At 39.9% G+C, this 72,089-nt stretch overlaps 3 protein-coding genes across 8 annotated transcripts; 1 reads left to right on the top strand and 2 right to left on the bottom strand.

The window, feature by feature from the left end:
- Window positions 1-23,914: 23,914 nt before the first annotated feature.
- Window positions 23,915-27,846, bottom strand: plac8l1 (PLAC8 like 1). 2 transcript variants are annotated; one of them, XM_068600921.1, is made up of 8 exons: window positions 27,744-27,846; window positions 27,564-27,625; window positions 27,314-27,450; window positions 27,102-27,131; window positions 26,531-26,784; window positions 25,792-26,024; window positions 25,436-25,572; window positions 23,915-25,075 (listed from the first exon to the last, which is right to left on the bottom strand). In XM_068600921.1, exons 3-8 carry the CDS (start codon window positions 27,326-27,328, stop codon window positions 24,944-24,946), a joined length of 801 nt encoding a protein of 266 aa, XP_068457022.1. In that variant the 5' UTR covers window positions 27,329-27,450; window positions 27,564-27,625; window positions 27,744-27,846; the 3' UTR covers window positions 23,915-24,943. The 2 variants fall into 2 exon arrangements, with proteins under 2 accessions (XP_068457022.1, XP_068457023.1); XM_068600922.1 differs by having other exon boundaries at window positions 26,531-26,725.
- Window positions 27,847-28,504: 658 nt separating this feature from the next.
- LOC137802993 (leucine--tRNA ligase, cytoplasmic-like) lies at window positions 28,505-49,536 on the bottom strand. Its single transcript, XM_068601231.1, has 32 exons — window positions 49,416-49,536; window positions 48,961-49,082; window positions 48,492-48,579; window positions 48,332-48,412; window positions 48,052-48,189; window positions 47,777-47,938; window positions 47,365-47,477; window positions 46,926-46,989; window positions 46,731-46,819; window positions 46,352-46,577; window positions 46,039-46,126; window positions 44,770-44,846; window positions 44,427-44,480; window positions 44,185-44,325; window positions 43,543-43,620; window positions 43,278-43,363; window positions 43,106-43,171; window positions 42,761-42,843; window positions 41,319-41,457; window positions 40,857-41,069; window positions 40,631-40,688; window positions 40,185-40,248; window positions 37,495-37,678; window positions 36,800-36,890; window positions 36,467-36,607; window positions 35,601-35,741; window positions 33,854-33,964; window positions 33,531-33,641; window positions 32,385-32,489; window positions 31,056-31,151; window positions 30,679-30,811; window positions 28,505-29,499 (listed from the first exon to the last, which is right to left on the bottom strand). The coding sequence occupies exons 1-32, from the start codon at window positions 49,419-49,421 to the stop codon at window positions 29,294-29,296; spliced, it is 3,555 nt and encodes a 1,184-aa protein (XP_068457332.1). The 5' UTR covers window positions 49,422-49,536; the 3' UTR covers window positions 28,505-29,293.
- A 279-nt stretch (window positions 49,537-49,815) lies between these two features.
- On the top strand, window positions 49,816-68,076 carry rbm27 (RNA binding motif protein 27). Of its 5 annotated transcripts, none has more exons than XM_068600323.1 (21): window positions 49,816-49,990; window positions 51,203-51,321; window positions 52,294-52,421; window positions 54,017-54,096; window positions 54,699-54,904; window positions 55,349-55,735; window positions 56,320-56,547; window positions 57,511-57,681; window positions 58,350-58,496; window positions 58,671-58,824; window positions 59,366-59,519; window positions 61,257-61,490; window positions 61,619-61,744; window positions 62,378-62,503; window positions 62,694-62,768; window positions 62,910-63,086; window positions 63,442-63,546; window positions 66,083-66,310; window positions 66,448-66,531; window positions 66,726-66,845; window positions 67,885-68,076. In XM_068600323.1, the coding sequence occupies exons 1-21, from the start codon at window positions 49,932-49,934 to the stop codon at window positions 67,981-67,983; spliced, it is 3,207 nt and encodes a 1,068-aa protein (XP_068456424.1). In that variant the 5' UTR covers window positions 49,816-49,931; the 3' UTR covers window positions 67,984-68,076. The 5 variants fall into 5 exon arrangements, with proteins under 5 accessions (XP_068456424.1, XP_068456428.1, XP_068456427.1 ...); XM_068600327.1 differs by having other exon boundaries at window positions 61,616-61,744; window positions 62,910-63,038; window positions 63,442-63,540; XM_068600326.1 differs by having other exon boundaries at window positions 61,616-61,744; window positions 62,910-63,038.
- The last annotated feature ends 4,013 nt before the right edge of the window (window positions 68,077-72,089 follow it).

Raw genomic sequence — 72,089 nt, 5'->3', positions numbered from 1 at the left:
ACAAGCCTCATTGAGCCGCAAATTTCAACACAAATGAAAGTATACTCCCCAGATGGCGCAATGCAACCTCTCTGTGCTAACCGTGTAGATGAGTGAATTATAATCGAAATGCTGTGTCCATGAACCAGGTATTCAGCGTGATGAGTGCATGCTGCTCCTCTCTGAATCATTTTAATCTACTTCTGATTGTGTTCCCAGTTGTTTCTGCCTCAGTACCACTAGAGCAACTGTACCACATCCTACCTTACCCTGGAATCAGCGAATGTTCATTATAGCAGTTGTTTTGCCTTTATAGGACCATATGTGTTGATTATTCCCTGCAGGAGTTCAAGAGCACCATGGAGGTGTGTGTATCATACTTTGCTAGTCTCACTGTGTGGGCCTCAGGGCACAATGTATATCCTTACCATCCGATTCTGTAATGTGCTCCGTTGCACTATTCTTTGTGAACTTTTGCCTGTAAAAGTAAGGAAGGTGAAACTCACTTTTAAAAAGACACCTACTCATTATTTTTGCACTACTATTTCTGACTCCCTCCCAAGTGGAATAGTATTGACTGACTCAGATCAGCATCACCTATTTTTAGGCCACAACGGAGCAGAGATCGTTCAGAAACACTGGTTTAAATTTCTCTTCATTAATTTGAAGTCACATGGGACCTAGATTTTTGGGAAAAGATGGAATTACTCAGTCGTACACAGGGTTTCTAACAAACTGTGCCCTCAGGTCAACATACTTTGTTAATGAGGAGCTAATGATCACCTGTTATTTTGCCATTTTAAATGGAAAACACAATTTTTCTATATTATTCTATATAATCTCTCCCCCTCTCTTTCTCTCTCTCTCTCTCTCTCTGTCCATTTCTGCACCAAACTCAGATTGTATTTCTATCACTCTTTCGCTCTGCCCTCAGGTGGCTGACAGACAGGAGGGAGGAGGAACATGGGAGGAAGACAGAGATGGAGGGAGGAAGAAAGTGAAAGGCTGGACACAGATGGATGAGACTATGACAGGGAACCAATGAGAGGGGAGCAAGGAGCCATGGAGTACAGATGAATGTGAAAGACAATCATGTCTGAAGACACTAAGAGATGGGCAGTATTTATATTGTTCTTAAAAGCAACTAACCTGGCAACTCAGTGGTTAAGTATAATAACAAAAATGGTTGTCAAAAAAGCAGCTTTGGTTCAAATATTTTAAATAGAATCCCTAATGCCTTTAAACATCGTTATCTTAATTACAATTATCAAATGATAGATGTTGCATGTCACAGTAAGGTTAATATTTAATATTCCACTGGGACTGATTTTGGTGGTGGTGGTGTTCGGCTCTCATAATTCTTTGAACACATGTTACACAAGCTTCTATTTGTGACCGTGTCACCACACTTGACTTTCATCTTCAGGACAAAAAGGTCCCTCTCGAAAAAAAAAAAAAAGATGAATTAATCTATCAAGCAACTGCAATTACAGACAACATGAGAACAGCAGCAGGAACATCAGGGCACGAACTGGCAGGACTCAGCCGAGATACTTCGATACGTATTTGAAGTATGTTCTTGATCCAAGGGACATTTGGAAATCTTCAGACGACTTTTGATTTGGGACTGTAGTTATATAATCTTAATAAATTGAGGTAGCGGTAACAAGCACAATTCTACTAGGTTTTAAAGTGCATATCGAGACAAAATTCACAGGGTGTCACAGGAAGCTCTGAGAGTGAGGACCCAAATGCCCATGCAACAGTTTAAAGTAATTTATTTGAACATTTATTTGAACATTTATTTGAACTCTGCCTACTGCTGTCTGACTGCTCTCCATCACACTGCATGTAACTAACTTTAGCACGTATTATCTTAATCATTCAAACACACATGTATATGTGTATGTGTGTTTATGTATTGGTGTGTGTATGTAACTATATTATAATTTTGACAGGAAATATGTGTATGTTTTTATTCCAATCTGCTGTGCCGGTCATGTCACAATGTATCAGGCAAACGAGAGACAGGCAAACCTGTCCTATTAGCATAATAAAGGTTATTATAGACAAACGCATAATCAATCATTGTTGAACCTAGGCATTAAAATGTCACACTATTTCTGTGAGCCAATTAGACCATTTTTTAGAAGCAATGTTAATGTGCAGTGAATTATCTCTGAATAACCCTTTAGCTACTTGACGGTTCTAATCAATTCGGGCAGAAAGTTTACACACATCTATTAAACTAATAGGAATATTGTTTGATTAAAGGATGTCGGTTCATTAAAGCATGTGGTTTTAACTTCCAATTGGACTTTTTGTTGAAATACCTACTACTCACTATTTCTACTGAAATAACTACTTAGTATGATGTCATTAAGGATGCACTCTGTGTGTTTTCAGGAGCACAATAAAACCAACGGGGATACTCAGTAGACCCTGTGAGGTGATATCGTATCTACTGTAAGACAGCAATATTTGTTATCAATTGTACAATTGTAATTATGTAGTGATGAAAAATGTAACTATGGGCTGACTAACAATATTGATCCATGCAACAACCTGAGCTGGCTGATAGAACTGCAAGGTCAAGTTCATTGATGTGACGCTCATGCTCCAAGTTTGAGATTTTTCAGTATGTTGTTTGTTTTGTGTTGTGCTAGATTCCAGAGTTGTACTGATTGTTTCCAAAAATAACTACAGGAGAAAAGGAAATTGAGGCAACCAAATGCTCTACATCAAATGTTTTTCTCTTGGCTTTTATTGGAGGGCCTCATTTCAGGAGGGTCTGGCTGCGTTTCAAAGACGGAAACAGTCGCGGCAGATGTCACTCGAGACGGAGTTTACTTTGGATTGAAATCAAGTGAACAGACATTTCTTAATCCAATACTGTACATCAAAATGGTGAAAGAATGGAGGATGTCCAGCACCACCGAAGGCATAAATGAAAATAGCATCGTCTGCACTTGTACATATTTTTATATAATGACGTCAATAAATTATTTTTGCTTGATATTACTGGATTACCACTTTTTTCCATCATGTTGCTAGTCTTCTATTTATACAGTGCGTTTTAGCTGGTGAAAAACCTACAGCCATGTTTTGAAGTGGCTTGTAAACTTTCCATTTTGGAAATTGGTACTTCTTTAGAATCTGTGTCTGAAACGAAATTTGATTTAAGTTAGATGCCTGCAATAAGGACTGTGATTAACATAATCTTGAGCGATTTTAACAAATTATCTTCGATATGTAGCACATCAATAAAATAGGGCGGTAAATACCGTACTCATGAAGCTTTTATGGGTCTTAAAAAAGACGGTTGCTAATGACTAAATGAGAATCGCGCCTACTTGTTTGTCTTTATAGCCTCGTTGTGTATTTTCTGTGAACACTGTACATTTCTATACACTACCAAACTATTTAGAACCCAAGAAAAATATTTGGTTTGTCCCAATACATAGCATGTCAAATGCACGATGCCAAAAATACCAGGTTGGCATCTGGTCGGATTATGCAGTATCCAAGACAGTAAGCCTTTCTAGCTATTCTGTCCCACAGTCCTCTTCATACATGAGCAAGAAGGTCACGGTTCAATGGTATGACAAAGTACAATGCCCCAGATGAATCAAAACTGCATTCAACAGTTCTTACTTTGAGCTTTACAGTTGCCATCAAAGGCATAGATGGTACCCAAATGTACCCAAGTGGCCAATTTAAGAGTCCGCCAAAACATGACTATTTAAACCTCTCCATTTTTGCTCTGCTTCACTTTATTATCTGTACAGGTTGTTCAGATATTGTCATATGGTTCATTAAATGTTTTTGGCTGCAACTGCATTATTATTATTTATATATTCACTCTATGAAGTGTACCGTTTTGTAAGGCGGTATTCCATCTTCTTTTTATCATCTTAATGCCCAGTAACATATATACTGACACTCACACCTCTGAAGAAATCTCATGAGTGTTATCTTTAGTACCATAAAAAGGTTATTGAAATGAACCTTGTAGAGATATGTTGGTCGTCTTGGGTATATCCTTTTTGAGCTGGTGAAGGGAGCCAGAGGCCTAAGGTTCAAAAGGATAAGTTACTCCCATCTATACTGATCACGTAGAGATCCATTCCTAATGTGGTTTTAATGCAGGCGATGGGGGGCCAAATCCTCATCCTCTATAAATGAGTATTGAGTAATATCCCTCTGCTCACACTCAGCAAGAATACACTGTTAGGGGAAAACAAAATGAGCAAATGTTGCACTTAAGACTAACTTTATAGGTTACAAACAACTGGTAGAACTGACTCCTGATGAAGTGTTACACAATGAATCTCAGAAAATCTCAAATTAATGGTTTATTTCTCTTTTCAAGGCAATATTTTGATCTGTTAGATCTTCGTCAGGCCCACAATGAAAGTCTGTAATTATTACCAGTAACTTAAATTGACTTTTGTAGATACCTCTCTCTCTCTCTCTCTCTCTCTCTCTCTCTCTCTCTCTCTCTCTCTCTCTCTCTGTTGCTGTATGTTACCTACCACAATAAGTCTGTGAAGTTCTTGCAATTTTTGCAAATGAATTCCCTGGGGTGTCACGTTTGTTTTTCACCTTCGCTGTCTTTCCAAATCTCTCTTTTCCCCTTTCCCATCTCGCATTATAATTGGTCTGATAATGGAGTAAATGACAGCCTGTGGCAGAGGCTGTGTGCAAAGTCTATCCATACGCAGCTCTTCAACCTGCCACAGATTTCCATTATTCATCTTTGGGAGAACAGATAGTGCTCTCTCTGCAGGACTTCTTCAAGATCACTTTTTACTTTGTTCACTGCCACAAGACCACTACACACAATTATGTTTAATTATTTGTATTTCAAGGAAAACAATAGAGATATAATAATAGGTGGTGTGTCTGAGGAATGCAATTTTCTCATTGCATCATATTTATGTTAAAAATAAAGTTTACAGCATAAGAGGAATATAGTCTGGATGTTCTTACTCCTCACATCTGTGTTTACGACCCATTGGGTGTTATTGGATCCAAACAAATCTGCTGGTGACCTTTAGAAGGATATCACCGTACATATATAATAACAAGAGCATGCAAAATGGGATTATGCCAGAGAAATGACAAAATAACAAGCATCACCTCATATTTATTGTAGCGCAGGCTGCTGAATCTCATCGTTGCCGGTTTGTTCAGATTCAACCTCCTCAGGAAATCTTGCTTCACCTTCATAATCCTTAATAAGGAACAATAAAACTGCATGTATGCACAATATGCAGGATTCAACACAAGTGTTTTAGTGTTTGAGTGTGTGTGTGTGTGTGTGTGTGTGTGTGTGTGTGTGTGTGTGTGTGTGTGTGTGTGTGTGTGTGTGTGTGTTTGGTTTGTACGTTTCTTTGTGAAGGCCAATTTGAGTTGTCGTCCATCAGATTGAGGACATCTTTGGAAGGTGAGGCCATTTTGGTCGAATCTGGCTTCATTTCAAGGCCCGACTTGTTTTTTAGGTGTAGGTAATAATTGGATTTAGGTTAGTGTTAGAGAAAGGGTGAGGACTTTTGTTGTGATGGCTAAAGTAAGAGTAAGAAATGAGGGGGTGTTTCATGTCCAAGAGTGTCTCAAAGATGAAAGAATAGGGATGTGTGGGTGTTTGTGTGTATGGGCGGGTGGTTTGTGTCCCCTTGTCCTTGTTCTTGTATTTTTCTTAGTGAAAAACAAAAAGCAGCTTACATCTATCGGTTGGCTCTGTTGGCTGCTTACTTTGCCTTTCCATGTCCTCCTGAATCCTGTACATAAACCCAAAACAAGAGATGTCACCACGCAAATAAACACACACAAAAGAATATCTGACTATAATAATTCAGAGAGACCTGCAACAATGGAACCAACAGCTAATCTGAAATTGTCGGAAGGACAAATAAATAGCTTCTGCTTGCATGTTGAAAGCATATCGGACAATAGACAAATGAAACAGTATAACATAGCTCCATGGCTTTCTACTACATTTCAACAATGCTGATGTATGTACAGTATGGTTTGCTTCAAAAAAGTATTTAAAAAACAACAACACTGTGGAAGGTTGGGATGGGTCTGTTCTGTATCAGCAGTGCAAAAGACGTTGATACTTTTCCAACAAGGCTCATTGGCAGGAAATGAAAAAAATACAAGAGAAAGGCATAAGTGAGGCAGGAGGCATTTCAGATGCCTATTTGGAACAAAATAGACTTAAAATTGCAAGGTGAAAAACAGAATACAACTTTATAATGTATTTTTTACCATTGATGAGAAATATATCTTGCAGCGTTAACCATGACTCATGATATTACTACACCGGGACATATCATGAAAAACTTACTTTGTCAGTGCTGTGTACATTTCAGGGACATGTGGTCAGAGCAGGCAGGTGAGGCAGAGTCACACTTTCATTATACGTCCTTTCTTTCCATGTGTAGAATATGTTTAGTCTTCCTGATTAACATAAAACCGCAGTAAAAATGCACAAAGGGGAGGCAAGTACCTCTGCCTCAATGAAGGGGGCGTGTGAGTGCCAACGGGTTTATGTTCTTCAGCCATTGCTCTTCTTCTACACATTTAAAACTCAAAGAAGATAAGGAGGACTTTTACAACAAAGTCACAGAGACTTTTGTACAGAAGGAAAGACACATAGACTTTATTTACAAGTAAAGACCATGCATATATAGTCTATTTTTATTTGTATTGAATGGGTATGAATTATAGAATTGCTATAGCAAAGTAAAAGCACAGGGAGGGTGCAGAGGAAATGTGCCCTTTCTCTGAGCCGCTATACATTGGTGGGATCAAATATGTAACTTACCTATGTGAGGATGCTGATATAAAAAACAACCAGTATGTGCAAGCTTCCAGTGCAATGGTGCTTTAAGCTACTCTATTGTGTTCATATATTTGTAAATCTGACTCTGAAACAGTCAGTTCCTCACCAGCCACGAACCTCACCGCACGCCACTGATACATGTGGGTATCTCGAGTGCCTACCAGCCCACACAACTGTGAAATAAGACACCCCAGTTATTTTTGGCCAGCCGAAGACAACTTTAGATTCAACATAATTCACATTTGGCACATTTGTGTCACATGCAGGCTCATTAATTACACCGGCCCCCATCTCAGTATCTCCACCCGTGGTTTGAGAACTACACCTTTGCAAAGGTGCACCATCTTTGTCTGTGTTAGAATCCCAAAATACGTATATATGAAACTAAAACTAAGTGTCCCCTCGAAAGAAGAACCTTTTTTCTTTTTCGGAGTATGGGTTGCTAAAGATGTAAGATGAAACTGACACCTTCTTAAATACATACAAATACTGTAGCTAAAGCTACCGTTTATCATCTTTCCAGTCCACTGACATTTTGACAGAGCTGAACACACTCATGCAACACCATGGCGGACGATGTTGTCTCTAAACTCTTTTCCTCCCCACACCTCCTCCCCCCATCCCTGACCTTCATTTCTGCTCTCCTCCCTTCAGGCACCAATCTCTCCCCTCCCCTCCCTCTAAACCTGATTTTCCTGTCACCCCCCTCTACTCCCCCCACACACCCTCCCTCCTTACTCAGTCCCTTTCCATCTGATTTGATACTCTGGGTCTTCCCTTTCAAAGCTGTGGCTCATGATGGGCCCAGGCTGAGTATTGCACCTACCCCTCTCCTACACATCTAGCTTCATCTAATGCACATGGTTGTCTGCACGATTACTGAGCGCAGATAGAGTATGACAAGAAGCCACAGTGACAGAACACATAGTGAGAGGGGAGTAGAGGCAGAGTAGAGGAGAAATTATAATAGGGACGGTTAGAAAATAAGAAAGAGAGATGGAGGATAGACCAAGAGAGACATGTTTGTCCTGAGGTTCTTGAATCAGATAAAATCAGTTTTTATTAAACAAATTATGATAATCCACAGGGTTTGACAGTTACAGATCCAATTGATGAGCGCTGTCTCTATAAAAATATGTGGATATGCACTCTTATCAGACTAAGGCAATATGCTGATTATTACAGCCGTCAAATATTACTTTAACCAGTTTATTTTATTTGCATTAAGTTCCTAATCAGAAAATATTGTTTGTCAATTTACAGGCCAGCAGATTTTAGCACAACAGGAGATTGGTAGAGCACGTGTACTGTGCCGGACATAATTAGCTTCATGTTGTAAACGTAATAGAGCAGCAAAAATCAGACCTGATTTTCAATATTATTCACAGTGTTTGCCTGTTTCATTTGGCCCATTTGGTTCTTAATAAATGTCACTCTGCAGTACAGCAGTACCATGACCTGTACCAAGGGAAGCACTAAACATAATACACTTTTCTACAGTGTTCATCTGATACATTGTCAACTGACAAAGTTTACTACCAGTTTTACATAACAGATAGGGTTGTGACTAAACAACTTCTGACTAAGAACGAGACCAATTCAGACCAATTTGTCATTAGATAGAAACATTCCTTTGAAAGATTGTTTTAAGCTGTTACTAACTAACTTACTGGCATCGTTAATGATTTTAAAACAGCTTTTGACAGCAAAAATGTCATAATGTTCAGACGGAGCAATAAACTGAATTTACTTTACTCATACTGAAAAAGTGTGGAAATGTGTGTCAACAATATAAGAGCTATTGTCCAAAGGATATGTACAAGTATTGCAGTCTATGCCCTTAACATTGTCTTTGTTTCACCATTTAGCAATCTCTGTGACTCAAAAAATAAAATGTACCAATATGGTATACTATTGGTTGGGTAATTTTGACAGGGCTATTGCACAAAATAGTCCAAGAGCAGAAGAGAAGGCTGAGAGTGGACGTTTTACAAGCACTCAGAAGTAGCCTGGATGCTAAAAGAAGGGCTGAAGCTGGAGCACAGGAAATCTGTGTAACCAACAATAGATCTGCATGCAAGCATCCGGTCTAAGCAGAAGCAGAGCAAAACCAAGGGCTGTTTGAGAGTGAGGACAGGGTCTTGAGGTAAAGTAATCAATGATCATGCTCTCAAATTGAATGACCACGTGTAAGCTCTGGCTCAGCAGGTTGGACAAATCTTAACATCCATATCACATGTGGCTGCTTATTTCATCCAAACTGTTCCCAAGATAGGGTCCTGTATATCAGAGAAAAGAGAGAGAGAGACCAAAGGTGATGGATTATGCCATTATCTACAAACAGGTTTCTGCCCCCAAATTTGTCATATTCCTGACCTTGGCTGTTGAGATGAATAGTACCCTGAACTCGTCATGTCACTAAACTATTCTGCTCTCTCTTCCTACTGTCCTGTTACGTAATACCTCACAGGAATCCCAATCCCTGTAGTGTAAGATCATAATTTCAGTTGAATAAATAAGTACTCAATGCAGTACTGCATATTGCACTGAAGCCCAAAGGGATCAAGATAATGGATTTGTTATTAGATCAAACAGAATTGCAGTGCAGAAAATTATCCTTCCAAACTGCTAAAAGACTTCATGATTGAATACGTTCCTGTTGAATAAACTTTGTTTGTACTCACATTATATCCAGCCGGTACGGTAGAGATAACTTTATGCACTCTGTTTCGTTTAAGGCAACAACAGAAGATGCAATGCAAAAAATATAAGAGCATTTAAGGTAATGCTTTATAGTCATCACACACCCCAGCAAACTAAAACAGTGTCATGTAGCTTGTCCTTTTACGCAACAACCTCATTTCATCCAGGGCAGCTCTAAGTTTCCTTTTACAGAGCTAATCAGGATTAAACTGCTGCTGGCATGTGATCATGTTCAGACAGAAAGAGAGCGGATAAGGATGCACAAGGACAGTAGTTTTGAAAGGCACTATTTGAAGTTATTGATTTGTTCTCCCGGTCACACGTGTTAGTGCTCATTTGCATGACCTTCTGCTCGTAATATTTACATCCATGCAGGATGTAACCATCATTAACGTGCAGACACTTGTCCTCTGAGACAGGCTGAGTGTAAAAGGCTGGAAATTAATTACTTTGTAATTCTGCTGTGACCATTTAATAGTTCAGTGAAGTCAGAAGATCTGCCTCTCGAACATTTTAATGTAAATATTGGATGTTACATAATGGGAAGAAAAGATTGACTTTTCTGCCTTCCTTCTACCTCTCAACGGGATCTAATTCATTCCTTTCTTCCCCTCTTGTTCTTATTATTCATGCACCTTCTGTGGATCTTTCTCCGCTTGCCATCACAACAGTGTTGGGAAGAGAAAAGGTGGTGTCGTCGTAATAAATTATAGCATTGGGCATTTCATGGAGGCATTTGTGTAAAATGCCTTGCACTACCAGCGCAAAATCCATATTTCTGGCACGGTTGTCTCCAGTGGAAAATAGTCTGCAAACCCTTAGGTGCCACATTCTCTCCATTCAGCTACATTTGTCATGCACCATGCAGCAGGTAATGTGGTCTTTAAAGGCTATAATGTGGGCTTTTATATGTATATGTCGAGTCAACTGTGGTGGATTTTACCTCAAATGTGGATGGGTTACAAGTCAAATTTCACACATGGAGTGGAGCTCAAAACAAGAATGCAGCCAATTCATCCACAACCACAGATTTAAAGGATAGGTTCACAGTTGTTCAAGTGTGTCTCAAAGCAGTTATCAGATGCCCATTGAAACAAACAGACAATTGACTTTCTGAGTCTGTCAAATCAAGTGAGTATCCTCGAAAGTTACAGTCTTTATAGTGAACGCAGTTGTTTAATAATATGTGTTCCTGTCTCTCCATGCCATGCCTCAGAGACAGCGGGTTTGGACCCAAAAGCAGGACAAAGCAAATAAACATAAAAGTGTGTCTCCACTTGTAGTTAAAAACACAAACAGTGGTCAGAAAACCGGGCAGGCAATATCAAAAGGCAAACTTACCATGGCAGAAGTCCACGGTACAGGCAGAATATCGAGCAGCCGGGCAGCAGGCAGACGAAAAGGATGGAAAACTTAATCGTGTAAGACCACATTATGTTGAAATGGCCTGATGTAGTGTATACACTGCAAAGGTAAGGAGGGGAAATGGGAACAGGAGGGCAGGTCGGTGGGGCAGTTAGATGATGAAGGAATAGAGGGAACATGCATTATTGCAGGTCCGGAGGAAATGGCAGGGTCTCCAACAGCACTAGAGTTAGTATGCAGGTAAATGAACAGGCTGGGAGAGAAAAACGGTAAGGATCAAGTTGATATGGTGACGTTGCCCAAGTTCAGCAAGGAAACACTGGGAAAAAAAGAACATTTTATACTAAAACAACTGTAACTATGTTGTACTAAACACCTACTTGATGACTTTTTATCACTTTAATTAAAAAAACACAGTAGAAAGGGGTCTTCAAATGTCTGGATTAAGCAGGGGAAACAATAAAAGAGTTAACTTGTAAATAGTTGTTTCCAAAAATATTTTTTCATGTCATATATTCAATTCATATTGTTTTATGATATTTAGTTCCTCGTCGAACCTCTTTGTCAATCTCCCAAGCCCAACCAATCCAAATAGAGCCTCTAGTGTCATACATTTAAAAAATTAAAAAAACGGCACATCCTGGCCTTACAAGTCAATTCTTCATGACACTATTCCACAATATGACAATAAACCAAAAGTATGTCTCGAATTGACTCGAGAATGACTTGGGAAAGCATCCAGTTTTGATTATTTGCCGTTTCATATTGATAGCATGAAGCTACACAGGATTACCATACCGTTTTGGATATCTTAGAACCTACTGAACCTACTGCCATTCATGTCCTGCTAAAGATTTTTTTTTTTTTTTTTAAAACATTAATTGTTATTGTACAGAAAAAATAACTTTTATGCCGTGCTCACACTAAAATGAATTGCGCAACCAAATTACACCCAAAGTCAACGCACAGACACGACAAGTCGCAAAGACACAAATTTGCACGAGTTAAAAATTCCCAACTGCGGCAGAAAATTGTATCATAGTTGCATCAGCCAATCAGCGTTGAGAAACTCCGTTATCCCGTTAACCCTTATCACGCCGAGTAAATGGATATAAATGCTTTAAATACACTAATGAACAATATCCCAGTGTCCCCACCCTCCTGTCTGTCATGTGTAACATCTGAGGAGCTCCGTACACTATGGCTGTCATTTGTTTTTCTTGCATTTGAGTCTCTGTTTCTCTGAGCCTCTCTCCTTGTCTTCTCTCTGTCTGATCTCCGCCTGCTCATTTCCTTTTTCACATTGTTCCACCAGATGTCTACTTTGTAATGTCAACTTCTCCTCCCTTTCAGATTGTCAATGAAACTCTTGGAAGAGGATATAGAGCAGGTCGGTGCATGGCTTTATCTTCCTTTCCCCTCTCATCTCTTTTTTTACATACATATTTGTCAGTCTATCTTTGTCTCTATGTGTTTCTGTCTTGCGCTATTTTTATCTTCGTCTTTCTTCCTGTCTATTCTTCCCCATCACTTTTCTGTCTTTTACTTTGTCTTTTACTTCCTCGCACAGCTCTTAGCTGCACTAACGAAAGGATGACTGATGTAGCCGTTGGCCGGGAGATGGAGCCTGTTATTTGTTTTCCGTTTTTCTGCAGGGCTACCCTCGGGCCACACTCACTTCAACCACAGACGTCACCATGAGTGCTTTTAGTCCACGCTGAACTACACATGCGCACGGTACTGCATCCATACATATGCACTAAAGGACTACATTACTATTATATGTTGAATCTTCCCGAAAGCAGTTCAAAACCAGGATGTGTCGTATGTCTTGAGACCGTGGGTATTTTTAACAGCGGCAATGTGAAGTACCACTAGAAGAAAAAGCACACATCTTTTAAGCAAACATACCCACTCACATCCGAAATGAAGGCACGGACAAAATATACCTATGTGCCAATTATGATCAGATTTCTAACATAACATGTTTAACTGTCCAACAACGATGTTAACGGAGAGGGCAACAGAGCTGAAACAATTGGTTTCCATAACTATGAAAATAGTCCCTGAAGACAATGTTCTCTTTTTAGAAGCTAAAAATAATATAATATTGAAGTTTTTTTGGGTGACATAACACATGAATTTAAAGCTCGAGGACAATTCAGTTCAGTTACTTTTTCTAAAATGAAGTACTTTATTTTAAGGAGCAATTCAGTCCTTATTTTACTTGAAATGAGTGATCATTCATTTATTATTAGAGTTAGCATCATTTATAATTCATCCAGTTTGGTTTGAAAACTGACGATGAATATTGTTGCGTTCATATTCAATAGAACTTTCCAAATTTGAAATAACAGTCAGTTGTTGACGACATACATACATTAAAACCACTGTCAGGCTACTTCAACATTCATGGGACTAAATCATGGCGCAATTTAGACATTAGTGTGATGTTCAGGACCTTTGCATTAAGAAATTTCCTTGAAGTGGACCTTGTTGAATTTTAATTGAACACCCCTGGACATACTGCTCCCGCCCCGCTGTTGCCTTTGACAGACTGATGTTTCCTGGTGTCCAATGGAGCGGGAGTCAAAACAATACCCTCTAATTGAATCCCCTGTGTTGCTCTCTGTTGAAGGGCATGTGATCCTTTGGTGCATTTACTTGTCTGTCTGTCTTCCTCCTATATGTCTCTTTAGCTGCCCCTCTGTCTTTTCCGACCCCCTTTCTCCATTTCTTTCAAACCGTGTGTCCTTCAAGAGGCTGCTTTTGTCAGTGTTCACTATTTGCATGTGTGACTGGTATGACACACATGTATGAGTTAAGGCATCTCTGCTTGTTTAAATCTTTGTGTCTATTTTTCTGCCTGTGGTCACATATGCAAATCTATGTGTACACATTTGTATCCTGTATATGTGTGTGTGTGTGTGTGTGTGTGTGTGTGTGTGTGTGTGTGTCCCCTGAGCTCTGAATGACACCTCAGCCAGTCGGTCTTCTCCATGCCTCATCGCTCTTCTTTGTTTTTTTGTTCGTCTGACTGACATGTCATCCTCAAAAGATGTTTGCATCGCCTCGGAACTCTAGATTGGACACGCTTGCTCAATCCCAGCCTGGGATGTGTTTGAAGAGAGACAAGCAGCTTGGTTCTGGTTTATTTATAGTCTTCCGCACTTGTTCACACTGAGGAGACTATGTTTTGATAAGACATCTCACACAGGGAGATCAGGCCCTCAGTAGTTACACATTATCTGTTATATTGGTGTTAACGTTCTAGGATTGGTGAGTGGAGTCAAATGGGTCCGGAAAGTTTCCCCATTATAGAGAGACTTGCTGGAGTTTATGGTTTGTTGTTAATGTTTGTACTTGAACACAGTCACAGCATGCCACAACGAATCTGGGTACGACGAAATCAAATAGTAACTAAGCTAATCATTTACAAGTATGTTATTTTGAAGTAACACATAAACGGGCCAGTAAGGGACTCTTGTTCATCAGCAACACTCACTTCACTTTAAAATGTAAAAGAATCCAGGTCATAGTCCGAGGAGGCTGAAAGCCACAACTGAGCTTGACCAAAGGGCTTGAATGTTGACTCAAACAGGTATTGTATTAGGTTTTTAGCCACTCTAACAGCATCTTTCTAGAGATATGCAATCTCCAGAGATTTTGTGTGAAAGTATTGGACGGATTGCAATGACTTGTTGTACAGACATTAACAGTACCCAGGTGAAGATACTAATAACTGTGGTGATCCCATGACTATTCCACAATTGGATGGATTGAAGTGAAAGTCGGTAAACACATTCATTTCCTCAACATAATGAATTATATTCACTTTGGCCTTCCTTTAACTTTTCACTCGGTCAGCATTTTGATTCTTCCAATACTTTTGTTGATAAATGAATACTTGCAAAACCATTAACACACCCATCAGCCTTAACTGTACTTTATGCTGAGTGCAAAATGTTTCATTCTAACATACAACATTAAGATGGTGACCGTGGTCAACATTACACGTACCTGACATCTGCATGTTAGCATTGTCATTGTGAGCATCTTCGCCTGCTGATGTTTTTAACTCAAAGCATCACTGTACAAGTGCAATGTCTCAGAGCAGCTGGCATGGCCGTGGACTGAAATATACACTATGATCATTCAAAGTCCTGCGGTTTGTAGTTGGTAACCTGCACACATTATGTCAATGAGTGCAATAACGATAAAACGTTATGCGGTGAAACATTCCACTACTTTTCTCTTGCCTCACAATGGAGGCAGTTTAGTTTTTATTTCATAGAGATATGGTGGGGGGCAAAGTAAAACATTTACATAATCCAAAACAATACATTAAGCATGCAGTGTTTCCTTTACAATGCGATGTAACTCTTAACGAACACTGTAATGTCTGATCATTTTGAAGCACATGGGTGGGGAGAGAGTAGAGTGAGAGATGTGGACAGGTGAAAAAGAGCAGTAACCCACCCGCCTGTAAGGAAAGTCCTCTGCTCATATCTCTAAGTGACGACTGTGACAGGCACACATACTCATCTAGAGGTCTCCGATAAGGTAATCCATTTACAGAGGGCGGGTGGAGGGGGGCTAGTATCCTGCTATCGTGCCGAATGATGGAAACCAGCTTTCATCTTTCAACTCTCTCCACCTGTATACATATAACTGTCTCTCTTTCACATGCAAACATAGTTTATCATTTGAGAGGATTAATCAGCTTATGAGTATATGTAGGTGGTGAGAAGAAAACTCAACCCCACAAAGATAAGCGGTTGAATATTTTAGCTTCAGCCAGTAGGCAGGTGTAATGTAATTCAATCACAGCTCTAATTTAATTCTGGACATGGTTCTCTGGAGGTTGCACATTATTCAAGGGCATTTTGAAATGAAGCAGAGAAACATTTACACACACACACACACACACACACACACACACACACACACACACACACACACACGCACACAAACTTACACACACACAAACACACACACACACACACACACACACACACACACAAACAGAGAACCAGAACATACAGAACGCACCAGGACAGATGGACTAAACCCAGATGGCTAAATTTAAAGATTTCCAACAATTGCCTAAATGTCAGTGACAGAACAGTGTGTGTGTGTGTGTGTGTGTGTGTGTGTGTGTGTGTGTGTGTGTGTGTGTGTGTGTGTGTGTGTGTGTGTGTGTGTGTTGTGCGATAATGAGCTCCACAGAGCATGGACATGGAAGTTGATTGACTAGTCCTCCATTCAGAGGACCTTATTCTAAAAAACATAGAACAGACCGCCTGCATGTTAGATAGATAGATAGATAGATAGATAGATAGAGATAAAGATAGATACTGTATTTATCCCCAAGGGGAAATTTGTTGTCAGAGTAGCACCTAACACTTTAATCTCTTGATAATTCTTGAAGCAGTGAATCTGGTGTTACCACTCTATGTAAATACGTGATTGGAAAAACCCACATCCACAAATAAAAAGCAACAGTTGAAAAGGTCGCTTGAACATTGACTGACAACACTGGAGGTAAACAGAACAACGGTAAGGTACCCAGCATGTCCTAAATTACTTCATAATTACTTTAACCACTAGCTGTCACATTGAAAATAGAATCCCCTAATATTCAAGCAAACTAAAGGAATGACCGAAACATTCACTTCCTAGTTGCCACAAGAAAGAAGCCATCATGACACCTTCAAACAAAGTGTTTATCCCCTCAAGATTTCTGCTGGACGTGTAGAATTAGTGCTCCGTACTGACAATAGTGGTCCTCCAAGCCTGCAGGGAGAAATAAATCAGGACCTTATTCTGAAAAACACAGAGCAGACAGCCTGCAGCTTGATTGTAATTCTTAGGAAATCCAGATATTGAATCAGGTTTCATCACTGGGTGAAGACGTGATGAGGAAAATTCACATCAGCAATGGCTGAATGGGTTGCTTAAACATTACAAGCATTCTCAGAATGCCCTTAAATTGGTTAATAATATTATACTTTAATCAAATATGAACACAATTGCCTAGTCCCTTACATTGGTCATTTCTTAACGCTGCCAAGGATACTGACAAAGTTCATCAAGCCGAGCTATGTGCCAATAAACAAGTGATGGTCTTTCTCATGAAAACACATCTTTGTACATGACACACTATTTGGAAACTAATGCGAAAAACAACAGTTTAATATTCATGAATGTAGTCACGTTTGCGGTTGAACAGTTCAGAAAGACTGTGACATTTCAACGTTACATGTCGGAGGCGTCTGTAGCCATTAATCCCACTCTGCAGCATGGAGCCTGGAGTACTAATGGAACAGTCCACCCATGTAAACATTATAATTGGAGTGATGCCTGGCTCCTATTATTGGCCACAATAGTCAGCAGACATGCAGCTAATATGTTTGGAGACCAGATGAGGAATGTTTCTGCACCACGTCTGAAGCTGCTACTGAAGTCTAGCATGCGAGCAATGAGGGAGAAGTGGACGGGTGGAGCTAGAGAGGGAGTGTGGAGAAGGCTTGAGGATGGAGAAAACGAATCCCAAAGACTCCGCATCACTCGTCTGCACACTCACTCTCACTCTCTTCCTCCCTGCATCATTTCAACTGCCTTTGCACAGCACACCTACTTATTTTTCCACACTTACTAAGAGGCACTGTAGACTTTTGACATGTAGTAATTGCACAAACACACACACACACACACACACACACACACACACACACACACACAGACTTTGGATGTGCCAGATGAAAGAACACCTACATCAATGGCAGGACTGTGGAAGCATGTGTCGTAGAGATAAAAGCATTATGCAACAAACGCCAGCCTGTTACAACCTTTCATGTCATTTAAGCTATGAAGCGGACACAAACTACACAAACATACAGTATACATACTTATAGGTCACGTGATATTAGGTATGGAGAAACATATAGAAGACATGCGGTGCAGAACAGCTAATGTGACAGGGCTGACAGATTGGAAATGGCCTGTAGGAGTCGCTTGAGATGATGTGCAGAAACAGAGTATTGACTAAGACTACATCATGATGCAACGAACCGATAATGTGGACTAGGTGTTAGCAAGCGTGTTTCCCATGCATGTAAAATCAATGGTGCATAAATCGTTAACAGCAGCGTAAATACGGGCGTGAGATTGACAGGTACGCAGGTATGAAGCCAGATAGGAAATTAAAAGTTATACATGATTTAGATCTTTCTATATTTTTATCAGGGGTATCCATCAAATTGCAAAATTCGGGATGTTATGCTGACATACTTGCCAAATAAGTAAGATGCCACTTTCCATAGCGTATTTCCTGACCTACATGTTGACTGACAGTTGTTTTTAAACCTTCATTTATCGCAGTCAATGCAGCACATTTGACCTTTTCCAGCAACCAGTCCTGCACAGATACCCGCTGATTGTACAGAGATATTACAGGACCCAAGCCCCAGAGCTTAAAGTGAAGCATCATTCTGTCAGAGCTGCATGGCGTCTACCCTCCTATGTCATGTCAGCCAGCAGTAAATAGAGTGGATAATGAGAAGTTAATCTCCAGGGACAGTGTTAGGTCTCGTCTGCGATGACAGTTTCCACCAGTCTGTGCTGTTATGTGGAGCAACAGAATATTTTTGGAGTCTTATGGAATCATTTTGTTTTATTTTTAGTTGGGGCTTTTTTTGCATTCTGTTTCCTATGCAAATGTATGTATGGAAATGACAATAAATCAAAAAATGCTGCCATGCCAGTTGTCATTTCCTAAAACTGTAGCCTGCATTTACAATAACTTCATCCGAATGGCAACAAATGGTTATTATAACGTGGTATAACATAGTATAACGTAGTGCTTTGTTTTGTTTTGCTGCCAACATACTTTGGCATTATGAGGAGCAAACATATTCTAAAATAATTCACTGCACAATTGTAAAACAAATAATATGATATTGTTTTGAAAGCTCATATAGAGGTTGTATACATTTGTACATGTTTGTACATTATATTCACCAAGTAGTTCAAATATAGGCTCTGAAATAAAACAAGTTCTTGGGACACTTTGAACATTCTTTCCGAGGGTACACATACAAAAAAAACAGAACTATTTTTTTTTAAAGTTCTTTCCGCATTCCTTTCATGTATGTGTGTGTGTGCTAAAAATGGAGATGACGCAGGATACATTAAGTTCAACACAAGTAAGAAGTTAGTAGAAATAAGTTTAAACCATAGAAAAACATTTATTAAAAACTTTGATTTCACACATAATCATTGCCACTGCTGACCAAGAAATAGCGTACATGTATGTCCCAAAATGTTGAACTATTCTTTTAAGAAACGAATATGCGTGTGAGACAAAATCAAAAACCCTTCAATATGTATGATGCATAAAGTAGTTGGACAACTTTCAGACTTGGAATTGTACTATATCATACAGTTCTTCATCTGTGTGTCTGATATTTGACTGTCTTCATAGGGCAAATAAATCTTAGAGGAATGAAGGAGGGAGGAATGTAGTTCACCGATTTTAAATGGAAATGATGTTTCCATCTGGTGACTGGGGAGGCCTGAAGGACACACTGTGGTGTTTTCAAAACCATATTTGATGTGTTTGCGCGCATGTGGGAATATTATCAGCTCGGAGTATACCGTCATCAGAATTGTTTGAAGTTATTTTTCTATTATGCAGAACAATCAGATACATCACAACTGCGATGAAGATGTAAATGTTCCCAGTGTAAAAATAGATGACTTATCAGATCAGAAAAAAAATGTTTCATTGCTCATGGGTTTTAGATTTGCACCGCTCACCTCTATGGATGGATTTCTGAGAGAGCCAACCAGACACAGATCAGAGGCCCTGGAGGTCAAGGGGCCCCGACAAGAAGGGGTCTCTGTGTGAAGTGACTGCTATTAAGATTTCTCATTGCACAGTGAAATGCCAAAAAGACCTTCTGGCCAAAACATTTACTTTGAAGTTGTCACAAGAAATAAGCCATCATGACACCTTCAAATGGAGTGTTTATCCCCTCAGGTTTTCTGTTGGACATTTAGGGCTCCGTACTGACATCCTGCAATATTGGTCCTCCAAGCCTGCAGGTAGAAATCAAAGACCCGTCCTTTTATAATCCATGCTCACATAAAAGATATATATGTTTTTATAGGACAAAGATTCAAAATGCCAGAGGTATAGTGTGATCATTTGTGTGTCTGTATGGGAACTCCACGGGGACTAAAAGAGATGGTGTAAAATGACACGTCTACGAGAATAGCCAGACGTGAATAAAACAGCATCATGGCATGACTGTGAGTACTGATGGAGTCTGTGCAGGAGGGCAAACTTTGCATTTGCTGACTTTGGAGCATTCAATCAAAAATAAGTGACGTTCAACTGAGAGGTGCATCTGTTTGTTTGAACACCCTAAAAAAAAAAGTGTTTTATTATAGAAGTGTTTAAAACTCACAATTTTACGATGCTTAGGATTATTTTTCTCACGCTCCGTTGCGCATGCACGAGATAAATTGAAACTATTTTCGCAGTACATTTTGAGGTTCTGTGGAAGAAATTATCCTGATAATATTATTTTTCTTTTGCAACTTTACTCTGTTTGAACAATAAGGGTTTTTGTTCTTTAATAAATCTTATAAACTATTTGAGTAATGTGTCTTACCTCATATTGCTTCAGCTGCCATATAAATGTGGTCAGACTTCCTTTGAAGTTGACACGTACCCCTAATGGAAATTTTAACTTTGAAGTCAAATTTGGTGTTTCTGCCTAGTTACATATAAACAGTTTCATCATTTAGTTAAAATGTATAAATCCATTCTTCGCCTCTGGGTAGTATGTCCAGAATTAACATGGGACTAATACTAATCTGCATCTATTGATATAAGCAATGTCATGTTACTGAATTAATCATCAAACGCTTTAATGTTTTCACACATGAATTTTCCTAAAATACATCCAAATAATTCAGTATGATCCATGACAAAATTGTAAACATTGCCCATATTTGTTTATTTCAATTAATGCGCGAGTAAATAAAGCCATCTGCCTTATTTTCTACTTCTGGTTACTGCCACGTTTTAATGACCTCAAAGGACCGACAGCTTACATGGTGAAAAAAATAATTATCCTCCCTTTTCTTGTCATCCAAGGAATTTAAGGATAAATTCTTTAGCAGAGAGGAATATAGTCCTGGTGTGGAACAAAAACTACAAAAGCAAGCAAATCTCTAGTATTATAATCCCTGTGTATGGCGGTGGTTTTTCAAGTCAAATCATTCCTACAAGTAAATCCTCCTCCTGTCTGTCTTTGGGAAGAAAAATCTATAAAACCGCCTGCTTAGTCTGAGGAGCTGAGTGGTGTCAACCATTTCCAAGCTTCCATCATTACACACAAACACACAACCCAAAACAGGACAACTCCACTCAGTGGCAGAGCCCACCGACTCCCATACAAACTGCCAAGACTTCTGCAGATGTAGCTGCAGGCGAACCAGCAGCCGAATGCCCTCCGCCTCCTTCCATGACGATGGTGTGCGTCCGTGTGTGTGTGTGTGTGTTTGTTTGTGTGTGAGTGTGTGTGTGAGAGCGAAAGACATAATGAAAAAACAGGGACAGACTAGGAAGGGCAAGGATTAAACAAAAGAGTATCACAGAGAAAGTGATATGAAGAGAGAGAGAGAGAGAGAGAGAGAGAGAGAGAGAGAGAGAGAGAGAGAGAGAGAGAGAGAGAGAGAGAGAGAGAGAGAGAGAGAGAGAGAGAGAGAGAGAGAGAGAGAGAGAGAGAGAGAGAGAGCGAGAGAGAGAGAGAGAGAGAGAGAGAGAGAGAGAGAGCGTGAGGAAGTGTGTGTTATGTAAACCCCAGGTGGTGCTTGTTGTCCTGGATAGAAGTATCACCAGGGGGACAACTGCTCCAGCTTTGCCGGTCCCTCCACACCTCTCTCTTCCCTTCTCTCGCCTCTCTTTATTCACAAACATACACGCTAGCAGCAGTCGGGAAGAAGGGAAATAAGTAAAAGAGGGCAAAGGGAGGAGTAGAATTGAAATTATTGAGGAGAAAGGGGGGGGGGGGTGGAAGGAAGGCAAGAATGGAAAGACCATCAAGAGGAAAATACATTCAGGAGGTATGGAGACGACAGAGAGGGAAAAAGGGAAGTGAAATCCATTAAAAAGCCATATCAGAAATGTCTGTGTGTGGTTTGGGAAAGCACTAACACTCACAGCTTCAGCTGGTTGTTATGCAGTCACGTGGGAAGCTCAGGAGGGCATGATCTATTCCCCCCTCTGAGCCGTGTTTGGTATTTTATTTGTTTACTGGTGGTTGCTGTGTAGCAGCAACGCTGCGCAATGAGCACAATCATGGGGAAAGCCTTTTCGGATACATACTGCATACATCACACACATTTCCACACCCACACAAACACAGCCCCCGGAGGGGCTGTTGTCGATAACAGCCTGTACTCTACACCTGATGCGTGTGTGGGGATAGTCGTCTCCATGCTGAAACAGCAGGAAAGAACATCAGCAGAGGAGTTTTATGGTTCCTGTCCGACTGCTGACTTAGGATAGGCTTCACCGTTCCAAATCTTGACCTCTATGACTACTGTGGAAATCCCAACTCTGACCTCAGATCAGTACTTAAGACCCAGCAGCTATGGGAATAGAAAACAGACGGCAGGGGTCCAGATATGGGACAACACTGCCCCCTGAAGGTTCAGTCCTGGAAGTATGTCTGGGTCGATGACGTAAGCCAGGCTGTCAGTGTGTGTGACGATACAGTGAACGGACAAGATGCAAATAGGTTTGAGCAACTGGAAGCACACACAGGGGTTCCTCGTTCTATTCGTTGTATTTGGGGTTTTGTTCCATGAAGCAGAGGTAAATCCTTTAAAGGGTCATAATTAAAGGGTCAGTCCACCCCAAATTAGATAAGAAATCGCTTGAACTGACTCATTAATAGTAGAAATGTGGGGCTGACTCTGGACATACATTATGAATTGCTTAGGTAGGGAAAAACTGCCTGTAATGGGGCTTGGGAGAACAATTATACGTTCCTTGTAATGGTACTACTTGGAAAAGAGCCGTTTGAAAATAAAAATATGTGGAATATATGTGGAAAATATAGATATAAAGTTTGAAAGAGCATGTAGGACATATTAAGGGTGTATTTAATTTGCAAAGCAAATAGCTTTCCAATTTAGCAACTCAACAATTTAAAGCTATTGATGGTGAAGCAATAACATTTGGTCATTGCATGCACAGAGAGGGAGAGATGTTACCACAGTGCCCGAAGGCAGCTCCGCTCAAGGCAGATCCTGCTCACTAACAACCCCCAAGTGGCAGAGAGCAGTGGAGCTGCAGCAAGATTTATCCAACCAGGGCTGCTCAGGAAACACTGAGCCTAATGCAGACATAAGTAAGATACTGCTGACCTTATTACCATGTGGAACTTACAGTTTGTCACAGCTGTCATGCAACCCACGATGATTTTGACTTCAACAGGTAAGTGAGGACTGAAAATAAAGCAACAGAACTACTAACATTGCAGGGATGGCAGCTAGTGTCGCTCATCCCGGGTCGTTAAAATGATCTGTACCAGTAGATTGTAATTATAAACACACAAAAGGAGAGCGGAAAAAAATCAGACAAGAGAAAAATGCAATGGTTTATGCAGCAGAGTAACTGTACAGTCAGTAAAATATGATTATATGTTATTATTCACATCCTGTCTTTCCTTTTTTGAGACCAAATCCATTTTCTTTTTTCCCCCCCATTTCATTTGAGGCAGCTGCCAGGTAGGGGACCACATCCGTAAGAGTTAACAAATTACATATTTGCCCTTTGAGCACCCATCTGCTTTGTGTAGAAATAACATTTTCCACACTCGCTCTCGCTGCTTGGCATTTCGGGTTCAGGGAACCACAGCAATCAGAGCTGGATTGATAATATGATTGAATGCCCGAGGTGAACTAAAGAACAGAGGGATAAAAGAATATCAGAAATATGGAAAAGGACTTTATTATCATCAGACTTTACTTGAACTGCTGACCGTAATCGGAGCAATGCTGCGGCCTGTTTGCCGGGTAATCAGACAAGTGGTTCTGCATACTAAACGCACTCACACACTAGTTTACATTCCACACTCTGAAATGAAGAAAACAACTCTCAAAATCAATGAGGCATCTTTTAAGAAACCAAATGGTTGAGCACACTCGGCTTTTTATATGGTTCTCCTGCTTTACTTTGATTTCAATGTGATGCTGAAAATTTCATTTTGGAGTCTGATTTGTTTATAGTGTCCCGAATGTTGAGTCACATCCCATGTCAATCGACAATGTGTCCATCAAGGTCTAGGAGGTTTTATGTTTCCTCACTTCCTCACTTCATCTTCCCCTCATGTCTGAGCGAGACCGTCTGGTGACCTTTAGAATGCGAGGCAACAAATTAAAGGGTTGGTTCACCCAAATCACTTTTCTCACTTCATTTGTCACACTTTCTATTATAGAAATTGTCACTTTGAGCTTCAATGAAGAACTGCCTTTTTGGAGTTATGAAGGAATTAAATTGCATGCAGTTGAGACTGTTTTTGAAAGTCTGTGTTGTCTGACAGAGTTGTACCAGCAGAAGCTACTGAAACTTAAAATAAGCATGTGTCTTTCCACCTGCTTTTCACCCAACTCGAAATGTAGCTGAAGAGTTTTTGCCCAAAATATTGCTACCAAGTCTATTTATAATATCCTCTCTAAAAACAGGCCCAACAGCAGTATAACGGTTTTAATTACAGTCCCTAAACACTGATTCAGATTTTACAGCTCTTCTGTTTGCTGTTTATTGTGAAATGAAAGGGCAACCTTTCCAGACTTTTTTGAAAGTTGCAGGAGAGGCTCCATTCTCCAAGGCATTCTCAAGGGCATTCAGAACCTTTTGGTATTGATCATGTGTGCTATTCATACAGCACGTCTTGTAGGTGGCCCTCTCCCGTCTCTGTTGCATTGTGGAAAGACAGGCCTCGTTTACTGGCTCGAGTTTCTTCACGAGCATTGGAGGGCAGTAGACACATGATAGGTCTGTGTCTTCATCCTCCGCTTCATCTCTCTTATCATCTGACATACAGCCAGAGGGTAACAGCAACACACTGTGGTCCAGTCCTCACACACACTTCCCTAGGGATCAACATGGGGACGGGCACGCACATACATGAAAACACACAGAGAAGAAGCACATCTGTCGACACAACAACGCAGCAGGAACACGTCCAGAACCGTGAGGTGTAAAACATGAAAGGTCATGAGAACAGAAATTCACTCGCACGACTTAAAAGTGAACCGATGAGTGCATTTAGTGATGTTATTGAATCGATCATCTACTGGTAGCTGTCAGTTTTGCATTTATTGTTGAGTCCAAAAAACATTGTTTTCTTATGTCTCCTTACGGGTGTGTTCAAGGACGCTCTGACATCAAATCATCACTTGCTATTGAAACACTTGTTTTTTGCACACACACACACACACACACACACTCACCCGTATCTTGTACCGCTCCCTGATCCCAACTCGCATGGCAAAAGTGGATCCCGGTAGCAGAGGCACGCAGAGACATTCGCCATATTGGTGAGCTAAACTCAGGTCTAAACAGCACGGCACCAGAGCACCGAGGACACCTGCAAGCACAGGGTGAGCACAATATGTGTGGTGTGTGTGATATATGTGGTGTGGTGTGTGTTTGCTTGTGACAGACAAAAATAACACTGACAATGTTTCTGCAAGGCTAAACGAAAAAGAATTAAAAATGATATAAAAAAATGATCCGTCCTGAAGTTCTTATTGGCTGTGTGGTTGTGTGTGTGGGAGGCCGGCTTCTGTCGGTGTTTTAAGGTTACATGTAGTCTTGTCTCCGCAGACGTCAAACAGGCCGGTGGTCCAGTCTCCTCCCGTCTGCGTGATGGTGGTGATGGTTGTCGTGGTGATGCCGAGACCGGGCTGTGTGAGAACTGGGTCTGTCGCTGCAGGGACATTGTTTGACCTCAAGTCTACTTCCTTTCCTGTGGTGAAGCCCCCCACCTCCTTCTCTTCAAACACAGACACTGAGCCTCGGGTGACTGACAGCCTTGGTCTGAAATTAGATTTTTTTTTTTTTATATCACATATTTGTCTTTAGATAGATGCTGATAAATTAATCATGGCGTGTCAAGCCTCTAACTGATCCTTTGCCGTAGGCTTAATGCTAAATGAGTCTTAAATTAGACAATTACTCCTTTATTGCTTTCCTGACATTATATTTTGTTTCATTTAATATTTCGAGAGCAGCATATTTTGTATTCAGCTGGCCTATAAAAGTATACACTAGTATCTCACTAGTATTGACCTCCTACTAGTTGTGATACATCATTTATTCCTGCAGTCAAGTGTTTAAGGCTCGATACATTAACATTTTAGAATGCAGCAATAATGGATTTAAGAAATGTTACTGTTTGATCAGCTACTACTACTACAACATAAAAGGAGGAAAAGATTAAAAAGAAACAAAATAGATGAAGTAAAGTGAGCTGTTTGCTGTAATTCTGTTGTGCTCAGTGGTGACAACAATGTGTAACGGGAGAGACAAGAAAAAGCACTTACTGGTGTGTGACTGTCATCTGCTCCATTACTAGAGGCTGCTGGCATCCAGAGAGGGGTGAGAAGAGGAGGCGAGAGAGGACAGGGTGAGCAAGGGAGTCAGCAGGAATGAGGAGGTGGAGGGGGGAGTGACACTTCCCCAGTGAGAGGGTGTGTGTCGGAGCAGATAAACCAGCAGTCGAATGGCTCGGCCAGAAGCTGTGTGACAGAGATAAGTCTTGTAGTTGCCTTCTGTCTGTGACTTCACGGCGCCCCCGCTAATGCAGCGAATGCAAAGAGGGCAGATGCACATCGGGGTGCATGAACATGAATGTCTGGCAATCAGATGCGACTGCATTCATACCCTTAACGTGAACCCACCAGCAGCAGGTCGGAACAAGCTGAAATCTTGTCACGAGTGATTACTTATTTACATGATTAGGATGAAACAGAGATACGCGGCGCATCTAAAATATCAAATTATGGATGTCAAATAAAAGCTCAAACACATTACATCAATTATAACAGTTTGTTTGACCTATGATATTCAAGACATACATAATTTAACACCAAAACAGCATATGGATACACTTACCGGCAGAAACACAGACTCATGCAGGAGAAGCTGGAAAGTGAAAGATGCGTTTTACAACCAAAGAAAGGCCATGACTCATATTGAGAGGGGATCGTCTGCATTCATGCATTTCCTGCTCTGACTTTAACCTTTACATTTAGACTGGTGTGTGTGTGTGTGTGTGTGTGTGTGTGTGTGTGTGTAAAAGAAGAGAGAAGTGAGGTGAGCTTTACGTGGTAGAAGGACATGTAGGGCAACCATCGTGGGTTTGGAGGCCCAGTCCGTTCACATGGGTCTTAACCCAACATTGTCTTGTCTAGCTCCTTCTCAGGATAAAAAAAGGAAACCTGTTTCGGTGTCCTTACGTCGCCTGTGCATCACAGAAAGTATCATCAAAAGGACTCAGGTTGAATAGAATCCTTGAAATAAAAAGGACATGTTGCTGATTTGCATTACATTTTTTGGTCAGATGTTTTAACTCACAGTAATTCCTGTTGGCAAAGCCGTTAAAGCAGAGAGCCACAGACCCAAACCCTGGAACAGTTCTGAAATAATACATCAATAAATATCTGATAGATACATTAACTTTTAAATATATTCATGAACAATGGATTCTTTTTTTTTTTTACGCAGGAGGAACAAGGCGCCTCGATATTCACTCACTCGCAAGTTGAGCTGCAGTGAGCACCCTTTTTCACGTGACGTCGTTACTGCGTCGGTTTTACGGTTTCAGGTGATCGGAAATGTTCTTTTCCTGTCGGAAGCTAACGCTCGTTGTTGCCCGGCAACCAGCAGAGGCCTATAGGAGAGCTTTAGCGGTGCCGGGGTGGGAGGCATGGCGACCTTTGAACTGAGCCCTGTTTCCAGTATGTATGCTAAGCTAAGCTAGGTTGGCTAACTTGAAATGTTAGCCTATACATACACAAATATACACACACATATATACAAATATACACACACACAGACAGACAGACACAGACAGAGAGAGTGAGAGAGAGAAACAAAGTTATTATATTTCTCTAAAAGTAGAACATGTCTTTTTAATAATAGTTTAATAGTTGTATCTTGACCCAAATTCTTTTAGTTTGTCTAATTGTTCGAATTTATGTAGTCAACTGAAGCATTTATTGTTCATTTCCTCTCATTTGCATATCCCCACCTTAAGTCACCAATATTGCCAATGGGTGTCTCTATGCCGAATTCTTACAACCTCTCACATCTGCACATTGTTTTCTTCAGAACACTGCTCATGTTGCCAGATGATCCAATTCCTCACTCAAGAAGCAAACATCCAATGGCTTCACCGAAACAATTACTCACAAAAGTTGTGTTGTTGTGAGAAACAGTAGTCATATTTATGTCTTTGGAAAAAAAAAAAACCTGCACAGAGAGGGTAGCAAGAAACAATAAACAAGGAGGCTGAATATTTCATAAGTTTTATTATTTCTCTGGAAAGCACAAGTGAGACAAGTCCCATCCACTGCTAGAAAATAGGAAAGCTGTCTGACAGGATGACAAAACATGAGGGAATGGTATGCCTCACCTTGAATGTATAAAACACTACAGCAGACACATTACCATCTATATGAAAACAACAAACATTCAGGAGGATGCAGGAGCAATCTCACAATTATAATATGTGGTTGGCCAGTGAAATAATGCAATTGTTGTTCATCCTCTTCAGAAAAATTAGAAAAAAAAGATCCAAGAGCATAATTATACAGATTATGTATTGTGCGTCATATCAAATAGGAAAAAAAGATTAATTAAGAGATTCAATTAAAACCAAAGACAAAACAGATTACAAATCCTGTTGTTTTCCTCCGATACAAAATCCTTAAGGGAAAGTACAGGGTATTTTCAAAACTACTTGTTTATTTTATTAAAGAACCTCATTTTAATACCAAAAACAGGCTCAGATTTTCTGAGAACCATCAGCTTTTTGCACAGACCAAAACCAGATGCACGTGTTTTTATAAGAGGACAGAAGCCAACTCTTGAGGTCCCATTAGTTTCAGACTCTCACATCCACAGAAACATTAATTACAAAACATACATATATGTTTTTGTCAGTGTTCTATGGCTTTGAGTCAAAATTACCCCCTTTTTGGCTACAATTAATGACGCATTTTAACCTTTCACAAATTATTCACCACTAAATTTGTCAACATATGCGTGTGTGTGTGTGAGAGTGAGAGAGAGAGAATGTAACTCTAATGAACCAGATAAACCAGAGAGTTCCCGATGTCCACAGTGAGGCCGTTGTCGGCCAGAGTGACCCTTTTCTCCTCCAGATTGATGTTGAACACAGACTTGTTGGAGATGGGTAGTTTGCCCTGTTCCTCAAGTCCCAGGACGGGCACCCGGCGAGGCCCCAGCACAGGGTCCTCGTACCTCATCAACTTGACTCTGGACAGATCTGGTGGAGGGGAGGCAGGCAGAGTCAGAGAGGTGTGTGTGTGTGTGTGTGTGTGTGCGAGAGAGAGAGAGAGAGAGAGAGAGAGAGAAATGGAAGAATTACACAATAAGAGGGCATGTGGTGGAAGTACAAAAAAGATGCCAGGGAAAGAGTGCAAAGAGTATTAAAAGGTAATGAGGGTAGTAAGTGATGGATGAAATGAAGAATCAGAGCAGAGGTTGAAGATGTGGAGGAGGACAAGAGAGGAGAGGATGGAGAAAGAGGTAAAAAGTTACAGGCAGAAAGGAGAAGAGTGAAAAGGCTACTGAGCAAATTGGCATCACACATTTAACCGGAGCTTTGGATGGAATTGTTTTCATAATCCCACTCCCGCTGGATTTCTGACCTTTACATCAGCCATTGGTTTGTGCATTGCCGTTTTGAACCCTCGAGATCGGCGCTTTGATCTTCGCCAAATTGGATAACGGCCGTCGCCATTGTGGCTTTTTTGGACTGTGGAGGAGTGACGCCATGGTAGAGACACTGTATATAGTTCTGGTAGTGGTAGCGACCTGTCAATCACAAGGTAGCCCCCCCACCTCTCAAAGCATGGCCTCCTTTATGGTCTATCTATTTTACTCGAAATGGGACCAGAATTTACTAAATAATCATCATGCTGTAATGAAGACTTGACACTAGCAAATGAGACCATAAACTCATGATTACAATGTAAGCTGTACATTCAGACTTATTGTTGCAACCAGAGGAGTCTCCACCTGCTAGCTAGTAGAGAGAATGGAAGTTTTAAGACACTTCTGCATTAACTGGTAACCTGGTGGAGAGAGTGCAAGCAATCACTCTCTACCACAGTCGTCATGCACAATGATGGGAACAGACTGGAAAAGGTTGGGAGGCTTAACACAGGACAGTAGCACTGTGCCAGATTTGGCTGTAGGACAGTTACATAATATGTTGGCTGAGCCACCAAGTCTTCATGTAATTTATTACACGAAAAAGATAGATATCTGTCCATACTGTTTTAAACTTTGACTCAACGTTTTAAAGACATTTTTCATCAGAACAGAGTAATTGTTTTCATCCCATTTAGAATATAACCTTCATTCTTGTTTATACGGACTAATTTGGGGTTCTTAACCATAGTTTATGTATTTCTGCTTTATATCCATCCATCTTACTCACCTTTAATGAGTCTGTTGACCTTGGCTAACCTACGGATGATGCTGTCTCCGCTGTCTCCCTGTCGGATGTCAACCTTTGTAGAAAACTGGCCGTTGCACGGCTGGGGGTTGACCAGGGACACACACACTCCAGGCTAGGGAAATGGAGCACTCAATTTAATTGTCGTTATTTAAGTGTGCAAATACATATTTCATTTAACAGAGAGACACAAACACTCTTGCAGAAGGGATGCACACAGGTAAACAAGCACCTAAAGCGATAAAAACATTAACAAACTGAGAAAATGCAAACACAGAAAGTTCACAAAATCTGATAAATGGGTGGCTGAAAAAGAACGACACACTTGAAAAGTAACCAACTGAGCCAAAAGCATTTACCTCTGATCTGAAAATACAGAATGGTTTCCCTGGGCAACAGTCCTCCATCACTTTGTCGTCACCCTCAGATGCAAACAAGATGTCAATCTGTTCCAACTGTAGAGAATGTGAAAAAGAATGATTATCAGCCTGAGATCAATAGCTACCATAGGGTAGTGTGTATACAGGCGTGTTTGGTATGCACACTGGCAAACACTGGTGGCGTTAATCTGGCTCCTGCAGAGATCAGAGACACAACATCAAGCTTCGTCAGTCACACATTCCAAACCGGGGGATGGCGTTTCAGTTTGAGATGGCAGAGTAACAATCTTGTAAACTAGTTAAACGCAGGTAATACAAAGAAGTATGTTGAACCCAGTGTTTCGATAAGCTTCTGCAATGTCACAAGATTTATTTCCATCCAGTGTTGCATTCATTTCTCACCAAGATCTTGTATTGATGATGGTAGAGTCTGACCGCTGCAAAAAAGCTTCTCCAGCATATCACAAAGATTCTCAATGGGGTTAAGGTCTGGACTCCATGTGTGAAAATGATGTCTCATGCTCCCTAAACCACTCTTTCACAGTTTGAGCCCAATGAATCCTGGCATTGTCATCTTGGAATATGCCCGTGCCATCAGGGAAGAAAACATCTATTGATAGAATAACCTGGTCATTGCTGAACCTGGTCGTTGCTGAACCTAGACCTGAGCAACCCCAGATCATAGCACTGCCCCAACGGGCTTGTACAGTAAGCAGTAGTCGTTAAATCCAGGCGGTGACTTTTTTTTGGGCCAGGCAGTGTATGTGCTATGTTGGCTGAAGTATCTTGGGGACTCAGGTTTTACTTTTGACTAAGCTAAGCCTCTTTGCAGACAAAAGTATTAAGGGCTTTGCTGACTGACAACTGAGCTCGGGATTGTCTCAACTAACTTTTGCAAAAGTAGCGAAACTCAGCTTTAAAGCGGCGGTATTTTACAGGAAACCAAAACGCTGCAACCACATGTTACAGCTTGACATTGTGATACAAACAGAACCGAATGAAGTGAACATGTTCCATTTATTGCTCACATTTGAGAGGATACTGGATCACAATAAATTGCAAGTGCGGAGTTTTGCTGCTTGGGGTTGTTAAATAACAAATGTAGTATTTTATCCCTTTTTTTAAATCTCTGCACTCAAACATCTATGCACATCCGTGCACAGAATTTCAGTTTAAATAATTTGAGTCTCTTTTGTCCTTCAGTGAAAAACACACCTGTCAGGTGTGTTTTTAGCTTGGACATACATTTTTAGACTAGGGTGTTCCTTAAATGGTAGGTCTAATTTTAGGAGAGATCCCAAAACATACCTCGAGCGAATTGGTTAAATAGACCAGATTGTCCATCAAAACGACCCGCTCATCAAACTCCAGCTCCAGATCCAAGACCCTTGGCCCGTTCTTCTCAAGGTTCTCCTGCAGAACCCAAATAGTCAGAATCAATTATGCAACATAAATACAGCACAAATGATGGACATACTTTTTTAACTAAGAAACGAACAGGAAGTTGACATTGCTAGATAAAAGCACAAGACCGCAGTTGAAGAAGCAGCAGGAGATTAGGAGGAAATGCACCGTGTCATACACCTAATGAAGAAATCAGGTTTGATAGGTTCGATAAATAATACAGAATTATGGGGATACGATAATAGCCATGCAAATACTGCCATAATCAGTGAATGCTGGTATGTGATCAAAAGAGACACTTTAACTAGACCTGATGTAATTTGCAATTTGATAGGAAGCAAGGCAGCCAAAATGTAAAAGGTGGGAATAACAAGTGTGGACGAAGAGTGCTGCCAAGCTGTATTGAAAAAAACTTTTATATTTTTATGAACGTGGCAAAACATACACAAGAAGAAGCTGAGACAGCCTGTCAAAAGCATGTTTTGTACTCTTTCAATCAATAGTCCAAATATCTCAGACATTTCTTTTCAATTTCCATGTACCACTGTTGTTCAAACAATATTGGCTACAGTTTTGTCATTGTTCAACATAAAAAAGAAGAAAAATAAGAGAAAGCAGCATTTGATGATGCATTCTCTAATCTTTCAAAAGAAGTACCAGGACAGACTTTGGACCACAAAAACCAAACAAAAGATAAGCCACCGTGAGCAGTTTCTTGGGTGGTAAACAAACTCAACAATGCAGAGCTAAAAATACTAACGTGTAGAATACTAAGATAAAATTAAAAAAGATGAATATGCACTAATTAATTGCCCATATTAAACTATATAACAATGTTCAGTCAAAAACTATAGTAAAGAGAAGTGAGACCTCCCCGTCGGGCATAACGCATAGCATCTAATGGGCGCTGCACCTACACAGCAGTCACCACCAAACTGCTGCTTTACATTTGAGGTCAAAGAATGGGTTGCTTTAACATAAAACAACGACGACCAGTATGTGCCCTTTGACAGATACATAAATGTAACTTCACTGTTCCTATAGATTTACCTTGATCATAGCTACAAAAGGCATGACTCTCTTCATGTATTTCTTCAGGTCAGGCAGGGCTCCCAACTCAGTCGCGATCACCTTGTTGTCTGGAAGGGCGCCGTTGTTGCTCTGGAAAGACAAAGAGAGAGGAAAAAAAACAACAACACTAGGTAAACATAAAACTGACCAAAAATAGACACAGATGGATGTACTAGGTGAACTACATAGCATCCCTTAAGTGATCATTAAATTATTTCATTGCATCACTATGCCGTGGACACCTGTGCTTTTACATATAATGAATGTGCAAATGTATGTATGAGTGTTTGTTAGTTTGTCACCTTGTAGTGCTTGCCGAGCAGAGATAAGGCACTGTGCTGCCATGGAGGGTAGCTCTTGGCAACATAGATGTTGCAGTGGGAAGGCTTGGCTGGGGGCTTTGAGTCGCTTTTCTGTTGGGAGGAAACCAGCATAAAAAGAGGAGCATTTCAGATTCAACTTTTGTCTCTGGTAAGGTAAAGGACACTGATTGTTTTTCCTTTGTTCGACACAGTGACAGCATATATGTCGGCCTCAACAGAAGCCAACAGCAAATTTGTATTAATCCAGAGTGCGTATGTGAGTGATCTCCTACAATGGAGACGCTCTGTAAATTTATTTTATGCAACAGCATTCAAGTCTATTCTAGTCCTGTACTGTATGCATGCTTGCATTTGAATTTCCACCAACGAATCGTCCTGAAAAAGTATGTTACTACTATGAATTATACTTCAGAATTAGATAAAGCTGCTTAAAGGACATTAAAACAAAACAACCTTCATACAACCTTTAGTTATCTATGGTGTTGAAAAAAACAATCCTGTTACTTGAACTTAGTGTGCATTGCATTTGTAAAGTTTTATGTTCACAGGTCAGAAAAAAGAATATGATAGTGTGGAAAAATGAATAATCAATTACTTTAAATCATTAATCAATGGATTCCTGAAATCTATTTTTGAAAGGCTTTTGCGCGTTCACAAATTCAAATGTGATTCGGAAAATGATGGCCAGCCAGGGAGAGGTTAGGATAAGAGACTTGTTTGCCAATCAAATCTATCTGCCTCCTTGACATAAATGTATGATAACAATATTATTATGAAAAAAAGACAGCCTTCTCCATCTTTTCCAGTGTCCTTTTTTCGCTCATTATCCTTCCATCTTGCCTCCATGGCAACAAAACATTTACAGCAATTCACTAACAGCGGTCTGGAAGCCTGAGATATCGGCTCTTTCAAATCTTGTCAATACTCGTTTTGCTTTTCCCCCCCTAGTTGCCTCGAGCCACTTATCGAAGAGCCAAACTGCTAACAAACAATAGACTAACTTTCCTGCTGTGAACAGAACACAGACTTAAGGTATAGTTTGAATTCTTTGAAGTAGAGATATATACAAGGTGTATTTAAAGGGAAAGACCATTTTAGTCATAGACGAATAATACAAATAACTGGCCTGGGAATGGAAAATACACAGAGCAGTAAATAGACCATCTATATGCACACAGGAAGGTCTCCCAAAGGAAAATATATGCCATCTATTTCATACATATATAAAAAATAAATTGTTTTATTTTTTATCCTGTCACAAGCAAATTAAATGCATACATTTGTTACACTTCAAGTCATATAAGTTTATAATTTAATTTAATTAAGTGTGGGTTCTTGGGTTTATTTACTTAAATAAGGGTTTTAATATGATTCAGAATTAAAATGCAGATTGTCAGCAGATATGATAAAATGCTATTGAACATCAACTCTACGTTCTGCATCCTGCGTGATATTTTCAAGCTGTTTTATTGTTTTCCGCCTCATTGTGCTCCTTGTTACACAACCGTTAAACAACACCTGAGGCAGAAAAAACTCACACAACACTGCCTCCGATTTAATTACCAAACTTAATGCACTTTCAGACAAGTTTTGAATTTCATATTAACTATAAAGAAAAAGAAAGCAATCAATTGTGAAATCAATGTTAATTTTCAGAAATACTTTAAAACAGCGGTGTCGTGCGGTGGTAGTGAAGCGTGTGAAACAACACAGACTCATTTCTTACTTTGTTTTTCGGGGGCTGCATGTATGCCTTCAGTCTCAGCCGGAGGTCATGCGCGGTCTCCATCAGGTACTGAGAAGAACGGATCAGGATCTCATCTACTGGACCTGCCACAGGCCACAATGCCTTCATCAGAGAACTGGTCTATTGGGGAAGGATGAAAAAAGGATGTCTGATGACTGAAGGAGAAAGATAATGCATGTCAAGAAGTGGGGAATGTTTGTTTTTTTGGGTGGCAAACCAAATAACAAAACTAGGCAAACACCACGTCTAAGTAAAAATGCCAGATGGATGTGTGTACCACCGTGTCCACCAAATAGCTCTTAGCTCTTTAGCTAGCGGCGCTGAACACATGATTGGAGAAAACACGGTTGCATAGCAACAAGAAAAAGCCCCACAACCAACCGAATAATAATTTAAAAAAAACCTCCAGAGCAGCGGCACTCTTTCATATTCATAAATGCCAGTGTTAAAAATATTCGTGGCTCACTGCTGTGCTGTTGGGAACGTGCACAAGTGTTTGCATTCCTTTCACACTGATGCAGATGAACCCTATAGTGTGAAGACAGGCTGCTGGTGGACATCGACGTCAACACATGTGTGCATTAGATTAGACCCACAGTACATGAAGTATGTCCTCTTAGCTCGTTGATGCCAAGTGTATTCATGAATGTAAATGAACACAGGAAGATAATTCTTTCACACAATATTTAATTTTTACTTGAAAGTATAAAACGGAGATGAAAAAAAAAAAAAAAGAGGGACCGGTGGGACGAGAGGATGAAAGACACATTTCAACCAAAGTCAAAGCAAACGGGTAATGCGGAACATAAACCCCACATTATGAGGCCAAACCCATATTTTCTTACCTTGCCAAGCAGACCCCAAGTATATTCACAAAGGTGTGGGCAGATGGGGGCCAGCAGCAGAGTTTGCCTCTCTATGAACTGAAAGACGAGATCCTTGTGCATGCCCTCGATGGCAAGCTCACGATATTTATCTTTGGCTGCCTGCATACATAAACAGTTTAAAGGTCACTGTCATGTTATTATGGTAGTTCTAAATTATTTATAAATTATTAGGATGCAATATGAATCCTCAATCATGTTATGTTCTCTCTACTGCAGTATTTTTTAATATTATACAACTTTTTAATTGAAATGTGTCTCAGAGAGACGTTTTATAATAGACATTGTATTTACCTGGAACTCAAAAAAGCCACTCTTCAGAGCCTCCTTGTACATCATCCTGTCATAGTGCTGCTCCGTCTTCAAGATGCCTGCATTCATCTCGCTAGACAGATGGGACACAAAATCCTTACAATCAGTTTGCCACGGCAGTAAACCATTCACTTGTTCAGCGCTGGAAAGTACAGAGTGAAAAAGGTCAAGATTTTCCGAGGGCGCCATCCAAATTCTGAAGGATTGGCTTACTTCTACTTGCCTGGTTTTATTGAGTGCCACCTGGCCACACAGTATATACCATAGTATTCTTACGTTAAAGTGGATATAGACTACAGATGAAATTCTTTGTAGACTCGTTGATTATAAATTAAACAAAATGTTAATAGATTCTCTTAATTGATAGGTTTAATAATGATTAAACTGGATCTTAAGATGGGCATTTTATCTTACTTTCAGACACTTTATAGATTAAACAATTAAAAAAAAATTGACTTAATCTCACAACGAATCATTGCTACATCCATTGAACGGCAAATGTTTTGTTTAATTTTATGTTCATCAAATATGAAATTTAGCTCTAAATTCCCTGTCTCTCTGAGCTCAAAAAACATGTATGGCCTTGCTCAATGCGATATCCTGAATAATTTATGAGCGCTATGCAGTATATCTTGGTACCTGCAATACACCCAGTCTCAATGAATACTTCCATCTACCTGTCAAAGACCCGATCGTTGAAAGTGTCCGCTGGTCCTGTCCTCAGGTTGTTCTGGTTGGCGATCATCTCCTTCACCCACTCCACCCAGGTGTAGAGGCGCAGGATGCCAGCGTCAGCCATGGTCTCCACAAAGTTGGCGTCCTCCACCGTGTCTCCAGCATCAGCTAAAGCCAGACGCATTCCTGAAAGAGGAAACGCACAAGTGTGTTAAAAAAACAACCCAGAAAGACAGAACAGGTAAATATAACTGGTGTGAAGATGATTTATTGGCCAATGCCTACATTCTTATCAATGCCTTTGTCATTCGCTGGGAACTAAATAATCAACTGTAGGTCCCTTTATATGTAAACATTCAAATACTAAACATTGTTTACGCAACAAGAGTTCATGCTTTCAAAAGCGTTTTCAGAAATCTTATGCATCTGTCGCGTTAATGACTCTGAAAATGAAATCATCTTGGTTTTATCAAACAAAGTTTAGTACAACACACTACCAGTCCCAGCTGTGGCGACATTGGTACAGCCGTCTATTTATAAGGCATTGGTAGGCCTATGTATTTTAATTATGCTTTTGTATGTATTACATTCTATTTAATGTTTTTGTACTATCTGAATCTCGAGTCTGAAATAAAAGTTTGATTGTTGATTGATTGACAGCACTTCTTCACTCTTCTGCAAAATACTTCAACAACCAGGTGAAGTTCAGAGAATTCCAGTCTGAAAGAACTTCAAATACCCAGCATACTCCAAGCTCTTAGACAGGGACTCAACTTAATACATCTATCTGCTGTCAGTCCATGTCATTTCTTTTACTCCCACAGCAGGGCGGCTTCTCGGGACACAACAACATGTCAATCTATTATTCAGCTTGTTCTGGGTATAAAAAAACAGAGAGGGTAGAAAAGACAACAAAAAAAGGTTGGATGGACTAATCCTGAGGTAGACTGCAGGCAGGAGGGATACCGGGATTAATCTATGCCTTTACATTGATGAAAACACATAACTACAGGTAGAAAACAGTGAAAACCAAGTAAACATGGAAATGAACAATAGACTAAAATTCTCCAAAATGAATTATCAAGAGGACCTCCCCTTCATCCTCCACAAACATAGGGGTTTGGTTTGAAAATAAATGCTTACTGCGCATCAAGTCTTATTCTTGGTCTCACAACTCCTCAGTAAAAACCATGTCGTCCTCTCATGTTCCCATAAATATTTGATTAAGAGTCTATATTTCTCTTATTCACTCTATATCTTGTCTCACGGAGAGAGCATCAGAAGGTACTGACTTCCTGGAACGACTATTATGCAAAAACTTCATAAGCCCCAATTGATTGAAACCTTTCTACTAAAAATAACATAATAGAGCTGCTAGACCTCAAAAACTTGTCTTTGATGGGAAGATAAGGTTGCATATGAATAGCCTTCTGTTACACCTTGACTAAAGCATAGCTCCAACAATAAAGCAAGTACTCTCTGCCTGCGTGTCCTTCACATATCTGTCGAGAATAGCTCATCTTATCTTAAGGTATGCTCTCTCCGCGTAGTGTATTTTACTACAATGCTTTCTTATGAAGTAGAAGTATTCAGTAAGTTAGTAGTATATAGATGAACAGCATATTTTGTATGCCCGTACGCCAGAAAATCACGGAATCACGGCTCGCACAAAGTGGTCATGGTGCTTAGTAGTGCACCTTTGAATTTTCGGAACTTGGCGGGTGCAATCACATGACTATTTACACGTCATGGAATTATACAAAGATGGACAATTTGTGTTTTGATGCTACAGAAACAGGAGATCTTAAATACCTTAATTTGAGTATAAATTTTGGAGCCAAATCAAATTGTTTACAGGATATTCAACCTTTGTTTTTTTATAATGATGTACATTTTGACATTTCTTTATCAGGCTTGTACAAAAGGCAAAACAAATTTCAGAAGCATAAATTATGAAATTATAGATAATTACAATCCCTCCTCGTCATTGAGGAGGTTGGTTTAAGGCTTTTTGCCAGCTACATTGACAGTCTATGTGCTACACTCGTCCTCTTTTTGATTCTACGCGTTTGAAAATGTTTCTACGCCCTCTGGCGTTTTGGATAACAATACAACCAACGGCGCATTGAGGATTAATCGCTCTGTGAATGCTCGGCGCTTGTGCGCCATCTACGGAGGCTCGCGCTACAGTGCCAAGCGTGAGTATCAACAAAGCTTAAGAGGCGGTGACGTGGGTGTGTGCCGCAACTACTGTATGTCATGGTAGGTTTTTTGCTTTGGACAAGGAAACACAATGTTGAGTGTGAAGTTGTATCAGCAAGCTGCAAATAACAACACCAAATGTCAAGCGTTTTAAACGAGCACTGCATTAATTATAAACTAATACAGAAACCCATTACTTAAAGTCCAAAAAGAGGGCTCCGATAATTACAATAGCTCATTCACCCAATAACACCTCAACTATATTATGAAGATTGGGCGTTTTCTAATTATCTTGAGAACAGGATAATGGGATTATATTATAACCAAGACTAATGGCCCATGCACTCTAAAAAACACTTTGTAATCAGTTTTAAAAGTACACCTGATGTGTTTTGTCTCCCACGTCTCAATGAAACATGACAGATAAGAGAGTAAACGATCAGACACAGAACACAGGAGGAAGATCACTCAAGAATAAAAGTGAGTGTACCGTCCGCTGAGAACTTGTCAACGGCTTGGCAGAGAGTGAGGAAGTTTCCAGTTGATTTGGACATCTGGTGAACAGAAAACAGATGTTAGCAGCCAAAATCTTTCAAGCATGCCCACCCACACAAGTTCATTACAGTGCTGAGTGGAATAAACCATCAAGTCACAGACTGTTGGTGTTTAAATCAACAGCAGTAATTAAAATTCTTAACGGCATCAAACACTAGTAAATTACCAGCAGATAAGAGGTGTTTAAATACAAAGCTAAATAGAAAAATATGAGCAAAATATTATATGAATATTGTTATTCAATGTATTAATAACCCAGAAAAAATACCACATCAGATGGGACCTGACCTTTTCTCCTGAGATTATAATCTTAATATCAAATTAAGAGATTCATATTCAATTATATATATTTATATGTCCCAATACTAATAGTTGACACACCTTTTCAGAGTTGAGAAGCAGATGTCCGTTGGCTCGCACTGCTTGTGGCCACTTTCCACTGTGGACGAGAGAGAATGTTCTCATTGATGTCATCTTCACCTTCAATATAATCAAGTTCACCCTCATCTAATGCCTACTTTTTTAAATTAAATGAATTATAGTACATGCTAGGAATCATTTGTTTGCTCCTTCTCTCTGTGCTGGTCAATCGAGCGGGCAAACTCACTTGTCTTTGGGCCACATCGCCACATGGTTGTACAGGTAGTAAGACAGGTGGTTGGGCACCAGGTCTTTGCCAGACACACGGACGTCCACGGGGTACCAGTACTCAAATTCCCTCCTAAGCCGCTGTAGACGCTCTTTAGGGATGTCGGTCTTTGGGAAAGGGGACGTCTTGAAGAATATGAAGTCCCACACATCTCTGGTCATCTGCTCCGGCCTGTGGAGCAAAACAAAACTGTCAAAAAAGGTAAAAAGAGGGTTGGATTGGGATGAAGCAAGATTAGGAGCAACACCTATCTTTCGATATTATTAGATTTAGTTATGAAATTAGACATTCATCCCATTCAGCCAACCCATCCCTGTGGTTGTTTGAAGGCAGAAAGAGAAGGACGAGGGAAGGAGAGGAGATAGAGGGAATCAGCTCGGGCTTAATCCTCGTTTAATCTGGTGTGTGTTGTGTCCGTACTTGATGCCCAGTGGTGAGGCTCCCTGTCCATTGAGCACACCCCCCTGGAGAAGGTGTGCTACGGTGTAGTAAGCCATGTAGATGGTGGAGTCTGATAGTGATTCAATCAGCCAATGCTCGTCCCAAGGCAGCCTCGTTCCTATGGTAACCAGGAGGTGTAAAGACACACATGCACACAAACAGGGGAGAGAAAGCAAAAAGAAAAAGACACACAAAACTATTAAGAAAGACAATTGTCTCCACCGAGCCGACACAATCTCTTGTTGCATTTGCCATCTTGTCAAGCTGGTTGAATTCTGATGCCAAGGAAAACATTAATAGAATGGAATAAGTCCCGTGTGTCATTGTGTGATTCTTGACAAACAAGCTTAGAATTAAATCTTTTATTGTCAAAAACTAAACTCAACAATTATTTCCTCGCTCATTTGCAGCTTGTCCTCAAATTACAATTTTGTTAACTTTGAGGAGTGTGTGGAGGGTGGGTGGGACATCAGCAAGTCTTAAATACACAAAATATTATACACAAAAATACACAAAACTCATGTTTCAGATTTTCCAGTGAGCTCCAATTGAGCTCTTTTAACAGCTTTCGATGGTTAAAAAAAGACAGAATTACTGGTAGCTTGAGTAGTAATATAACATTAAATAAATAATACCTGAACATATTTTTTTTTAAACCTTAATATAATTAAACAGAAAATGAACACACCTACAATATATATATATATATATATATATATATATATATATATATATATATATATATATATATATATATATATATATATATATATATATATATAGCAAAGGGTTAACATCAAAGGGTTTTTTCTCCTTTTTTTGTCTGCCTCATGAGTTTATCTGCATAAAAAAACAGAATTTACATCTTCCATCTTATCTTCTCTCTGATCACTTAATACAAACTTAAGTCTTTACTTTGAATCTTTCAATTCATGAACTGCGTTTGTTAAGGCAAGAAAGTAGACATTTAAGTTTGTTTTGCTTGCACAAGTGAGACAGAACATTTTTTTGCACAACATGTATCATGGAGTAAAATGATGTTGCCTCCCAGTCTGTCTGGTATGCTGGTTGGTGAAACTGTGTGCTTCATAATCTGAAAACGTGTGGGGAGATTTCTACAGTAGGAGTCGACAACAGGCCTAGACTACTGCACCGTGTGCCAGCTGGCCCCAAGTCTGCATCTATTCCTGCATAAACAGAAAAGCAGACTAGGTGCTTTATCATCAGTCCTCTGTCTCCATCTATAGACCAAAAACATCAGCCACTTAAATAAAGTCCTGTTCATCTTTGGCTGGATTGTACAATACAATAAATTATATTGCACTTTGAATATGCAGCAATAGAGTTGTATATGTCACCTACATTAACAACAGTCATGACACAATCATTCACACACAAAAAAACAAGAGATAAACGCTCACCAAGTCCATAGGTACGAGAGCAGGCATGCTCCTGTAGCCAGGCCAGAGTTGCCTCAAAGTTTCTCCTGGTCTCTTCACAAAATCTGTGTAGTTTTGTGCAAAATAAGGCATATAAAACCACAGAAAGTAGTTATCTATGCTTTTAGATTTTGGCACAACTAGATTGGTTTTCATTTTTCAATATGATAGTTACAGGCAACAGTGTAATTGAATTTGTTTGTACACTCCATATTAGATTGTCTAGACCTTCAGAGGAGCCCCTAACAAGCATGGACAAACACTGCACAGAGCAAAATGTGACAGGAAGGGGAATTTGGTACATAAGAGCAGAGGTCAGTGTCTTACGTCTCCAAAGTTTTAAGGGCTTCGTTAGCCTTCTGCTTCCACTCGGCATCCCCATAGTCCAAATACCTGAAAGACACATTAGCCACTCTAATAATGTTGCCTGTTACAAATGAACACAACTTAAGCTTTAAAGTATGAAGATTTTAGTGTTTAGAGTTGACGTTGCACTCACCACTGGTCACAGAGAGCCACCACACACTCATCAACTGAACGTGACATGACCTGTTTTTCTGGCTCCATATAGATCATGGCCTCGCTCTGTGGAAAATTGGTAACTTGCCAACATCATTCCAGCTAAATATAGCTCGAACATATATAATGCATGGTACACAATTCATTCACAGTGCACCAAACACCAAACATAATTCAGGAATAACTCAGAATTTAAAGTTGTCGTACCACGTGTTATTTTAATGTAGTTTATTTTGAACTCTTACTCTCTCCACCATCATCTTCTGGATGGGTTTTTTGACATCCTGGACCTTTTGTCCCTTGTAGCCATCAACCAGCATGATCTAAGACAGGAATTCAGTCACACACATTTAATTAATAGTGATGCATTTATTTCACAGTTTTGACAGTTCAGTCAACAATAAGTGGGTCATATCTCTGCAGTGTATTCAATGATCACATATTATCATAAACTGCTCAGTGGGTTGACAAATCCTCAGTGCACATACTGTATATGATATGTGCGGTTGAGTGGCCCCCTGCTGTGTCTACATTTACATTATTATTGTGTTCAAACTTACAATCAGCTGACAGTGAAGGTATGACTTTAATACCATTATGATTTTTATAGAAAAAAATATAAATGATATGCCCATATCTGTGACATCTACAAATTCAGCTTTCCGTTATGTTTTTCTTAGTAGACCGAACCAAACTGTCTGAGGGCAACACCGAGCCAGTCGAATAGCCAGTCAATGCATTATTTAGTCAACCCTGAAGCTGTGAATCACTTTTTGTGCTTTATCGATATATCATACAAGTTTCAAACCTAGTTAAATCTCAAGGGGAGTTGCATTTTGGTGACCTATCGATGTATTTTTTACCTAATACATACTCAGTCGACTTACCCCTTCATAAAATCCCTTAAGGTAGACTTTCTCCTTGGCCTCGGCCAGCTTCTCCTTATCATTCTGGCTCTGGATCTTCAACTCATCACACACCACAGGAGCTGATAGGTTACCGTAGCCTGGTATATCTATGATGGGGATCTGATATGTGCATACACAAATATAAAACACACGCATTAAGGCTCTAGTAACCATCTTAGGACTGAATTTGTTCAATGCAACAATCAAAGAGATCAGCTTACCGGCTCAAAAGGCAACACCATCTTGTCCTCAATTCCATACTTCTCCCGCAGAGCCTGTTGGAAATACAAGCAATAGGAGTGACTTTATTCAAATGCAAAGGTAGTGCATGCTTAAACAATGGATGAGTCTTAAAAAATATATATTTCTAAAGAATTAGGGATTCATTCCATCTGAACATAATTAAACTGCAGAGAGGATTTAATAGCACAATCTATTCAAATGTTCCAAAATCAAAATTGCACTTTAAGTTTCAGATGTGCTGTTTTTTTGTGTTTCTCTGCATCAGACTTTACCTGAGGTAGGAAGGCTTCCTGAATGGTAGCATAGTAGAGATTTACTCACCTGTTTTTTCTTGAGGTCTCTGAGAGCAGCGATGTCATCAGGGGCATCCGAAGGCACACTGGTAACTATCCCCGTACCTGAGAAAAACATTGACAAGGCATACACAACACATACAATATAATAATAATGCACGCCAGGTAGTATATGTCTCATTTTAATTATACACATTCACTGTTATTGCCACCACATTTCCTCAAATGCCGAGCAGCTACACTGGAGCAACTAACTAACTGTAAAGGACATCTAAACCTGATCTGAAAACAGAAAAATGTCCTTGGTCGTTACAGATTCACCCTACCTCATTGCTCTCCATGACCCGTAAAAACAATGACACTGGCCACTTATTCAGAAATTCCAATTAAGGCAATTTACAAAACAAATATCAACAGAACACATGAAGACACCCAAGACAAACTACACGCCTAAAGCACCACAGACCAGATAAATAGATAGTACTGACTTCTAACAAAATATAGACCCTGTGGGTGCAATTAGATTCATTTAATATGTTTACAAATGTTCTCCCTCAGGTGAAAAAAGCAGCCATCCTTTGACATCACAGCACAGCATCCAATACATTTTATGGTGACCTTGGTCTGCTATTTTGAGACTTTTCTAAAAGCTCCTCCAATTATATCAAAGACAAGGAAGGATAAGGGATGAAGTTCCGTGCAGATTTTCCACAGAAAGTAATACCTTAATGGCCGATCACATAGAACGCGACTTTTTAAAGTGCAGCCGCTTAAAAAACGCCTTGACAAAAACGCGCTGGTCATTTTTTTTAAAAATGCGCCAGGCGTTTTTTTTAAAAGGCCGAGTGTGACAGTGATGAGCTGCACGACTCCGCACAGAGCACTTAAAAGTTGAGAATATTTTAACTTTTAAACGCGCTGAAAAAAACGCTAGAAAAATGCGCCGCGTTTAAAAAGCGTTCATGGAAGGCGCACCGTACCATACGGAATCAATGGTTTTGCTAGCGACCCGTTTTTTAGAGTCGCGTCTGGTGTGGTCGGCCCCTTAAGCAATATAGAGCATGAATAAATTATCTTGTTTTTTTCTTCAAACACTGACATATCAATACATTGGCCCATTTAAAGCAGCTTTTGTTGAACTATTCACCAACTGTCAGATAAATTTCAACTGAGCACATAAAAAAAACTTATAGAAGTCCCTTCAGCTCAGGATAATCTGACTGGTGTGAGTGACACTGGTAAAGAAACCTTTGAACAACAAAGCCACTTTAACCAACGTGAACTTCTTGACTTATACCTTTGTCCTCCTTGATGGTGAGCATGGGCAGAGCATAGATGACCTTGTAGGAGGTCAGAGGAGCACTCAGGGCACAGCCAAGGATATCCTAGAAAGAAGAAATAAATGTGCAAATCCTGGTTTAATGTCCATGTAAATAAATATCCTGATCCTGTTTGGCAAATGTGTCTTGCTTCTTCCCAGGTAAAAATAAAAAAGGTAGAGCATAAGTAACTTAAAAGGAATCAATTTTGCAAGTTGTATACGCCATGGCCATGAAACCTTGTGCCTGATATAAATTAGAATGTACTAGAATGCACACACAAGTTAGTACCTGTCCCAGTATTTCCATGACCACGGGGACCACTCCATTCTCTTTGGTGAAGCCCTGGAAAGACATGTTCCTGGCAGACCTCCTGGTGCAGATGAAGATGTCCCCGCAGGTTGTCTCAAAGGCGACATACTTCATGTCGGGCCTTACCCAGCAGTTGGTTTGACCGAACATGGTCTCTGGTCTCAGAGTGGCAGCAACCACGTAGATGTTTTTGCCTTTCATGGCGCTGTGAGCAGGATAGCATTAGCGCTTCAGTCGTAAATTAGGAGCTGGCAGTACAGTGCTTATCGAAATGAGAATTATAGTTAAGTGCATGTAAAACTTGTCTGTGGTGTAGACTGTCTGTTAAAAGTCAGTGTCAGTGATTTTAATTTCTTACCTGCTATAAAAGACTTTGGCCTTGAATTTTGCTGTGTAGGGTTCAATTATTTTCATCTTGATGAGAGTGTACTCCTGAGGTCCAACTCCCTGCAAGTGTATAAAAAAAAATAATAATAAAAAAAAAAAGATCTCTAAAAATTGTCTTTTGTTTTTCATAACCAATCCATAATTTCATTGAGCGAGGTAAGTTTACCTCTCCTGTCTGCCGGTCATGGTCCATGCATGGCTGGCCATCCTTGGGGGAAAATATGGTATACCTGCAGAGGAGTCGGGGACAGTCACAATATATTACTAGAAAAACATACAATGCCAAATGCAAATGAAACTGCATTAGACTAAAAAGGCAAACTTAAAGATTAATTTACCTACTAGTGTTTTAATTTTGAATATTCCCTTTGCTTTTACCCCATGGAAAGAAATGACAGTGGTACAGGAAATTGGTTTTGGCAAAACAGTTCAACTGATCCTGAAAGCAACATTTTCATACAACATAATGTCAGACACTTCCTACTTTACTTACGTTACGGTGCGATACAGTGCGTGGCGTTACAGTGCGTGGCGTTACAGTGCGTGGCGTTACAGTGCCACAGAGCAAGTTAAACAGTTATACGGTAACTCCTAAACCATCTCACCTTTTGCCAAACTTGATCTTTTTTCTCTCCTTTAGTGTGATGAACTGCCACCTGACAAATGAGTCATAAAAAGGGTTCACATCGGTGGTGATAAATGAACGCCTCCAGTCCACCTGTGAAGTGATGACAAAAAAACAGGATTTAGGCACAATCGACTAAATAAATAATGTGATGATCCTCAAGGTTGATTAATTCTGGCAAATTCTAGGTATACAAACAGAAATATAACTCACTTTAGTCTATACCTCTTATATATACCTTAACACATATACCTTAACACATAACTTAGCCCCATTCCCAGAAGGCACATTAATACAAAATAATGTAGAATTAAAGCATATTATGGAGTCATATGCATGGAAAGAAAACAAACTCAGATGTTCGCTAGAGTTACATGTTTACAATTAGTCACCTTGACTCCCATCAGCTTGAGATCTTTAACAGCCTGAGGCGGAAAGTAGTCCAGCCAGTGCTCAGCATTGGCAAACTTGAATATCTCCTGGTCCTTCAGGCCCAGAGACCTCATAATGTCCCACTGGAAAGTGGCAGATCCGGATTTGGCCACAGCTTTACTCTAACAGAGGAATTACAAAAGTAAAGATATGAAAAATAATGTTAATTGAAATGTGTATGTTGCTACATTCGCTATTTGGAAATTGGCATCAGTCAGTTCCCTCAAATCCTGACCTTCTTGCCCTTTGATTTGTCCTTGATGATAAATTCATCAGATGTCTCTGGCTTCTCTTTCTCATCCTTATCCTCATCGGGAAATTGTGGAGGGTTTCCATATAGCTCCATCTCCCTCTTCAGCTTGTCTGCACAGGCCTGGTGAAAACAATATGAATGTATAATTAAAAGAAAGAAAGAAAAGGCAGTGTTTGTGAGAGCGTTGAAGATGCAGTAGTAGAAAATGTCAACTACACACAAGTGTGTATGTGATGGACAAAAAAAAAAGAATAACACTAACTTTGATTGGCATTCCTGTGCAGTGCAGCCCAAATGGGAAGAGGCATTTCTTCCCTTTCAGAGTCTGGTAACCAACAGCAAACTACAAAGAAAAGTACAGTCAGTGATAATCATCAATAATATGTCCTGAGTGAAGGAGTTAATATTGTATGAAAACTTACCTCACACTTTGACAAGCTAAACGTGTGGCCGAGGTGTAATCGGCCATTCATGTAAGGGTAGGGGAAGGTGACGAAGAATTTGTTTTTGCTGGAAAAAAAATGTAAGTTTCCTTAATACATGCAAGGGATATAACACGGAGCAACCATTGCTTTCAAAGGCTCACTCGTGGTATGTTAACTGCAACAAACAACTGAATTTCGGGCTTCACTCACACAGCTTTTTAATACTTTTTTAAAAAGGCAAAAAGACACATTGTGTACAGACTATAAAAACTGTTAAAATACATCTGGAAGAGATCAGTTGAAGGAAGTACACGTGCAAAAAATGCTCTGGCATTACAGAGAATAGCGATCTATGACAATTGGTTTCTTAAAATATGGTCTTACATGTTTCAAGTGTGTACAAGATAGTGCCTAACAACTTTTGGAAATGAACATATGGTCCTTTTTCATAGTAACAGATACTCACTTTGTGCTTTCCCCAACAGTTGTCGGTGCATCACATTCAAACGCTTTCTCCTTCTCCCATTTCTCCTGGATCTCTATCTCAATCTTTCTCAAGAAGTCCAACTTTGCTGTTCCCTTTCGCTCCTAGAATAGAATGAAGTGCAAGATTATAAATCATAAGAGAAAAAGCAGAACAGCAATAGCTGCAATTAGACTGAATAAACATGATCTGAAACACAAACACACTTTGATGAAACTTTTAAATACCCCAGAATATAAGGTAATAGATAAGAAAAACAGATGTAATCTCTGGTCAAACTCAGACAGATTTATTTTAGGTATGCAGTTGACTCGACAACTAGCTAGCTAGCTTATGTTAGCTAGTGTATCTACTAGCGCCAGTAAGTTAATGAAGCCACTTCCTACAAACCAGCATTGAATACTTTAAACTGTCGACAAATAGAGCTCTCGACCCACCGTCATTTCGACCCAAGCTGTGAGCAATTAGGATATTTGTTATATTGTTTAGACAGCAGAAACAGTACAAGTAGTTTCCAGTTTGACAAGAGAAACCCACGCCACCGGTGCCTGGCTGACGACACTCACGAGCAGGGTCTTGCATAGGATTCTGGGAAATGAAGTCCGAAGAACGTTTCAGGAGTCTTATTGTAATATATCGAGTAAACTATGACTTCTATTCACGTAGTATTTATTGATTTTGGGTTGATCCGACATATACTCATTTAAATACCCAACTGATATAATACGCCGCTGATCTGAATTTCATGAACACCGCTGAATATCATGACACGACATGATTTCAGCCTTACGACAACTCAATTTGTGTTGCCATGCCGTAAAGCATTTCGGTCCGACCTGCCAGTGAAGGGAGACAGAACAGAAGGCCTTAAAGCTTATAAATTTATAGACGATGAAAGCAGGGTTATCGAAACGCACTTTCATTTTATAGACAGTATTATAGTCTTTCTCACAATGCTCATAGAGAATGTTGAAGCCCTGAAGTCGTGGCTGGCAAAACTCCTGGAACCAATGTGAGTGTTGAATTGAAATGGCATTTCGCTTGCATGGTACGTAGCTGCGTTAGCTAGCGAGCCAGAGGGTTAGCCAGGCATCAATGGGGGACTTGCTAGAATCTGATGGCGAATTCTTGCACGAGTTAGCGAAACCACCGTTGCCGCTAGCTGGCTCTCTATAGGAAAACAGCGAGGCTGTGGGACTTCTCTTCAACTGACGTTGAAGGCATTAATGTTGTGCACGACGTTAAGCGTTTTGTCGCGCAGTTATTTTCGGTTAGTTAGGCACGTTGTTGGCCCACGATGATGTGACTTTAACGCAGCTTCTGTCGCGAGCTATCAAGCCGCAACAGATAACTTGCACGCTGATGGCGTTACTTGAGATAAAATAAGTGCTGACTCTTTTGAATTATACATTTTATCTTTTACAACTAAACAAGAGCTGTGCACCATTGAGTTACCATAGTTACACACACTTACTCATAGTGCCTCTCTTTTAACATGTAGCTAAGTCATTACATTGTGTTGTAATGAAGAGGACAAATATGTTGTTTGAGACCGTACATAGATGGTGAATTTACGTATTCACCAAAGTGATTAAAGATGAGTTGGTGCATAGACTAGGAGGTTGCCTAATGTCTTAACAAATAATAGCATGCTCTCAATGTTGCTGCACGTTATCAACTTTACACAAATGATTATCACTGACAGCTTAGTTTTAGGCACAGTGATCTCTGACCTTATTGGTTCGTTAAGGTCAAATGACAGTGAAGGTAATTTTGAGAGTGTATAGTTAGCCATGTAGTTATATAACTAGTAAGTTATATATTAGCTTGGAGGTGTCAAGAGTGTTTTCCTGTAGCTATGTATGATTGTGATGTTTTGGGTTAAAGTTTGGCTGCCATTCTTAATGTAATGTCTTTGTAGCAATGATCTACAATGCAGGTATGGTTAGGGTTTCACTTGGTACTGACTGCGTTTAGGTTTTGTTTGGAACATTTCTGCAAGCAGGGTTGGGCAACAGTGAATGACAGACCTCATTAACATATTGTATATTGCAGTTTAAACTATGAATTTGAATTCTGTTTGCGCTGGTTTTTTTCTCTTGTCTCCCCTATTTCAATAATTAAGAAGTTTTGGCTAAATCTGTATTTCTTTTTCTTAGCCTTTTTTATTGCGTTCAGGTAAAATTCTGGATTGCTGAATTTGAATGTATAATTGGTCCTACAGATGTGATGCGGACCCCTCTGCATTAGCCAACTATGTGGTGGCTCTTGTTAAGAAGGACAAATCGGAGAAAGACCTGAAAGCACTGTGTGCTGATCAGCTTGATGTCTTCTTACAAAAAGGTATGAATGCCACGACACATAAATCTTCTCTGCCAATGTGACTGAATGCAACATGCAGTTTTTGCCGTCCGCTTTTTTCTTGGTCAAGAAAGTTGTGCAGAAGGTTTTCCTCTGGCAGACATTTCTATCACTAAACTGACTTAATTTGAGTTACTTTAAGTGAAACAGTTAGTGATGCAATGAGCTGTATATGATCACCACTATTTAAAAGTACCCTTTTCTTCTCTAATGTTTCCAGCTTGTATTATTGGAAGCCTAAACCTGTTTTGCTTAAGTAGATTTCCTCTTTTTTTCTCACGACTAAAGTGATATATTCACTTAACTTTAAATTGCTCAATACAATCACTGTATTTGATTTGATTGTATTTGATTTGATTGTCTCAGCGAAAACTTTATCCCATGTTGAGAACTCGGTTTACACAATTACAGTTTGGTTCTGTGCCCTGCAACATCATCTTAGTTTTTAAAATTTAAATTCCTTCTCACTGTAATCATTTCTGAACTAAAGCACAGACCAATCCCACACATTAAGTTACTAAGTCTCAAGCCTATAGCAACATGTAATCTTTCGAACATTGTACTCAAATACATGCTTCAAATTACCTCTTTTTTAATTAACTTTTTTTGTGTGGATTTGGATATATTTAGTTCAGCCAGTAGCAGATAATCCTTCAGGAGGAATGTCAGTAAATGTTATGCCTGAAGGCCAATAGTCCCTTCATAATAACCGTTTTTACATAGCAATATAAAATCAAGGGTAATTGATCAAATGAATTGGTGTCCTGTTCTATTAGGTGTGTCACAGCTATTCATTCCAGTGAGCCAGCATGCACAATCTCAGGCCCCTTGCCTACTGAAATGCAATAGGACCGTAATTAATGTTATAAATTGCTAATTCAGGGGAAATTGGCAAAACTGCACATAATTCAGTCAAAGACTAAATTTATTGCATGATTCTTGTTGTCTTTGCAGAGACAACCGGATTTGTCGATAAACTTTTTGAAAGTCTGACAACCAAGAACTACCTTGGGAATCCTGTTGCCAAGGAAGTACCAAAAGAAGAAGTCAAACCACCTGCAGTCAAAGCTGATGGTGTAGAGGTAAGAAGAGTTGGGGCCTGTGTCCATATAGCGTCATCTTCTGGCAGAAAAGCGCCCGCAGAGTGCTTCGTCACAGTTTTATCAGAAAAGCACGCTGAGCACTTTTTTGTATTGTTTCCATGACAAAAATAATTTAACAAAAAAAGAATGTCCCCCTTGTGAAAAAACACAACACTAATAAGCAACATTGTGTCCGGCCGGCCAAACCACTCCCATAAATGGGCTTCAGTCTTTGCTATTCAATTTAATTTAATTTGTTTTGTAAAGCCCAAAGTGACACATTTACCTCACGGGGCTTTACAATCTGTACACAGACGATATCCATTGTCATAGCCCCCCCCCCACCTCCCGCCTCCTTAAAAAAAAAAAGAAACAAATGACAGCGTCTGACATTTATAAAGCTGAGGATAGACAAACGTGGCAAAAAAACATGCCTCCATTTTCTACAGTGACATCACCAGCGCTTTTCTGAAACGCACACAGTTAAAAGGCGGAGTGCTCAGAAAAAAGAAAGTGGATGTAACAATTGTTTTCCTCTACGCAGCTGCATGTGGTTGCAAACGCGATATGGACATTGTGTAACATGTATTGGCTACAATAACACTTAAAAATGAATAGCTTACCACACAGCATAGTGTTTTGAAGTACTTTTGTGGATAGGTTGGAGCGCATTTCACAGCAAATGGTGGTTCTGTATAGGGCTGCAACAAACGATTATTTTAATAATCAATTAATCGGTTGATTATTTTTTCGATGAATCGGGTAAAATAATAATAATTTAAAAGCATACATTTGCAACATTTTATAACAAAACAGTACTGACAGTGCAAAGTTACAGTGCAAAACATTTTAACAATAAAAAATTTACAAAAAAATAATGAAATACAAATCAGAAAACTTAACAGGATTTTTTTGAACGTCAGTCACAGCCGCTCATATACACACACACACACACACACTCACAGAGGCACAGACACACTCAGACGCTCATACAAACACACACAAAAGATAACTCACGGACTGCACTTTACCTAAACAAAAGTGATTAATTAGATCAGAAAACCACAAATCCAAGCAACACGCGGTTCGGCATTCTGCACCTCAGAGCACCTTCGTATTTTAAAATGAAGAAACATGGTTTCAAGAAGATGTTATCTAACCCAACAGCGCGGTTTAAACACGGGGAATGAATGACTAGCTACCGAGCTAACGACAACGGTTAGCCTAAGTTATTGTAGTAAGCAACACAACCGTACAGCGTTATAAGAGAGGATACAACGGGCTGCACCAGAACCTTCTGTCTGCTGCGCTCAACTCACCTTTTGTTTTTCAATACTCAAACATCTCAGCGACTTATTGAGTGACGTGATAATCGCGCAACACAACGAATCAATAAGAAAATTCGTTTGCCAACTTTTTTAATAATCGATTTTTAGCAATTTGTTGTTGCTGCCCTAGTTCTGTATAAAGGACTTGAGTTCAACGAATTTGATCAATCTCATTGTATATTATAGAACACTGTATATGCTTATTCTGTTCTAAAAACACAAAATAGAGAAGAGTTTGTGACAAGTAACATTTTTTTCCCCCTCAAGGCTGAAACTCCAGAGGAAGATAGAGAAAACAGGCGGAGAAGAAGTCCTCTGAGAAACCGCGCTGACTTCAACGATGCCAGGTGAGGCTTTGCCTTTCAGAGAGGCCTAATGTCGAAGCAGATGCTATTCTGACACGAGACAACTAGTGCCTTAATTCTAGTCTGAGTCAGGCTAAAAATTCTAATAAACATGTCCTCCCTTTCTTACTGCTGATGAAAGCAGTGACAAATAGAACATTGTTTTGTATTTTCTAGTTGTGTACCGATCCAAACGTGGATATATTTGCATGGTTACTTAGAAATCCCATGAGTCCTGCTTTTAGCTTGATGAAGGCCCTAGTGTCCAGTAGCCGGTCTCCTGAATATAACACACCTTGTCAGTAACGGATAGGACAAAACAATAACTGTCATGCTAACATTCAGAACAACATTTGATGCATTTGAGCTGGTCTCTGATTTATCTTCTCTAGCATTAAGACAGTGTTTGCCATATAATACATTAAGAAACATTCTAAGTTATCATTAACAGTAAGCTGTAGCGATCAGACAGAAGTGAGGCCTTTCACTTTTTAACATATGATTTAAATATACTTACAACCCTCCTGAATATGTATGTTGGACATTCTAAACAGGCAGACAGAAAATTATTAAAATAAAATCCTTCCAACTCGTCAACCACACAGGGGCCGCGATGACAGGAGGCGGGATGAGCGCAAGCGCCGCGACTTTGATCGGCACGCAAAAAGTGGAAGCGAATCCACACGCGAGCGGGAGCGTCACGAGCGCCGCAGGGGCAGCCCCCGCGGGAGGAGCTACAGCCGAAGCCCCAGCCGGAGCAGGAGTGGCAGCCGAGGAAAGAGCAGGGACAAGGAGCACAGAGGAGGCAGAGGTGAGACTGTTCCCCCACAACCAATGAAAATGGCTCAGGGAGGGGATCAGACCCAGGAGAAGGTACTGAAGCGCCTGTCGGCACAGTTGAACTGTGCAGAAGTGATGCAGAAGTGCTGCTGGAGACATCCTCAGTGTGAAATGCACAGAGGCGCTTCAGGTTTTTCAGAGTAGACTAAATGGAGTTCTGGATGTAGCTGTTTGTATTGTATTCTATTGGATGGTTGGCTAGGAGTTTTTTTTTTATTGATAAGGAACAATGTGGACAACTTTAAAATTACATCAGTTGGGACTAAACAACACGGCCTGGAATTGGCAATATCCCCCTCAAGGTTACGGTAATCTACATTAGTCTTTAAAGCTTAATATTGTTCAGGGTTTGAATTTCTTTGATGGTCCAGAAATCAATTCTTAAATGTATTTGTTCTGTGCTTGTCTTTAACAGACTTCAAGTCAAAGTTTGAGTTGGAAAGGAAGGATACAGACTGCTTCAACTCTTCCAACACGTCTGGCTCGCAGCAGCAGCAGCAGCAGCAGCAGCAGCAGCAGCAGCAGCAGCAGCAGCAGCAGCAGCAACAACAACAACACCCATCACCTCTCTTGCCCCTGCCCACACCTCTGCACCCGTTTTCCTCATCGTCGTCTGCTGGAGTCTCTGTAGGGGGTCTTCCTGGGGGTCTTCCAGCAGGCCTTCCCGTAGTAACACCGGCTCATCTGCCCGACAGCACTACAGACAGCTGGTCTGGCTACTATAGCTCCAGGCAGGATGGTGTCTGCAAGCCATTCAGCAACAAGAGCGTTTCGCTCAAACAGCGCTGCAGGGATTACGACGGTAGGAATCGAGATGATCATATTTTCCTAAATGCTTTTGATTTCTGCTTTCTGTCAAAAAGTTGTATGTGGTCATTGTTTAAAGTTTGCTGTGTAACTGTTACCTTCCCGTGAGGGTTAATGATTGCCTTGTTTAGTCTCATCACTAATGACCACTGCTAGACACTCCCATACTTCTCCCCAGTGAAAAGCAGGAAAGCAAGCAGGCCTACCTCACCCTAGAGAAACACAAGGGTTTAAACTTACCCACTGTCCCTAAAGCACACTGCTATGTGCCACAGTGCTCAAACAATTCCACTTGGGACCCAGTTTCTTAATGAGACTGTAGGGTAAATACATGCACTCTGTCTTAGCTGCTTTGAACTTAGACAAGCTTTCATCTTTTTTTATTCACATTGTGCTTTTCATTGGTTCTAATTTTCCTTTCAGTCTTATTTTTGTGAATGAATTTGATTTCCAAGGGCGCGAAGCCCTGATAAGGGTTACAGTAGGTTACCTCACTGCCGAGAGCATGTTTTTTTTGTGTGTGCGTGTGTCTCTGTGAAAAAGCAAAAGTTTTGACATCCATCTCCCTGTCTCTCACAGAAAAGGGATTTTGTGTACGTGGTGACCTTTGTCCATTCGACCATGGAAACGACCCTCTCATTGTTGATGATGTCAATCTACCGAACATGATTCCGTTTCCTCCTCCACCTGTCATGCCCCCTGCTGGCCTGCCCATGCCCCCGATCACTGAGCCACCCCCTCCCCTCCGGATGCCTGTGATGCCACCCTTTGGCCAGCCTCCACCCCCAGGTGTCTTTCCTATGAGTGGTAAGTAGCACCACCACACTGGAAATGCCACTCTTAGAAATGACATATTACATTTCATTTAGCTAACGCTTTTATCCAAAGCGACTTACAAAAAGTGCAACAAGAATCAAGAAAGCCAAACTCCAATTAAGTGCCACGAAGATGCTACTTTTTTTTATTCAAGGTTTTGTCAGAAAAGATGTGTTTTTGGCATATGGGGTGCCATTTGTTGTGGCTACATTTCAAAGTTTTTTTAGTTAATTGTTTAATTTTCACTTACACCCTTGTTTGTACCATGAGACAAATTTTCCCTCCATCTCTGGTGATGTGCTCCAATATCTATTTCTCAAAGTTGATACAAGTAACAATTTTTCTGGCTTCCACCACCACATAAAAATAATTGACGATATGTTGTGTTATATGTACTAACTGCTGGGAGTGTTGCAAAGATCAGACACCTGTTCTCGTAGTGTAGCGTTTAATTTTGACGCCGTTTCCATAACTGCTTATTCAGAGGCATCTGACAAACAATTCTTGAGATGAACGGGTACAAATTCACTACTTTGTTCATTTGGTGTATGTTAAAGGTTTTGTTCTGGAAATCCAGCTTTTGCTTTATAATGAATCAGTTTTTTGTAGAGACTACATTATGTGGGAAATCACACTTAGTAACATAGTATTCACACTCAGCCGTAGAGAGGGTTTTGTTCTTACTTGCTGGAAGAAAAATACTTTCACTAAGCTGCTTTTCTTCTTACATGCCGTCCTGTCTCACACTATTGATTCTTGAACTTAAGTTTTTAATGTGAAGGTTGTTTTGTGATAAACTTTAAATGTGATTAAATATCTCTGTTTAAGGTTAAGCCACTTTTACCGCCATATTAAAGCAAACTGTGCGGCATCAAAAACGTTTTAGTTGCACAAACCGACGAATCACTGTCATACCTGCCATATACCTGACACTTGGACTTGTATTTCCTTCAGGACCCCCACTGATGGCAACCAGTGGCATCGAAAACCCTAACCACCAAACGGCAATCACTTCTTCTCCTCCTATCCGACCACCTGGTGTGGGGCTGCCGCCTACTCATCCTCCTCCTCTTCCACCCTCGTCCTCATCGGTGTCTCTCCGTCCCCAATATGTTCAGTCTGAATGTAAGCAGGGACTATTTCATTTTTCTTCATGCTGCAGTAACGTCGGTTGACCAGAAGGTCGCACTGTTTATTAACCTAACGCAAAGTAGCTATGAGCAATTAACATGAACTCTGCCACAGCTCCCTGTGTTGTGTGCTTTTACCACACTTCAGCTCATGAATCATTGCAGATCAACACATGGAGGTCTATTTTGAGTTAGTCAAAAACTCATGCAAAATCATTATTGTCATGAAAGGTCATATTTTGATAAATGTAGTGTTTCAGTAACAGTGTCTCAGGATAAGTCATCTTGTGATATATATTTTCTTCCCTTAGTGTAATTGTAATTTTAAAAAAAAATAACCATGTGAGTGTAAGTAATTTTCTCAATATAACAGTTTTTATTTTAATCAGTAGTCAGAGCTGTATTTACATACTGTCATTGCACACATTTCAACTCAAAACATTCTTTACAAGATTGGTTTGTGCTCGCTAAGTCACTGAATTCCCGGCAGTACTTATTAATTTAAACAGTACTGCTTGATTTCATTGTGTAATTTCAGGCTATTGTTCTTAGTTGTTTTGTTTGTATTAAAAGTTAGTTATCTTTTATATTTTTATGGCTGTTAAAAATGTTTTATATTCCCTCTAAGCCTGTGTGTTTGTGTTTTACGTCTGTGTTCATTAGATAACTATGATCCAGAGGGCTATAACCCAGAATCGCCAGGCCTGACTGCAGCAGGTCGTAACCCGTACCGTCAGTTCATTCCCCGGGTGCAGACCCAGCGCTCCAACCTTATCGGCCTCACCTCCAATGAAGGGCAAGGATCCAGAGGTAGATATTGGCTTTCTTCGTAATACTCCTGGGTAATGGGCACTGTTGGGCTGATATTTGATCGGAAAAGTATGAATACTTGTCCAAACAAAAGTTCTGCAGAAAATTGTGAAAGCTCCCTTGTGTTAATTAATTACGGTTTCTCTTTTGGGTTTTTCTGTGTTTATCTTCTAGCTGCTAACATCGTGATTCAGACAGAGCCCGCCACTGCAGCCAGCACTCCTGCAAATAACATCTCCCGTTTCAACACAGAGCAGGACAGCAGGAAGAGAACCATGTTACCCAGTACCGCAGAGGCAACAACCGTTAAAAAACCCTGGATGGAGAAGTACGGTTTTTAAAGATGCTTCTGTTTCACATTTTATTTTGGTGTGAAATTTGTAACAGTTTGAAAGGGAGACATTTTTAAGCTTGGACCGCATGTAAACTGTAGATTATCAGGGTAATGTGCAAAGATCCCATCACACAAACTCGCCACCCCCTTTTTCTGGTAAAAGTAATGGGAGCCTTGTTTCAAGCTAAGGTGACTCATAGTTCAAGAGCCCATCTTTTGTCTTTGTTGTGGGAAGAAGTTGCACACATACCACATCACCATGACTATGTTGCTTAATTTGCAAAGGGTCTACTTGTAATCCATCTTAAGTGTCAACCAGGTTGACATGTGTTACGAGTAATTAGTATAGGGTTAGGAACTTTAATATGAAGGCAGAAACTTGAACCTCAGGTTTTGAATCTGGGTTGCATTTCACTGCCATCATCATCAACATTGTGAGCGAGATCACTCAAAATGTTAATTAGCTTGTCTGCTTTTATTACAAATACTCTGGCAAACTTCAGATGTCAGCATCACAGTCTTCTTCTCATTTCAGGCCAAGCTTTAACAACCAACATAAGAACACTTTTCCCAAGCGGTTTCATTATGTGAACACCAAGTTGGAGGTGCGCAAGATCCCACGTGATCTCAACAACATCACCGAGCTCAACGAGCACTTCAGCAAGTTTGGAACCATTGTCAATATCCAGGTAAAATGCATCACTCACTGCTTTGAACCAGTACCTTAAGCAGAGGTCACAGTAAAAAATCAGGTGTCAGTTTACCAATACAGACTATTACTACTATACTTTACTGAATGCACCACAGTTAAATCATACAAGTCTCATCCAGTGTCATCAGAGCTAACATCATGAAATAACCTGGCACAGTGGCCATATAAACCACAGATGGCAGATGCCCCAACGTCAGGATAAAATCCAATTGTGCACCCATCAAAAACAACCCAATAAACGGTATTGTCCAGTTTGGAGACACCATTCACTTGTTAAAGGAAAACATTGTCTGTACACAGAGTGAAAGAGGAGGAGCTTCTTAAAATCTGGCATTTGCAAAATGCACATTTCCAAAATATACGACCTGACCTACCAAAAAGCAAGAAACAAGACATTTTTATTGGTCATAGTCAAATAATTAGACCTGGGCCCACCCACTAATAACACCTGGAAACGGCTACTTTTGCCAGTTTTTGAATAATCATTTTGACATGTGTAGGTAAGATTAGTGGTAGAAGAAGTAGTAATAGACCCCAAATTTACCAAAAAGAAAAGCAGAAATAATTGTAATTGAGCATCATGACAGACGATCAGGATTCAGTGCAGGATTCACACATGTTGCTTAACAAAATGCAACAGGACATGTGGCTTACATGCACCTTTTTAGACTCTCAACACAACATGGAATAAGACTATTTATGACTTTGTAAATTGAATGATTTATGATTCGATTTTTAATTAGTAGTTTACATGTAAAGATTTACGGTAGTTGGCGGCTCAGATTGGACAAAAAAAGGGTGCCATAATGTTACAGATGAACAAATCTCACTGTTCTGATTGCATTAGAAAAGTAAACAAGTGTTTTACTCAGATTTTATTTGCCTTCTTCATACTATAATGGTTTTCTTAAAGTTAGATTAAAGACATTGCAATGTATTGCCTTGCTTACAGTATCACAATGTCTCGCAATATATTGAATCGTAACTCCTGCATCATGTTTACATATCATTATGGTGCATTCACACCGAACGCGGCAAAAAATTTCTTGACGCGCGTCCATAAATAGTGTGTTCACACCAAAAGCAGCAAGCTTTATCGCGGCACCACAAAGGGGGCGTGGCTTATCTCCGCCGCTTTTCTCCTCGAAAAGAGCAATCCTTTCCGTTATAGAGTATATATGAAATAACCACTAGATCTGCTTTATACTTGTTGTGGAAGTCACAAAAACATGTGAACATAAACTCCATGGTGTCTGGGTTCATAATAGTATCCGTAGTCCCACAACAGCCTAAATGAAGTCGCTATCAGCGCTCCTTTCGGGTGACCGGCAGCAGTTTGATTCAGCACCGGCGGGACGGCGGTGACGAGCAGACCATCTCAACGCTGATTGGCTGACACAAGTATGACTCGCGCGTTTTTGCAGCCGGAGTTGGGAAATTTCAACTCGCACGTCTCCGCGAGTTCGCTTTGCGACCAACGGGCTGTTTGCGCTGCTTCTTCGCGTCTGACGCGCTGCCCGCTGGAAAATACGCGTCTACGCAGCTTCGACGCGGCCGTGCATTGACTTTACATGAAATCTCGACGCGTTCAGTGTCAACACAGCATTAGATTCTTGCCAATACGCACTCCTAGAGTTTAAGAATTTCAACCCTGCTGAAGAATTAGTTTCATTATCTACAGATGACTAATTGGCATGCTCTGCTCTAAATCCAGGTGGCGTTTGGTGGAGACCCAGAGGCCGCGTTAATCCAGTACACACAGAATGAAGAAGCCAGGCGGGCCATATCCAGCATCGAGGCGGTGCTCAAAAACCGCTTTATCCGTGTGTATTGGCACCGCGAGCCCGGCACCAATGCAACAGGCCTTCAGCAGCAGGAGCAGAGTTCAGGCAGCCAGGTGGCCGGATCAGCACCCTGCCAGGCGCCGCAGCACAGCAACGTGCATACGGTTCGTATTAAGAGTGGAAACGGACAGAAGTCCATCATATTTTAATGCTGATCTCTTTGTCTCACCACACGTCTGTAACCCTTCATCAGATTTACTTTTTTTCTTCCCCTTTTTTCTTTTATCAGCAGGGGATAAAGCAGCATAGTCCAGCCGCCTACGTGTTGAACAAGACTGTACCCAAGCATCGTATGCCAGGGTTGCCAGGGTTCACTGCTACAATCAAACCCGACGGCCTGAACCCAGAAGCTTTCACTGTACGTTTTGGTCTCTACTCCAGTGTGTGTCAGGTGATGCCAGACCTTAGTGGACTGGCAATCCCAAATAATACTACACTTGTTATTATCTTCAGCAGAATACAGATAATATCAGGCCAGTAGTTTCTCTGAAAAGTTGATTAAGTTGACCAAAGCCTGCTTATATGTTCACAATGCCAATGTTGAAACGGCTGTATTGTCAACTATCTTAGATTTGCATGCCTGGTGTAATATTATTATGCGTATTCAGTTCTAGAGGCTTTCCAAATAATAGAGAGAAATGCATCTGCCGGTTGTCTATCAGGCAGTGTCGATGGAATATTTATAGCACAACAATATCAGGATAAGCACACTTGGCCTTGAGATGTGTGTGCCATTCCAAACAGGAGAACACTGTTACCGCCAGTTTACCACCATGAAACTTGTAGCTACAGAGACATTAAGATTTTAGCCCAGTGACGCTGCCCAGACAGCCTTGCACCACTTAACAGGATATAACATGCAGGAGAATGAATAGTATTTTCTTGGCACCGAGGATGCACTCTTGTGCGGGTTTACTGCAGCTATGGACGCGTTCATTCTGGAGACTTAAATGTGTTTCTCAATCTATCCCTCACTCTCTGTGACACTTAGGTGGCGCCTGCACTGATGAACACCCAGAAGAGCCCTTACACTTCCCCAGCCCTGAAGTCATCCTCAAAGAGCTTTGGGAAAACGGGAAAAGCACTAGAAGCACAGGAAGTCCTCAAAAAGAAACAGGCATGCAGTTTAATTTTGTAATATGTATTTTGACCTGTACGAGCTGGGAGTAACCTTTTTTTATTTTTCCTCTTTGAGGCCACTAGTGAGAAACAAGCTACCATTGAGAAATACAATTCCAACAGCAAATGCTATATTTTACACCTCAGTGAATGTATTTTAATCATTGTTTTTTTTCTTCTTAATTTAGGAGACATTAAAACTCCAGCAGGACATGAGAAAGAAGAAGCAAGAGATGTTGAAGACACAGATTGAGTGCCAGAAGGTAAGACCGGCCTTAACCCAGTCCATCTCATCTTTTTTCTGGTGCTCTGTCCATGCCTTGCTATGTTCTCCCTCCACTTCATATCTTCTACGATCATTTACACTTTTTTTTTTATCTCACTGCTTGTCCTTCTATCGCTAGGCCTTGATAAACCGCCTGGAGAAGAACCGAGGGATGAAACCTGAGGAGCGAGCCAACACCATGAAGACGCTAAAGGAGCTGACGGAGAAGATCGCACATCTGCAGAATGAAATGAACCCCGCCTCCCAGGTAGCCAGTGCTAAAGCAAACCACGGCCAGTCAAAGACAAAGACTGATGTAAGTTTGGTCGGGTGCTTGGCTGTTATGCTTCATGTCCTTTACACCGAGACAGAAGTGAAGTTCTGTCCACCCACTGTAGATGTGAGGAATCAGAATCAGCTTTATTGGCATCTGCGTGTACACATGGAATTTGACTCTGGTTACACCTTGCTCTCTTCGTACATATTATATACAAGAGAAATATCAAAAAGACAACAGAGTAGAACATAAAAACTAAGCATCAACATTAACATTTAACTAATATGATTAATATATATATGAATGATATTTAAAACTCTTGATCAGTCTTTTATTGCTTTATGTATTTATTTTCTAAATTTAGTGTATTTTATTTGACATGATATGTGATCAGGCCCAGAAGGAATTACTGGATGCCGAACTGGACTTTCACAAGAAAATGAGCTCTGGAGAAGATACAACAGACCTCAAGAGAAAACTGGGACAGTTACAGGTGGAGGTAATGCACACACACACACACTCATAACCACAGGCCCAGCAATCTAAGAAGATAGCTCGCACTGCCACAATTGGGTCTATAAAGACACAAAGAGATACAGTGACAGCATTTTGCATCAACAGCATGTTTCTTGAGCACAGAATTTAAAGCCATGTGAGACTAAGAAAGTCAGGAAATAAGATAGTGCTCATGTATCACATAACACTGCCTGATTTAGTCAAATATACCAGTGAGTAGAAAAGAAAAAAACATAAACATAACATCCAAATAACTCACAGCTCCTATTTGAAAAGCACTTCTGCACGTATAAGTAGTACTTCTACTGGTGTGAATGGGTAACTATGAATTGACTAAAGCAACATTTTAAACCCCAGAGAAGAATAAATAATGAAAACAAAATCCTCACTTTTCAGTGACAATTTTGTATTCAAGTTAATGTTGTGCAAATTCAAAGAGGAAAGCTAGGAGCAACAATGTTTTCAAGGAGTCCCACTCAGATCAAAGTCTTTATCTAAAGAAATTGTGTGTTACTGCTGTAGGAAGTGATGCTCTGTGGAATGTTAATACATTACTTTATAATCATGTGTAAACTCATTGATACTAAGTTTAGTTAGTGAGAGCATTGTACTTTTTCATTTAAAGATGATGTATGAAAAAAAGAGCACAGAATGTTACGTATGCAAGACAGTGTGCAATCCCCATATGTCTTGTTTGTAATATGGTTTGGCACATTTTAAGTGCATTTGCATTAACATAGCATTTTTTTTAATTCTGAAATTATAGTTGTTACATTTTCTTACATGTCTCACATACACCCAAAAGGTAGATCTGTAGATTTGTCTGCTGAGGCTGTTCATCATAAAATTAATTAGAAGAAAGAAAAAAAAAAATGTCTCTCATCAACATCCAAACTGTTAGTCAGCTCAGACTTGGCCCACATCTTCAGCACACGATCACAGACGAGGTCGGCTGTGTCACAAGATCAGCCAAACAAGAACATAGCTTTTGTTAGCAACTGCCTGTTTGGCATGTTTTTTTTTCCCCCCTTCTGCCCCTGTGGGTCTTAAATTAGCTAGGTATTAAAAATGCATATCTCACCCCTCCAACCCCCACATCCAAACCCAACCTTCCTTCTGCACATTAAACTGCATCCACTTAAGCAAGCCCAGAGGAACAGCCGCTAACGAAGCTAAATCAGACACAGGTCTTACTCTGATGGAGCCCGCTTCATTAAAGTTTGAGCTGCTGGTCCTTGTAAGAAAATTGTGGGGTGACAATTAGAGGGAGAAGTGAGCGCGGGACAAATGTACGAGAGAGTGGTTGTGAGGCTGTGAAATGCTTAGGAAGCAAGAAGATGTCACTTTAAAAATGTAGCAGTGACAACTAAGGGTAAAGGGCAGAGAGTGACAGAGGAGGAGGCAAGAAAATGTTTAATCTCTAATAGGGTTGAAAAATTGCGGGAATATTTCCTGAATTTTGAAAACTGGGAAACTTTCCACAGAAAATAACAGGGATAAACGGGAATTAACAGGAAATTTTGGGGTAATTTAACTGTATTTACCTTGTCATAAGCAGACATGCATGCAAACATTTATAATACAACTTTTAAAAATGACTTTTTTGACATTCCGAAAGCCGCGAATAATCGAGGTGGTGTACTTTTGTGTGGACATACATACGTCCTACTCTCACTGCTGTAAAAAGTCTACTATATACAAATAAACTTGGTATTGAAATAAAGATATCTTCAGTTTACCAAGTAATCAATATGCTAATGAAAAACAGTGTTGGGAAAGTTCACTTTCTACATGAACTAGTTCAGTTCATAGTCCATAATTCAACATTTTGAACTAAGTTAACAGCTCCAAAAAATGAACTAGTTCAGTTGTTTTTTTCAATATGTTGCAGCTATAATTAAAATCTCTGTCTGCAATACCGCTCCTGGCCTCTACGCAACTCGGCGCTCTCACACTTGCCAGGAAAAGGGCTGAAACATTCAGACGCAACACTGATGTCAAAAACGTCAAAAACAGAATGTTTTATGTTTATATTTATGTTTCTGGCAGACAATGTTCCCAACCAGCTGCATTCAGGGTCCAGCTGAGCTAAGTGTGCATAGTCTTGTTCTCAACTACATTAAAGTTCCCTGTTATATGCTTTTGCAAAAAACTTAGACACATTTATCTTTTTCAAAATTCCAGTGGAAACTTTCCGGAAATTTACTGGAAAATTTCTGCCCCTTTGCAACCCTAATCTCTAAGAATAAGAACAAATATGTAATATTTTGCCTATTTTTTTTTTTTTTTTTTAATGTTCTATGCGGTTGTTTATTGCATGAATCAAGATTGTATTATGCTAGACACTGGATAAGCAAACACAAAGTAGTTTCCAGTGATTTCTTCCACATCTGCTTGTAATGATTATTTTAACACAGCCAGGTGGCGCCCATTGACTCTTGTCTGTCTCTGTTGGAAATACGGCAGCAGCCAGTCAGTTGTTTTATAACATCGAACCTCCCAATCTGTCTTCCTTTTAGGCAACTCGGTTGGGTCTGATCCGGCCTCCAGCAGGTCGAGGTCGGGGCCGAGGGAAGATGGCGCTGGAGCCCGGTTCGGCGTACGTGGGCCGCGGCAGGGGACGAAGCCGGGAGATGATGGGTCGAGGCGGGACTGTGAACCGTATGGTGGTTGACCACAGACCCAGGGCCCTTTTTATTTTGGGGGTCACTCAGGAGGAGAAGGAGGAGCTGATGCCACACTTTGTGGTGAGGACTGCGTTACACTGCTCTGTATAATTTAGTAACATCTTCAGGAGTTGAACTAATAACTGTTAGACAAGGAAGTGAATTGATTACTGAAGAATTGGACTGAAATAAATATTGATTTTATTTTTTTACGTCAGAATTTTGGTGAAATTGAAGATGTCCGTGACCAAGACGCAAACAGTGTTGTTATGACCTTCAAGACACGAAGCGAAGCAGAGAATGTAAGTCACGTTACTGGGCACCAGTTCACCGTTGCACATTTCTTTCTGCTTTTTCTAATCACCTAAGATGATTTTAAATAGTAACTCACCAAATAAATGAATAATATTAAAGTTGTTTTTCTGGTTCAACTGGAACGAAAACAACTGAAACTGTAAGCATAACTTGCAACTGTCCTTCTTTTTTGGTTTTCTAGGCAGCTAACCAGGGAGCTAAGTTCAAAGGTCGTGTGCTGCAGATTTCCTGGTACAAGCCTAAGACGCCTTTGGTTACAACAGAGCCGGAGGAGGAAGAGGCTAAAGATGAAGACAATACGGTATGACACACACACACACACACGCACATCAATCCTACACTCTGTAAGCAATTCAATTTTTGTTGTGGCACTATTTTCATTATAAGTTCATTTTGTATTCAATTATTTGATGTAGGCTGATGAGGAATCACAGAAAGTATAGTGAAGCATGCTAATCGCCAAAGTGTGCGCGCACACACACACACACACACCCCTCTGGCTTCATGCATTATCATCAGTAAGCTGTAGCCACACAGCAACCATGAGGTCTATTTAAAATACATCTGGAGATTCTAAGTGGGATATGTCTGGAAAGTTTTAGTTATATTCACAGATTTTACTTGTACATTTCTTTCCAGTGCTTCTAAATCTTTCACTGCTGCTCCCAATGGAAAATCAGGGCAAGCCTCTCAGTACTAAGAGCATCTTAGCCCTTTGAGTAAAACTGAATTACTGTCAGGTGAAATCCTCATACTGTATTTTCATGGTTTTGGTTGGGTTTTTTTAGGTCACAATTTTCTTTCTGTGCAAGTATGTTTTTGTGACCTAGGGGCTGACTTTTTTTGTGACAGGCACTAAAATGATTCAACAGAGACGCCATTGATAATTGGCGTTTCTGTTAAACCCAAACCGTCTGCCAGTATCTCGAGCCTCGGAGAGAAAGAAACGGAAGTTTTTCTTTGACAATTTATGAAAAACCAGAAAGAAATGTGGTTCTTGTAAGAAAACTCAGTTTTTCTTTGCAAAAAGTCCTGAATGTTTCGCTTGACTCCAGCCTCGACCTACAAACGTGCTTCTCGTCTCGTACAATAATACAAAGATAGTGTTCCACTCGTTCAATTCAAAGCTGCAGCTCATTTGGGTGGTTGATTGTTTTTCTAATCTAACCAGCTGATACATTATTTTGTCCATCACACATGTACTTATAAATTGGTTCAAGCTCAAATTTGAAAACCTTCTTCACTCATTAAAATCCTCTCCCTGTTTTACGCGAATGTGTGACACACAATGTAAAGAAACGGCATGTAATTTAATTGTATTGTTGTTGTCATTCACACAGAAGGAAGCAAGCTCTTATTTGCCTTGCGGTGAAGAAGAAGAGGAGGAGGAAGACGACGATGAAGATGACGAGTACGAGAGCCGGTCTTGGAGACGATGAGGGCCTTGTGCTTCGTGCTCTCCAGCAGAATCCGTCGTCTCTTTTCCCCGTGTGCAGAAAAAACAGTAAAAAATGGACCTTTCCTTTCCAGTATTTTCGAACTAAATCATTTTAGACTCTAATCAAAGTAAACATGTATTTACTTTACTGTACATCAAAAGAAGTTTAGAGGGCCGACAGTTTTTGTATCCCTCGAACTGAACAATTATTTAAAACGTCTCACTTTTGCTGAGAAAGATAAATGTTAAGTTGTTCTTATAGATAGAAAAACCTATGTAAGTTTCAGTGTGCATACCAGATGATTAATATCAGTAATGCACAACATTTGTGTCTACTGTGAATAGGTATTTTTATACATACTGTATTTAAGCTCTTTTCTCCTTTTTTTTTTTTTTTTTTTTAATCTTGTCCTCAGTTCAGAAACAGCCATTCCTTCACCAATAGAACGTTCGTTGTTGCTACCACAGAGATATTTATTTATTTTTCCACTGCATAAATGCCCTGTGCGGTACCTATGTTGGCACAGTCTGGTATGGGTTTCCCTTTCACTTTGCTTTGTTTGTGTAGGTATGGAGAACAAGCCCGAAATTTTTAAACAATCCAGAATATGTTGACACATATGACACTGACTCACTGTGGCGGCATGAATACACACTATTTTGCGCATATTGTAGTCTAAACAAACAAACTGCTCAGCACCCAAAAGTGCCGCTGCGCCAACCATATTAGAGCCAGTAGGTACACAAGGATATCAGTGCAATAGAAAAATCTAAACTATGTTTACAAATTGCCGTGTCCATGCACGTCAGATACAGTCTTGTAGTAAATATTTTTCTCTTCCCCACTTGCGTTTTTGTTCCTCACTTAAAAGTCCGGTGCCACTCGGTGTAAATTTGAACTCCCACACAGGGATTCTACATTTTCTAAGAGTGTATAACATTTTTCACTTGTTTTTTTTCTGCCTCCTGGTCATCCAAAGGGCCGGGCAGGACAAGGATCTGATCACCCATTTCAAAAATGTGAGATCGCTAGACAGGTGTTTGAATGTAATACTGAACAGTTGATTTTAAAATATATACACACAAACATACACACACACACATATATTTCTTTGCCTTACACAATCAGCGGATGGCTGAATTTTTACAAGATATGTGATTTACTTTTGTAAATTTTGTAAATGCTTGAAAGAGAAATTACTGTTTTTGTTTCCGTTTTCTTTGAGTTTCTTTTTTGTCATTCTAAACATGACAAGTTTCAGTCAGGTAGAACAGGTCAAGCAAGAGTGCTCAGCGTCTCTGCTTATCGGCGAGAATATTTCATTTGTGTTTAACCAGTCCATGTTATTTCACTAAATTTGCCATCCAAGTAGGACTTTTTTGTTGTTTTTTTTATTTTTTAAATGAACTTTCTGAGCTGTGGAAAACACTCTAAATATAATTTTTACATCAGTGCAGCTTTGCCTGCATCTGAATGTTGTCGGCCAGTGCTCTAAACCCACTCTACAAGTGCACGTATACACCTTTCATAACAAAAAGAGTTTTTATTTTGCCTTCTTGGCAAATACTGTATTTTAGAATCCTCACGGTGGGAGGAATGAAATTCATTAAAGTTTATCTGAAAATGTGCTTAATGACAGTTTCGGAAGTTTTTACTTTTGGGGCTCCCCTTAAATAAACAAATAACCCTTTACACGCAGCCTAATGACGTTTTGGTAGGCGTATGCTTATCATAACTCAAACTTATCATATCCAACGACATAACCAGTCAGATTAAAAGCACGAAAACGAAGCATAGTCACGTGTTAGTTAACTGTAGCAGTCTGACTCCTTTACACAAATGTGCAGGTAAAGACCTTCCTGTACATGGAGATCTGCATGTCAATGCACACAGATTTCTACCTGTATAGGATTAATCAGTAACAGGATTTATTACAGCAACGGCCTGCATTGTTCTCTAACTAGCATCACATGGAAACTGTTTGAAACTCATTACGGGATTTCCTCCCACCTACAATGTTGCTAGCGCTCTTGTTTGGATTCCATATCTCACCGTTGACTAATAACTCAGAAGCCTCCTGCCAGTGACCTCATTGTCCCGTTTAAACTATTGAGTTCTGTGGCATTCAATTAGGGTCAGGAGAGCAAAGGAGAGTTGAAGCCGCTGTCTTTGGCGCTCAATAGTTTAACATGATTTGCCCATGTGATTGATATTTTTATTTATATGAAGTCACTGGCATTCGTATAGGACAACCCTATACAGGCAGGGTTCTTGCTTGTGTAAGTGAGGATACAGCGAAGGTTTCTCCACAACTTTTTGTACTATCTTCTGTACGCTACTATCACAATGGTGTAAAAAAAAAAAATGTAAATGTTTATTGGATAATAGTTTTGGATTTGTTACTGTTTATATTTGCAGGATGTGGATGTATTTTCTTCATGTATTTTGTTTGTAAAAAAAAAAATGGATTTCTAATTTACTAGCATGTTTGCTTTTGCCAATAAAGATAGAGGAATGGGGTGCTTGGAAAACGATCAAAACAGAAGAAAGGAGAAAAAAACAATTTGAATTGGATCGGGGGGAAAAAAAGAAACATTTGAAAACAAAAAAAGAAAATTGACTTAAAAAAAGATGTCAATGGTGGGCGGGCGAGGGGAAAAAATGAAAGCAAAAGCATTCCAGAAAATATTACTTTAAATGCTTGTGTGGTCTCCTTACTTTCTGCATGTTATGGTATGAATGTTAATCCATCAACGAGCTGACCTGAAGTACCGCCAACGACGCAGACGCCTCTGTGACAAGTTGTCGTTGTCTATAGAAAGTAATGACGTCTGCCTCATTCACTAGTTTCATATGGATTCCCCGAGGCTCTAAATATTCCTCAAAACACAATTATTTATTGTTTTAGAATTACTCTATAATGACATGTTGGATACAAATATGAAGAGTAACTGAATTGTCAATGTATTTTAATACCTTATGTGTCTATCATACTAATAATTGTATGATTTAGAGGAATGACCTGCACTTTGTCACCCACACCTGACCCCAGTTTAATTACAGCAACTATGACTTATTGAAATATCCATAATTAATAATCCCTAATGCAATAGTGTTTCTTACTTTAGGAAGTCATGTGAGTCTGTAAAGTTTAATTTAGGGGCTTCTGGCTTTTCCAAGGAGAAAGGATTTTAAAGTAGGGCGTGAGCGGCCTCACTGCGAGGTGAGGGAACAAGTAGCTGCTCAGCTCAAGATAATCATCCGTCCAATTTGATATAGCTATAAAACAAATGAATAAAAACAATTTGAGAAAAAAATACAGAAAATGCTAAATATATACAGTGAAATAGAATAGGTATTAAATGAATCAACTAAATGACAAAAGCGGTGCTAAGATAATTGATATTAATTCAATTGAAGGAGGTTCTGGCCAGAGGTGATTTATTATAAAAATGTGTGTGTGTGTTTAACGAGTAAACTGATCTGACAAATCACACAATTAGAATGGTAAAACAATGTTTTTTGATCAAAATAAATGCTCATGCTAGTTATGATTGAGAAACATAAAAAAAAAAGGCTGCTGAATTGTAGCTAACCAAAATTAGTAGCCAACTAAAACTTGTCATGGGTAAAGGAATGCATGCTGTGACAGTAGTGGGTCATCTGGTGGAGCCATGCCGGCCAGATGGGAGGTGAAAAGAAAAGAGCGCCTGGTACATCTGGCCACAATGTGACAGCACTCTTCATAAAACATGTCATATTCAATCTTCAGAATATGAAAAGGCACACATATGACAGAGACGTAACCATCTAAATGATGAATGGTCCCTCGCAGTGTAATGGCTATTAAGGGGAAAGAAAAAGGGAAGGGTGAGAAAAGGTACTGCAGGCTTTATTCCCACTAACATCTCATACATTCCACAGGATCCCTGCACAGCCCAGTTTCTCACATGTCGCCTTTTTTTTAAGACACAATATCTTTTTCTCACTTTTACATGATCCAACTTTTTTTTTAAAGAATTGTATTGATGCTACATTGTGACAGTACTCATTAGGTACAACATCAAAACGTTCAGGCTGTGATCTCAACTTTTCTATTTAATTAT

The sequence above is a fragment of the Clinocottus analis genome, unplaced genomic scaffold (assembly GCF_023055335.1).
Source record: "Clinocottus analis isolate CAN_PGR_092001 unplaced genomic scaffold, fCliAna1.0.p SCAF_5, whole genome shotgun sequence".
NCBI lineage: Eukaryota > Metazoa > Chordata > Actinopteri > Perciformes > Cottidae > Clinocottus > Clinocottus analis.
This window is presented reverse-complemented; position numbering and strand designations above follow the sequence as displayed.

Bases quoted from the DNA above. Each gene is read 5' to 3' on its own strand.
- LOC137802993 (XM_068601231.1), bottom strand. The intron at 47,478-47,776 runs GTGACTAATTGT...ATCACTTCACAG, and splicing joins TCAAGCTGATGGGAGTCAAG to GTGGACTGGAGGCGTTCATT. The intron at 36,608-36,799 runs GTAAATACAATG...TTATGTATGCAG, and splicing joins GTGGCTTTTTTGAGTTCCAG to GCAGCCAAAGATAAATATCG.
- rbm27 (XM_068600322.1), top strand. From the start codon at position 49,932: ATGCTCATAGAGAATGTTGAAGCCCTGAAGTCGTGGCTGGCAAAACTC. The intron at 55,736-56,319 runs GTAGGAATCGAG...TGTCTCTCACAG, and splicing joins GCGCTGCAGGGATTACGACG to AAAAGGGATTTTGTGTACGT. The intron at 62,504-62,693 runs GCATGCAGTTTA...TTCTTAATTTAG, and splicing joins AAGTCCTCAAAAAGAAACAG to GAGACATTAAAACTCCAGCA.
- plac8l1 (XM_068600921.1), bottom strand. The intron at 26,025-26,530 runs GTAAGTGCTTTT...ATCTAATTTCAG, and splicing joins CAGATGACAGTCACACACCA to ACCAAGGCTGTCAGTCACCC. The intron at 25,076-25,435 runs GTGAGTGTGTGT...GTTGATCCCTAG, and splicing joins GGGAGCGGTACAAGATACGG to GGAAGTGTGTGTGAGGACTG.